We start from the raw sequence: 72,089 nt of genomic DNA on the forward strand, positions 1-72,089 counted from the left end.
ATTAGGTCTATCCTGGTTTCCCAAATAGATGTTAATCATTTTGTTAGTAGTAAAATGTGTTTTTTTTTTGTGGGGGAATGCATTTCTTTATCTTCTGTGTATAACTTCTTGGGGCTAGTGAATTTTAGAAGTTCACATGAAGCAGTACTTTGTTTTATTTGTACTAAATTAAACTTGCTTGCATTTCAAAGGCAGAGTGGTTCCTTGTCTTAATATTTCAGGATTTGATGAGCAAGTCTGGAACTAGGACCTATCATTGAGTTGTGTTCTGCCTCTATGATCCCAAGCAAGATGTTTAATTTCTCTGGGCCTTAGTTTCTTCTTTTTGGCACTAAAGTTCAGAGTCTGTAAGTCTAGATTACATTTACCTCTTTACCTTCAACTACATGCCTATTTACCCCCCAAAAAAGACTCCCATAAATTTTTTAGGCATGATTTCTCCCTGCAAAAATTTTATTACCTTTCCTATCCCCCCAGTAGATTATTTTAAGGTGTTTAATGATCCAATCTTTTTTATATTCTCTACTAGTTTGCCTTACAGAGAAGTGAGATTAGGGATTCACTGGTTTGTATTTCCCCAGGCTCCTTTTGGAATTCTTCTTATGAACACTTAGGCATAGTTACAAGCTGCTGGGCCTCTGACACAGTGTTGTTTATAACATGAGACTACTATTCAGGTCAACTGTTCTCCAATTTGCTCCCAAGTTCCTTTGAACCTCTATGATAAGAACTATTTAGTCGTAGCATGGTAGGTAGAGTGCTTGACTTGGAGTGAGGAAGACCTGAGCTCATATCCTGTCTCTGACACTTAGGAGTCATGTAATCCTAGGCAAGTCACTTCACTATTCAGGCTAAGTTTCTTTATGTGTGAAATGGTGGTAATAATAACACCTCCATAACAGGGTTGTAGTGAGGATCAAAGGAGTCAATGTATGTAAAGTATTTTGCATATAAAGTGTTGTGCATAATACTTTGCGTATAAAGTTAGCTATTTTTATTATCTACATTTATGATTGGCTTAGAGGCAGTGGGGTGCTGTAGACAGAAAGCTGGCCTTTCAGTCAGGAAGACCCTGGCTCTGTGACTCAGGCTAAGTCACTTACGATTTCAGTGCCCTAGGCAACTCTGAGACTATAAATTCCAGAGCTGGTGCCATCCTGTATTCAGAGAGGAAGTTTCCTTATCCAGGAGTTGTAGCAATGAAACAACATGTCCAGACCCTATTCCTTTTTCCTATATTTAGCTTAGAACTTCCTGAATATTATTAATGATTTAATCAGCTTCCACATTGTCTATTTCTGGGGACAACTTAAGGGTAGGAACTTCCCTAAAGCACTCTTCATTAAAGATTAAGGCCAAGCATCCAGTCAACTCTCTTCTCTTTATCCTCAAGTGCTGCCTTTATCATGCAATCAAAGGGTTCCAGCACCATTATTTGTGAACATCTTACATCCCCCAATAGAGTATAAGCTCTTTACAGGCTAGGACCATGTTTTATTTTTGTGCATACAACAGTAACTAGCATAATACCTTGTACATGTACATAGATACTGGCACTGAATGAAGATTTATTGAATGAAAGAATGATTCTCTGGATGACTTCCTGCTTTGGTTGAAGACCTTTCTTTCGTTGTTTTCAGACTTTTTAAAAGGAGCTTCTCAGAGAATTTGGTGGTCTGCCTAATTTCAGTTTTACGCCTAACCAGCCATAGTGTTATGTTTTCATAGTGCATCATATTATCTAGTCTCAAATTTCATGTAGAGCTCCCCTAAATTATGATTACAGAGGTCTAGTCTCTGGAGGCACTTCTCTTGGAGCCTCAGATGGTAATCAGCTTTGTTTGCCAGAATGGCAGCTCCACTTAATTAGACTACAGGTGTTTGAAAAGGTTATAACTGTTGCAAATCCAAAAATAGATGACATTCAAGAGGACCACCAATCTTTAGCTTGCTCTCTTTACTGTCGCCCTAGCCAAAACAGAAGAGTTTAGGAGATAAAGGCCCTGTAACAGCTAGCTAAAAGAAAAAGCAACCTATAATGCGGTTTCGGAAAGTCAAGTTTATTAGTTTGTTAGCAATAGTGCATCCTAGAGGCTACCAGAGGCTCTGGGAAGGTGGGAAGTGGGGAGTATTATAGTCACAGTCTTATAAATGCAACCTATAAGATTTAATACAGGATGCTTAGACACAAAGGGAAATTTGATAATCATTTCTACTTTCACTTATACTTTGATATCTCTGGAAATAGATTTTGATCAAATCAGAAATCTTTCAGAACAGTGCCCAAGATCTCAGCCTATGGTCTAGGGCTAGGAATCATAGGATCATAAGATTTAAGTTAGCAAAGAACTTAGTAATCATTCTGTCCAATCCCAATAATTTTAGAGATGATGAAACTAAGGTTCAGATATGTTAAATAACATGCCTTAAATCAGTGTTTTCAAAATACAAGCAGGGCCACTTAGCCATATATAAGGATCCCTGCAGGCTGATATTTTACAATATTTTTACTCATTTTTAAAATATTTCCCAATTACATTTTAATCTGGTTCAGGTCACACATGGGAGTGTAGTGGGCTGCATACAGCCTATGAGCCACCTTTTTGGCATTTCTATCTTAGATCATACAGCAGAGATGGAATTTGTGCTTTCCCACTGAAACAGGCTAGCCTAGTGGAGCCTTGAAAGTAGTATGGTATATAGACAAGATGCCATAATTGGAAGGAACATTAAAAATTATTTGGTCTAACATACTCATTTTATAGATGAATAAATATAAGTCCATAGAGATGGAGTAACTTGCTCCATATTGTACAGGTAGTAAGAGGTGACACTGAGACTGGAACCTGAGTCTTCTGATTTCTGCCCTTTTCATTATACCATGATGTTTATTATGGGGACATGTGGCTCCCATATGTTTAAAGGTTGAATAAAAGTTAAAGTCAGTTTATGGTTTCAATTCTAATTAAAGTATGATCCTCAGATTGGAAATGATAGCATAGAGATGATTACCAAAGAATTGAAAGCCTGGATAAGTGAGGAGGTGATAAGAGAAGATCTAGTTGCCCTCAGTGAGTTAAGGCTCCTCATTCAGAGGAACTACATTCTAAGATCTTGCATATGTAATTACTGAACTACTCTCAATGATATTTTGGAAATCAGGGTGAATAGAACAGGTGTTTCAAGATAGGCAAATACTGCCTATATTTTCAAAGGGTGAAAGAGATAGATAACTTGCATAATATACTCATGAGTTTGTAAAGAAATTCTGACAAATATTTAAAATGAATTGTTAGATGTTTTGAATTAAGAGGGATGGTTAGAGAACATTTTTCTGAAAATGTCTGGGTTTTAGTGGACTATATCTCAATGTTAACTGAAAATATAACTTTACATATGCACAGTGTAACTCAGTGTAACTCAAAGTGTGATGTGGCAACCAGAAAGGCTAATGTAATCATAAATTGTATTTAAGAGTCATGACTTGTAGGAATAAGGTGGTAGTCCTAATGTGCTCTGCCTTTATTGGTCCGTACCTGGAACATAATGCTTGATTTTAGGTACCATATTTTAGAAAGGACAATGATAAGATGGAAATAATCCAGAGTAAGGCTCCAAGAAGGGGTTTTGAGTCCATGTTACATGAGAATTGGTTGTAAGAACTAGGAATATTTAGCCTGGAGAAGAGAAGGCTCAGATTTAACTAGAAATAAGCATATTTTTAAGACCTGGGGATTTTAATGGAGTATAATTCACTCTTAGTAGATAGTATGGTACTTTGATATGGAATCCAAAAAAGCTAATTAATGCTATCTTAGGCTTATTTAGTTCAAAGACCACAGTGAAGTGGTCCCCTTGTCCTCTGCTTTAGTCAGCTCATATTTGGAGTTGTGTTCAATTCTGGGCATTTTAGGATTAGAATTGACAGACTGGAGAGAAGAAGGCAAGTAGGAGTGTGAGTGGACTATAGATTATGCCTCCTACGGATTTATTGATGAAACTAGAACTATCTAGCCTAGATAAAAGAGGATTTGGGGAATATGCTAGCACTTTTTAAATATTTGAAAAGGAAGAGGGATTAGACTATTATTCTTCACCCCAGCAGAACTAATATCATTGGATGGAAGTAATAGATAGGTAGATATTAGCTCAATATAAGGAACATTTTCTTAACAATAAGATTTAACGGTTAACAGTTTGGGAAGACACTGAATTCCTTATGTCTTTAGTAAAAGACTAGAGAGCTTGTATGGTTTGTTGAAGATGGGACTTATATTTCATGTAGGAATTATATTAGATGTGCTTTGAGGTCCTCTGTGTGACCCTGGGCAAATCATTTATTTCTCCATATGTAAAACAAGAGGTTCTTAACCTTTTTGTGTGTGTGTGAATGTCTTGGATCCTTTTGGTAGTTTGATGAAGCCTATGGGCCCCTTCTCAGAATAATCATTTGTCACCTACATTCATAATTGAAGGAAGTGTTACATTTCAATTAGAGGTTAATGAAAATAAAGATGTGTTTTTTCCCTTCCAAATTCATAGACACCTTGAAATCTATCTCTGGACCTCTTAGTAGTCTGAAGATCCCAGAATAAAAACTCCTGGACTAGATGATCACTAAGTTTTCTTTCAGCTCTAAATTCCATGATCCTATGATTCTATCCAATACCTCAGTTTTATGATTTCATGTATATGACAAGTTATAGCATTTAGGGTTGATGTCCAAGAACTTAGGCCAAAATGATGGGAATTGAAAGTAACGAACTCCAAGTAGGTGGGCCATGATCATTGTCCAGAGATCCAGATGGTACAGAAGAGAATTGGCAGAAGGACACAGGAGGAGTTGGCATCTTGACACTAGAACTGAACAATACCTAGAGCAGTGCTCTGTGATTGTATGTAATTAAGGTGCTCAGGGAATATTTGATGAATGAATGAATCCTTGAGTGAATGAACTGGACATGAAGAAACAGGTAGATAAAAAAATCTGATCAGGGATATCAGGAGCAATATCTTCATATTAAGTACAGATGAGCAAGGACTCACAAAAGCATACCTAAATTATGACTGTTAATGTGAAGGCATGGATGTCTACTCCTTAGTCTGTTTCTAAGAAATCTTTATGTTTGTGTATAAGTGGATAAGGGTTAGTAGGTGTGTAGATATCTATAGTGTGATGCAAGATTCTGTAGGTACACTATTTTTGGTGAATGATTACAGCATAGCCAGCCAGCTAGGTTTTTTTTTGAAGAGTTCTAATTAAATTTGTGAGGAAAGAGGGAAATCAATTTTGAAAGCAAGATGGAGCCAGATTGTGGAGGTGTTAATGTAATACACAAGAGTTTACATTTTACCCTAGAGGTGATAGGAAGCAAATGAAGTTTCTTGAGTGAGGAGTGACATGGTCAGATCAGTGCTTTAGACACTGATCAATATATCATCTGTGTGAAGGATAGATGGAGTTGGGAGAACGTGGAGGCAGGGAGTCATATTAGGTGATTTCAGTAGTCCATGTAAGAAAACTTGAGGGTCTGAGCTTGGGTGGTAGCTATGTGAGTGGGGAGAAGAATATGGATAAAAAGGCTTCAGAAATGGAATTGAAAACCAATCTAACAAGGGTATGAAATTCAAGAGAACTACAACAAATGTGCTAGACCAGAATCCATTCCCCAAAGGATAAGTAGTCAAAGTACATAAATGAATAGTTCTCAAGAGAACTGCAAATTCTTAATGGTATGAAAGATTGCTCTAAATCACTAATGGAGAAATGCAAATCAAATAATTCTGTTTGCATCTTGTATCCAGAAATTGGCAAAAATGACAAAAGATAAAGATAATCAATGTTAGAAGTATTATTTAAAAAAACACATGACTTATTGTTGATGGAGTTGTAAATTTGTTCAACCATTCTGAAAAGCATTTTGGAATTACACTAGTGTGACCACATTCTTTGACTCAGCAATCCACCACAAGACATATAAACCAAGTAGATCAATGATAAAAAAGAAAGGTCTTATTAATGACAAAATGTTTTTCAGCATTTTTTGTGGCAGAAAAGAATAGGAAACAAAGTAGATGCCCATCGTTTGGGGAACTGGTAAACAAAATGTATTATAGAAATATAACGGAATCTAACAGTGATGGAAGAAATGATGAAGATGAAGAATACAGAGAAGAATGGGAAGACATATGAAATGAGGCAATGTGAAACAAGCAAATTGAGGAAAATAATATACATGATGACTAAAACATATAAATGGAAAGAACAGTAACAACAATAATGATGATGACAAAAACAAAAATTAAGACTGTGAAATAGCAGTAAACAAACTTTGCCCCAAAGGAAAAAAAAATATGAGAGTCCACCTCCCTCCTTTCCATTCAGAGGCAGGGGATTATGTATGTGAAATATTGCATATAATATAGAACTTGACTGATGTGCAAGTTTTGCTATATTTGTTTTTATTATTTGTGGTTTTCTGGGAGGTAGAGGAAAGAATATTGGGAAATGGAGATGATAAAAGGAGAAAAGATTGTTAAATCATTCATTTATTCAAATAAAAAGTTAGTTTTTCTTACTGCCTCTTAAAGGCAGCAAGAAACATTTAATCATGTGATTTTTAGTCATGATATGTTACTTTGCTAATAATAAGCAAATAGACCTCCATGAAATTAACGTAGCTTATGCACCAATATTTGTAGCTGAGGATGAAGTGGCAAAGAAATTCTATGAGGAACTTAATAAGACATTCCAAATCAAATGGACAGATTTGTTGCTACCTAAAAATTTTAATGAAAAGGTAGGAAAAAATGAGTATGGGGAGAAATATATGGGAAAGCATAAGAATAAGAATAAGAAGGAATAACTGATGCCAAAAATTTGTAGATTACACAGAAATTTCATGCCTCTATACTTTTTTTTTGAGAAAAAGATAATTGTTTGGTGGGCATCACACCATAAAAATGAAATATGTTATAACATATTCCAACAGTTCAACAGAGTAGAAAATACTTCGTATGCATATTGGAGTTATCCCTGACTTGACCGTCTATTTACAATGTGCCCATTGACTGAGATCTGAGATCAGAATTAGTAGACACAAAAATAAAACACAATAAGAAAGAATTATAACAAGAAAAAAGCGATATGGAGTAAAATTGAAACAAATGCACCCTGGACTATTTAAACAAATCATTGAAAATCACAAATTACATGTAGTTTTGTTTTGACCTGAATAGCTCTCAGAAATATAGGGTCACTTCTCACCATGATGAGGCATCAAAGTAGCCTCGTGGAGTATGACAGAAATATGGATTGAAATTAAAACTCTTAAGGAATATATTATCCAGTCTAGCAAGAATATCTATCTATCTATATCTTTATATAATATTTTCCAGAAGTTTATGCAGATTAGTAGTTACAACAAGGAAACCAAAAGAACTCAGAATGTGCCTTAGTTAGTAAATGCATGCCTTACTTGCCAAATATAGAAAAATGGCTGCCAAAGCTAATGCTGGGTTCGTATGTAAACTCATCTGTAAAGTGTTACAAGGAAAGATGATAGACAAATATAAGCAATATTATTACTTCATAAAGTAGAGACAAGCAGTAAAGGATAAAGTCAGCTTGAAGAAAAGTTGGCAAGTATCCAACTATACAAAATCATCCCAAGGACATTCAAGGAGGAAAATGGAAGGACTACTAAAAAAAAAGAAAAATGGAAGAAATTTGCAAAACTCATTTTAATAAAACTCTCTCTGTATCAGAGGCATGGAACCATAACACTTTCCTAACATCACAGTCTTGGATATTCTTTTTTTTTTTCATTTTTAAAAACATTTTTATTTGAAGTTTTGAGTCCCAAATTCTATCCCTTCCTCCCTCTCTTTTCTCCTCCCTGAGAGGGCAAGCAATCAGATATAGGTTAAACATATGCAATTATGTAAAACTTTTCCATATTAGTCATTTTGTACAAGAAGACCCAAACAAAAGGAAAAAAAATGAAAGAAAGTAAAAAATAGCAGGCTTCATTCTGTATTCAAACAATATCAGTTCTTTCTCTAGAGGCAGATAGTATGCTTCATTATTATCCTTTGGGATTGTCTTGGATCATTGTATTGCTGAGAATAGCCAAGTCATTCATAGTTCTTCATTGAACAACATTGCTATTACTGTGTACAACATTCTCCTGGTTCTCTTCACTTCACTTAGCATCAGTACATGTGAGTCTTTCCCGGTTTTTCTAAAACCATCCTGCTTGTCATTTCCTATAGCTTAATAATATTTTATTACAATCATATGCCACAGCTTATTTAGTCATTTACCAATTGATGGACATCCCTTTAATGTCCAATTCTTAGCAGCCACAAAAAGAGCCGCTCCAAATATTTTTGTACAAATAGGTCTTTTCCCCTTCTTTTGGATGTCTTTGGAACATAGAACTGGCAGTGGTATTGCTTGATCAAAGGTACCCTTTGTACCCTATGTACGGTCTTATAGCCCTTTGGATATAGTTCTGGATTGCTCTCCAGAATGGTTGGATCATTTGACAACCCCACAACAGTGTATTAGTGTTCCACTTTTCCCATATCCCTTCCATAGATGTTCTTTCTTAAAGAAGAGGTAGAAATGACATTAAAGATGACAAATAGAGGAAAAATAGCCATATTGGACAGATTTTACATAGAAGAAATTAGTACTGGAGGAGATACAATTTTGAGGGACTGATACATAAAGTATCGGAAGGATGAGATAATACCAGAGGTGTGCAAAAAAAATCTCAAACCTTATTGATTCTGAAACAACACAACTAAAAGAACAACAACTCTAAATCTGTATACCTACTTTGCCACAAATTGAGGGCATCAGTGATGAGGGCATTCATGGGGAGTAATGAGGCTTTTGCAAGTGACATTCGATAATAGACCACATCTACATTTTAAAATTAATTTTTATTTTTAAATTAACCAAAAAATTATCTTTTCCCCAATCCCTTTATCATTGGGGGGGGGCGGGTGGAGGAGAAAGGACAAATAAATTCCTTGTTATAAAAATGCAAAGTTAAGCAAAACAAATTCTTTTATTGGCCATATCCCTTTACCCAACCCAAGTAAGTCTCTTTGTGAACCCTGAATCCATCATCTCTCTGTTCAGAGGTGGGTAGCATGTTTTATCACTGATCCTCTGGGATCTTGGTCATTGATCAAAGTTCTTAGGGCTTTCAAAATTGTTTGTTTTAACCAAATTGTTATTGCATAAATTGTTTTCTTGGTTTAGCTCACTTTATTTTGCAACACATAATTTTTAATGGCATAATATTATCCTATTATATTAATATGCATAATTTGTTCAGTCATTCCTCAATTGATGGATGTTTCCATAGTTTCCAGTTCTTTTCTGCAAAAGGAGCTGCTATGAATATTTTGCATATATAAGTGAGTCTTTTCCTTTTTCCTTTTATCTCTTTGGGGTATAGATCTAGTAGCAGTATTGATAAGTCCGAAGGTATACACAATTCAATGACATTTTGGGCAAATGCCAAAAAGCAAATTGTTTTCCAAAATGGCCAGACCAATTCATAGTGGCCCCATTAGTGCATTAGTGTGCTTATTTTCCTGCATCCCCTCCAACATTTGTCATTTTCCTTTTTTCTTCATCTTTGCAAATCTGATAGATGTGAGGCAGAACCTCAGAACTGCTTTAATTTTCATGTCTAATTATTTAGTGATTTGGAGCATTAAAAACATATACAGAGTGAAAGACAGTGTGGATTTCTTTGTATAACAGCTGACTGTTCATATTTTTTGAGCATTTATCAATTAGAGAATGACTTTTATTCATGTACATTTGAATCAGTTCCTTATATATCTTCAAAATGAAACCTTGATCTGCTAATAAGATCTTTTTCCCAATTACTTGATTCCCTTCTAATGTCAGCTGCACTGCTTTTGTTTGTGTACAAACTTCTTAATTTTATGTAAACATCATTTTCCATTTTATCTTCTGTGATCCTCTTTATCTCTTGTTTGGCCATGAACTATCCCTCTACCTAAAGATCTGAAAGGTAATTTTTTCTTGCTTCTCTAATTTGTCTATGGTGTTACCCATATGGAGCTTATCTTGGTACATGGTGTGAAGTACTGGTCTATACCTAGTGTCTGCCTCACTGCCTTCTGGTTTTTACAGAAGTTTTTGTTGAAGAGTGAATTCATATCCCAGTAGGTGAGGTCTTGGGGTTTATGAAACCCAGAGTTGCTTATGTATGTTTGCGTCTGTATGTTATGTACTTAATCTTTTTAACTGATCAACATATTAATTAACAGTACCAAATATTTGTGATGATTTCAGCTTTGCAGTATAGTTTGAGAACTGGTACTGCTTTGTCCTTTTCCTTCTCACTTTTTTTTTCAATTTCCCGTGATATTCTTGAATTGTTGTTCCTCCTTATGAATTTTGTTATTATTTTTTCCTAGTCTGTAAAGTAATCATATGGTAGTCTGACTTCTATGTAATTGAATAAATAATTTTATTTAAGTACCACTGTCATTTTAATTTTATTGGCTTGGCCTACTCATGAGCAGTTAATACTTTTCCAATTATTTTGGTATGCATTTTCATAAAGGCAACTTTGTAGGTAGATTGTCAAGTATTTTGTGCATTCTGTAGTTATCTTTTTTTTTTTTTAGGCAGTTGGGGTTAAGTGACTTGCCCAAGGTTACACAGCTAATAAATGTCAAGTGTTTGGTCTGAGACCGTATTTGAACTCAGGTCTTCCTGACTTCAGGGCCAGTGCTGTATCCACTGCACCACCTACCTTACCCTGTAGTTATCTTTTTAAAAGAATGTTCTAAATTTACTTTTCTCAATTAAATGTAAAAAATAATTTAACATTTGTTTTTATAATTTTTAAATTCCAAATTCACCCAGTCCCTCCCTTGGTTGCTATATTATATATTATAATATATAATATTATGTATTATTATATTTTCATATTAGCCATGCATAAAAAAAACACCACAGACCAAAAAAGCCCCTAAGAAAAATAAAGAAAATTTAAAAAATACACTTCAATCTGCATTCTGAATCCATCAGTTCATGAGGTGGATAGCATATTTCATCATTAAGTCCTTCAAAATTGTCTAGTATAATTGTATGGCCAAGTCATTCACAGTTTATCATTGTACAACATTACTGTTACTGTATATAATGTTCTCCTGGTTCTTCTCCTTCACTTTGCATCAGTTTATATAAGTGTTCCCAAGTTTTTTCTGAAATCATCCTGCTCATCATTTCTTATAGCACAATAGTATTTCATCATAACCATAAACCACAACTTGTTCAGCCATTCTTTGATGGGCATGCCTTCAATTTCCAATTCATTGCCAACCATAAAAGAGCTGATATATATGTATATGTTGTATCCACTTATGTATGTATGCATGCATATACACACATACACAGATATGTGTTTGTGTTTGTACATATAGGACGTTTTCCTTTGACTCAGCAATACTGCTAGAGTATATATACAGTTTTATAGCCCTTTGGACATAGCTCCAGATTTCTCTCCAAAATGGTTGGATCAGTTCACAACTCCACTAAGAGTGCATTAGTGTCCCAATTTTTCCACATTCCCTCCAGTATTTGTCATTTTCCTTTTCTGTCGCATTAACCAGTCTGATAGATGTAAGATAGTATCTCAGAGTTGTTTTAATTTGCATTTCCCTAATCAGTAGTGATTTACCATGAAATCACCTTTTTATACATCCCCTTATCCTATTCCCTCACCTTGCCCTCTAAAAATCCCTTCAGTTATTTTTCCAGTGACATTTTTCACCCTTTCTAAATTCTTTCCATTCTTTTGCCTTTGTTTTATTGCTTCTTAATGTTTCATGGAGTCATTAGCTTCCGCTTTCCCAATTTTAATTTTTAAGGACTTATTTTCTTTAGTGAAATTTTGGACCTTTTTTCCCACTTGGCCAATTCTGTTTTTTTAAGGTGCTATTTTCTTCAGTATTTTTGTGCCTCTTTTATAAAGCTGTTAATTGCCTTTTCATAATTTTCTTCCTTAGCTCTCATTTCTTTTCCCAATTTTTCCTTTACCACTCTTATTTGATTTTGAAAATCATTTTTTAGCATTTATAGGAATTTTTGTTGGGTTTGTGTCCAATTCATAGGTTTGTTCTTTGAGGCTTTACTTGTAGCTGTTTTGACTTCATTGTCTTCTCTATTTGTGTCTTGATCTTCCTTGTCATCATAGTAGCTTTTTGTAGTAAGGTTCTTTTTGTTGTTGTTGTTGTTTATTCATTTTTTCACCCTATTTCTTGATTTTGAATTTTATGTTAAAATTGGGCTCTGTTCACTTCAGGCTTTTTCTGCACTGCTATTTACCAAGGTGGTTCAGGGTCAGGGGGGAGGGTTGGAAATTTTCCAGTGCTTCCAAGGTGTTATAATCTGGGAAGAGTTGTGGTTACTGCTTTCCTGGTCTGTACTTTGGTCCTTACCCAGGAAAGGCCTGTGATCCATTGCCATTGCAATTTGTACTGCTCCTCAGGTCCTTGATCCCTTGGGACTGGAAGTGATTCTGTTCCTCAGGGTCCCTGATCCCTTGGGACCAAATGCAATACTGCCCATCAGAGCTTCTGCTCCCTCTTCAACAAAAAATTCTCTTCTTTGCCACTGAACTGACCCAGAAGTGTGTATAGGCAATGGAGCTACCAAACTGCATCTACTCCTATGTCCAGTGCTAGCATAGAGTTATCCTGTAATCTCTTTCTGACCATTTGCCTGGTCCTCTTACTCTCTCTTACTTGACAGCTCAATGAAGCTGCTGCTACTTCTGCTGCTACCACTGAGTCCCTCCATTGGTGTTTCATCCACATGGGCTCCAGGCCAGCCTATCATAGATCTCTCTTTGAATCTCCCAAGTTCTCTTGAGCTGAAAGAATGTCTCACTCCTTTCTTTTTTTGGCTTTGTCGCTCTAGAATTAGATGTGAGGCATTAGTTTAAAGTTGTTTGGAGAGGAATGTTGAGAGGGCTCAGCTGAGTTTTCTCTACTCTGCCAACCAGGCTCTGCCCCCGCTAATTATATCTATTTATCCTGAGCCATTTGAAGGTGTCAAGGGCTTTGGTGGCGAGAGTTTTCTTTTCTGGTTCTTCATTATATATGACTACCAAGGTAGAGAAGGTTCTAGCACTTACATAGAAAGTTGCCAGGTTAAATCTCCATAGGCTTTTCCCATTGGGTGATAATTCTTGGGCTTACATACATTTTACTGGCACTTGGTCAGCAGATGATTTTGGTATGGGAAATGGCAGGGTTGTTAGTCCACTTCCGCATAAGAATTACCTTCCTCACCACAGGGTGGCAATGGAAGAGTCAGCTTGAAGGTGCAGTTATTTCCAAGGCTCTTGGGCACAGAATTCTAGGCTGTCTTTATCTGAGTCTTAGGGGAGGTGTTGGAGGTAGTTTGGCATTCCTGGCATATGATGCCCTTTCGCCCTTTGTATTTCCCTCAGGGTGCATTGCTCCTCTAGCCAGGCTGACTTTCTTGATAAAGCATGCTTCTCATTGGAAGCTCTCTTCATTGATGAAATCTTGAGTCTTGCAAAATTCCAGCAGTAGATTGCAATGAGCTGTCCAACACTTTCTGCTCCTGAAGCTGTTTCCAGCTGCCACAGGTATGACTTGACACTTCAGAACCCCCTGTTGCTTCTCCCAACTGTTAAGGCAGCTTTGGGATCTCCTGTTTGCCCTCTTCCCACTGCTCAACAGGGAGTAGGCAATCGAGACTTATGACTTCATTACATGGGCCATCAGAGTGATCTATAATTGTGGGGAGGTAATAAGAATTTGCTTGGTGTAGAGTAGTTGTTTTTCATCTTTTTTTATTTTTGTAGTTGTAGTGTTAGATATATTTTTAGTTGTTGTTGATTTGAGGTGTTTAGGGAGTAGCTGAGTCTATACTATCTCCCACTGAAGCATCTTGAGATTGTCTTCAGTTGTTCCTAGCATATCTTGTATAGTATTTACTTTGTTTTTTGTATATCACATTTATATTCTACTTTTATTTATTCCTTTTAAGATCTTCTAGAAAAAAATATTTCTGTGCCATTCTGTAGGTTCTGAGTGTGAGATTAGGTCTACATGAACCACCTAGTATCCAAAATATTCAAGCTGTCAGAATTTTAAAGCTGGAAGATACCTGAGAGAATCCAATTCCCTCATTTTACAGATAGGTCAGTATAAGTTCTATGGCATTTAATCCAGGCTTTTTATACTTTTTTTCCTCTTTTCGAGATCATTTAAATGAAAGCACTTTCTATCTAACTGATCCTTCTACTATAGCAGGTGCTAACTCCTAAAAAATATAAATGATTAAACCACAAATCTGCCTTTCATCTCAGAGACACTTGTAAATTGAGAATATCTACTTATTTGTATGATGTTGAAAATGAAATAGAACCACCATGATTTCCCCAGAAATTACGTTATACTTCTCTGTGATATTATGTAATTCTACAAATGAACCATCAAGTGAGTCATAAATTAACTACCTTGTGAATTTAAAATATTTAGTTCAGTTTACCTCATAAAATTGTGAAGTAGCTAAACAGGTGTTTTGTTGCCTTCCCACTTTCTTTTTTTGTGTTCTTTTTCCTATTTGAGATTGCCCCTCATTTGTCTTCTTGCTTTTCCACTCGAGATATATAGCTACATATATTATAGTCTGTGCAAATCTTTGCTTTGTTGCTGTCTGTCTGGGAGTATGGACACATGCTTTCCTAGACACATATACCTAACATCCTTAAAGAAACTCAGAAGGTAGTAAAAAGAGGGACATTTTTGCCTGATTAAGATGGGGAGTTGTGGCATGGGAGATGGAAATGCTTAGATTGCTTTGGCTTGACTGGTCCAACCATGGAAAATGAGTGCATTCAGAGAAATGTGCTTGGTTTGAAAACAAAATGAGAGCCATTTATACAGAAGAAAGAAAAAGAGGAAGGGTGCTAGGAAACACTTTTGCACCTTGATTAACCATAAATGGAAGGTCTCTCTGTTCTAGTCACTATGCCATAGCACAGAACAGCAGCTGCACAGAGCTATTGGTATACTTCTTAGTACTCAATTTCTTCCTTTCAAGAAATCAAGAAACCTCTGAAATAATTACAGAGGGGGCAGCTAGGTGGCACAGTAGATAGAGCAACAGTCTTGGAGTCAGGAGAACTTGAGTTCAAATGTGGATTTAGACACAGTAGCTGTGTGGTCCTGGGCAAGTCACTTAACCCCGATTGGCTCAAAGAAAGAAAGGTAGAAAGGAAAGAAGGAAGGAAGGAAGACAGGAAGAAAGGAAGATTTATAGAGGCAGCATGCCAAAAAACACTAGAACTAGAATCAGAAAAGGCTGGGTTCTAATACTGAGACACTTAATAGCTGTTAACCCTGGGCATATCACAACCTCCCCGGGTTTCAGTTTCCTCAGATGAAAAATCTGGCTATTAATAGCATCTCCTTCACAGGGCATTGTGAAGATCAAGTGAGATTTTACACACACACAACACACACACACACACACACACACGGAGGCATAAGGATAAGTGCTTTGTAAATTTTAATGCACTGTGTGAAACTTGGTTTGTTTTTGCTAGGCTCGTTTGAGGAAGGAATGATATTCTTAGGTAGTCATCTAAAGGACACCTACCTGCTCATCAGTGGAGTCACCGAGAATACTGATGAATTTGTGATATGATCAATACCAAAAAAAGGAAGGGGAGACATTTATAGAAGAAACCAAATTTGCTAAAATCCAGACAAATTCAAAATAGACCAAAGGACATTGAAAAGAGAGTGACCTTTGTACCATTATCAAGCAAGCAAGCACAAGGATTTATCAAGCAGGTGCTAGATAAGATTCTAGGTACTGGGGATACAAAGACATTAGTGAATTAGTTTCTGTCCCCAAGGGGGTTCCATACTAACAGGGAGACAGATACTGTACAAGACACCAGGGATACACAGACAGAAGAAAGCAGTCCCTGCCCTCAAGGTGCTTATGTTCTAAACAGAAAGAGGACAACATGTGCATTGTGTGTTTTTCCACAACACTAACCATGAAAAGCAGCCCAGGAAGAATTTTGGATTTAGACACAGAAGACCTCTGGGATTGTGGGCAAGTCACTTAATCTCATTTTGTAAATGAGGATAACAATGTTTTCACACCCTGCCTAAGGGGCTGTTGGGAAGAAAAAGCTTGGGTAAACCATAAAACATTATATAAATGTGAACTTTCATTTTTCCTCCCATGGAACCTTTTAAAATTATAAATAAATAAACAGTTCTCAGACTAAAGCCGTAGGAGTAGAGACTTCTGCTGTCACACAAATACCTTGGCAACCAGAGACATTTAGTGTAGTAAATGTATGTCAGGAAAAGAAAATGTTCCCCAGTATAGATGACCAGAGCAGGTCAATGGTGCTTCAGAGCCACTCACCACCCTTGTTGTCCTCTCATAATCAGCTTGTTTGCACTCCTTGTGACTTTATAAAAACCATACTTCATTGTCCCCTGCCACCTCACAATTATTCAAATTGATTTTGAATGCAATAAAACAACCTCATTCAAACTGTGGTGACTGTAAGCGTTTCTCACTGAGAATGGTTTGTATACGGGATACGAAAATATTTTCTTACATGCTTTTAAGACAACAGGTAATATAATCCAATGAAATATTCTCCAAATAAGCAGGATTAGGTTTTACAAACATGGGAATCCTATGGCTATTGTGCTGTCTCATTCCCAATGTGACATCAAGTGCTTAGAAGTCTTTTCAGGTTTTATAGGGGATGTTATTGAATAAAGAAATTTGCAATGGTATCCTACTTGCATTTGTCTCAGTTGACCACATTTTTTTGCTTTTGGAGGATTTAGATTTAAGGTGATTAGGTAGTATGGAAGGCTGTGATGATGAGCATTTAATTAGGCAGAGTCTTTTAGAGGACATCTATTTACTTTCTCAGATATTCTGGGGTTCTTTATTATGAAGTTACTTGAAGGATCCATGATTATTTCACCAGTATAGTGAACTCCTGATGTAGGAGATCACAACTGTTTGATAAGTCCTAAGGAGTTACCTGAGAAATAGGACAGGAACTATTTGCCAAGGGTGGCATAGCTAGGAAGTATCAGTGGCAGACATATTTGAGTTCAGGTCTTCCTTATTTTCAAGCCCAAGACTCTATTCACTATGCTTTGCTGCTGCTTATGAAGGAGAGTTATGGAAATGAAGGGACTGCTGGGTTATCCACAATTTCTGTGCAGGAAGGTGGAAGGGGGAAGAGGATAGAATATCTTGACTTCATCTGACAAGTGAGGCTGTTAGAATTGGAGGATCCTAGCCTAGGAAGGAAAAGTAGAGTCAGAGAAGAGATGTGCTTGGCTAGGGGAAAGGGAAGAAGACTGCAAAATTCAGGCCCAAATCTGCTGTAAAATTTTTAAATGGAAAACTGCATGTAAGGTGGATTTTGTTATTCTGTTTTAGATAATAGTTCTCAGGATCCTAAATACTAGTTCCTAGGATCCATGGCCATAACAATCTACTAGTTCCCAGGATTTCACATTGTACACAATTTCTATTGTGACCATGCAGTGAAATATAATGATGAGATAATGTAAACATTTTTAGTTGTTTTGTAAACAGTTGTTTTGTAAACAGTGTTTTGCACTATGCGGATTCACCATGATATTGCTAAAGTTAATGTAAACTTGTGAGGCTACTGTTGGCAAATTGCCTTCTTTGTGTGCTTCTCTATAAATCAAGTGAGCCCTGGTCAGTGAGTAGGGATTTGGGGAATGTGCCAGCTGAAAGCTGTGAGTGCCTTGACCTGCTCCCATCAAGGCTTGGGGAGAATGGGACAGTGTAATGCTGTGGTTGCCTCAACCGGCCCCCATTGAGGCTTAGGGGGAATGCACAAGCTGGAATTCTGTGTGTGCCTTGATGGGCCCCATCGAGGTTTACAGGAATGTTGTAGGAGTTGGTGTTCCTACTATCAACAGCCCCACTGAGAGAAGAATAAAGTAATTATTTAACCCCTCATTATAGGTCCATTCTTGTCCTTCTCCCTGTCCAGATCAAAAGTGAACCTGTTAGAAGCTGGAGCCGCTGGAGCCCAAAAGCTCCAGTGGTGCCTCCTGCCTGACAGAAACATTTTGGAGCAAGTTAATGAAGGCTAGAAAATAAAGATGTAGGATGCATGCCTAATGTTTGCTTACCTTTCTGGAGTTAGGAATTTCTAGAAGATGGAACTGAGAAACAGAATGACAAACAGAGGAAGACACCCTGTTTGCAAAGCAGGCCCAGGGAGAATCCAGCAGTTCCAAAGGTAGCCAGTTGGTAGGGTTTCTTCTTCACTCAGAAAACTGAGGAGAGAAGGACGACCCCTGATTCAGCGGGCTACTTGAGAACTCTTTCTGGAATCCAGAATATTATTAAAATTAATATACATTCCCATAATCTCCTTTGCATTTGTTTTTATAGAAAATAACCAGTGTCCCTATTTAACATTTTACCATTCTTTTTCTTTTCTTTCTTTCACCATCATGTCTGATATTTCCTACCAAATGAAAGATAGTCAAACTATGGAGTTATAATCATAAACCATTAACTACTAGAATAATTTATTCTACCTTCAGCCAGGTTTCTTCAGTGACCCAAACCTGCTCCTCAGAAATACATTATGTAGAAAGCATATTTAAATTTACTACTAACTCCCCACAGGGAGCACATCTTTTGTCTGTTTTCTAGTAGTGGAAATGGATTGTGTTCTCTGAGTCCCCAGTGTTAAGCAAGCAGTGTACAGGTATAGGATAGAATTTTTATCTTTATAAGACTCATAGTAGTGAGATTAGGTCCAAAACCTCTGCCTCCTTATATGAGCATATAAGCATATAACCAGACGAACCAGTTCATGACCTAAGGACTATTGGACCTTATCATCTGCCCTGCTGCTACTGCATCCTAAGGATGTGTGGGCCTTGCTTCCTGCCTGTCTGTGGTACTCTAAAGACCATTGGGCATTTCTATCATCCTATACATGTTTCTTGACCTAATTAGAATGGGAGTGCTTTGACAGCAGGGACTAGAATTTAAACCTCTTCATAGCTTGGCTTCTTCCTACCTTTCCAGCCTTCTTACACTTTACTGTCCTCCACACACTCTAAGATCCAGCTGACTTATTTGCAAGTTCATTAATACCACACTCCAGCTTTCTGTCTCTGTGCTCACGGATGGTCCCCCATGACTAGAATGTTCTCCTTTCTCTCCTGTTCTTGGTTTTCCAGGCTTTCTTCAAATCCTACTTTCTGCAGGAGGACTTACTTTCCTGGTTCTCCCAGCTGCTGAAGTCTTCCCTTCGCACTGCCTTCTATCTATTCTGTAGGTATCTTGTGTTTACCAAGTTATTTACGTGATCTCTCCCTTATTAGTTTGGAAGTTCTTTGAGGTTGAGAACAGTTTAAAAACAGTTCTATCTCTTAAAAACTTTCTCTGTATCCCCAATGCTTATCATGGCAGCTAGATGGCACAGTAGAGAAAGTGCCTAGCTTGACATTAGGAAGACTCAGCATTTGAACTCGTTCAAATCTGGCCTCAGACACTAACTATATAACCCTGAGCAAGTCACTTAACTCTGTTTTCCTCAGATCTTCATCTGTAAAAATGAGTTGGAGAAGGAAATGACAAACCATCTCCAGTTTTTTTGCTGAGAAAATCCCAAATGGGATCACAAAGAATTAGAGAAGACTGAAAACGGCTGAACAACAAATGCTTATCATATTGCTGGCCAGATTATAAGCACTTAATACATGCTTGTTGATTGAATTTTCCATTTTCAAAACTTAATTATCTGGTACATGGCAAGCATTTAATAAATTCTTTTTCATTCTGTGAGGCACATTAACCCTTTGGTCATTGGAGAGAGCCAACTTCGTCCTTAGTAAACTTGTAAAATAGGCAGTTTGTTTTGGGTGACCATCAGTCCTTCATTTAGCACCTACTTCTTCACTTCTTCACTTCTTCATTTCTCTATCCAGGTGTCCTTACACTGCTTCTAGCTTTCCAAATGCTCCAGACCTTGGGAGTACTTTCATTTCCAGAGAAGTCCCTTTATTTCTGCCCCCAAATATCTGTATTGTGTTTCATTCCCTCACAGCCTTAATAGACAATAGGCAGTTAATCTGATGAACTAGCTCATTCTAGAGTATTAATAGGGCATCAGTGCTTGATTTTTAACTTCTCCCTGATAACATAGCTGTACTTTAACGAAGAATTTCTGGAGTTATAGTATTCAACCTAAAAGAGTGATTATTATAAAGGAATGGAGTAGAAGTAATCAGGTACTGCAGCAGGAGATCTGGGAGATATTTTAGGGCATTTTCTGAGTCTCTCAAATCATATCCTATAAGCAACTGTCCAGTATCAAGATCATGAACAAAGTTCTTCTAATTTTGATCCACTTCAGAGAAATTGACCATTGTCTCAACATTAAGTTTAGATAACTGTCTTTCTGAAATGAAAATGGTTGTTTCTTAAAATCAAATCTTTACAGTGGCTAAAAATAAACCTCAGTCTCTGTCTTGCTCATTTCCATACCTCTTCATAATTGAGTCAATTTTATTTCTGAGAATCGAGCATTTACAATTGGCTTTCAAATTGTCGCTGAGGTAGTTTAATGGATTTTTGACAAAGAAAATTAATGACTGTCCTTGTCATAGGATTTTAGCTGATGGTTCCCAGACACAACCCTGGGTTGAGGTTCAAGTGAACTGGGAGGAATTAACTTGTTCTACCTCCCTGTTTTCCTTCTAACAATTAATATTTGTTTTTGCCATTGTTGTTGCCACCAGGTGGCTGTAGGCAAGTGTGTTTGATATGAAATCTTGAGATAGAAATTCCAAAGAATAGTACTATCTTTCATGCTATTTTTTTAAAAAAAGCTACCTCTCCCCTTTAATAGCATTCTTTTAAAATCTGCTATTTAAAAAAGTTATTTAAAAATATTTCTTTTTAGAAAGATTGCTGGATTTTACTCCAGGAAACATATCTTTGAATCCTCACCAGCCACTTATCAGTTATGTGATCTTCAGCAAGTCATTTCCCCTATGTGGGACTCAGTTTCTTCATCTGAGGAATGGGGTTAGACTCTGAAATCTAAGGTCCTTTCAAATGCTAAAACTTTGTGATCCTCCTTCTAATAACGATTTGAGATACTGTGAGAATTTATATAATAATAAAATTTAAGTACATAGTAGTATATTACAATAAATGTAACATCTGTTCGTTGGGTAAGGAGGGCAGAAATCTGGTTATGGCATCAGGAATGCAGAACAAAGGTCATCATATTCCCTTGCCCCATTATAATGTTGCTAAGTGAAGCTTTATGAACATTTGCATGATTCTGGCACTAGCTGCCAGGCGCATGCTAGAATTTGGAAGAAATTTATTCACTACAACTAGAATATCAAATGTTTCTGGAAGGGTTCACTGTGAAGAAAATAGAGGTTGCCAAAAAAGACAGACAACCCGAGGAACTCTTTGCTGTGCTGGCTAGGTGAAGATGGGGGCCTGACTCATAGAAGAACTAAAAAGAAGATGGAGATATTGACCTAATGGCAAAAGAACTCATAAAAGAATTCCAAATATTCTCTGTGGGGAAGCAGCAGCCCAGCAATAGCAGTTTCATGAAGAAATAGCAAATGGAAATACCTCAGTGAAGAAATAAAAGTTGGCAACAGACACAGTACTCTAGGCAGAAAAAGCATCCCAGCAGCAAATGATACTAGCAGCACTATTGCAAGTCAACACGTGGCATCTTTGGAGGTAGAAAGGTATTCCGTCTCAGATTAAATCCTAGGAGTATGAATTCGATGGGATGGTACTGCATGCTCCTTCTCCTGCTGGTGGTACAGGTATTGATGGTAGATTATGTCCCTATTTCCATGGGGGAATTTTACTTTTTACTTACTTTGATATTATGTTTAAATTGTATGTCTTTTACTTTGAATTGCTATGTAACCTGGTTAGGTCTGGCGAAAGAGAAATACTGGATGGGGTAATCATGAGCTCTAGATTTGAATATTTGCTAACCCATAAAATACCTTCAGTGTAGGAAGATTTTTCAGGGGATCCTGCCAGAAGACCTTGGGCTACATATATACATATAAATAGTGCTTCTGAAGTACTTGATGCTTTTAAAAAATTCCCCATGAAATTTTATTTTCTCAACTAGAGTATGCAATTCTACAAACTAAGCCTATTTAGTTTCATTTCTCCCTTAGGCTTGACCACAATGCACTGCTCCTTTGATTCATTTATAAATTTCAAGGGAAAAAAGTGTGACTTATACTCTTCGGAACTATCCCTATTATATATTGATAACAAAACTGACCGGTAATCAGGGATGCGCTGGAGTTAGTGTGAATTGACTTAGGAAAGCCAGTTGTTAAATTTTCAGAGCGAGCGTTTACACCTTGTGAATTAGCAATGCCTATAAACCAGGGTTTTACTAGGTGATACTTGATAATATCAAGGTGATACTAGATGAGACTTATTATTTTGTTGGTTGTCTAGAATGAAGAAAGTGCTAAAATGTTAATAATGGAGATGAATGTACATGCCACTGCCTGTAGTATAGATGGTACAGTGAGATCTTTGCAACCGAATGTCTTATTTCAGTTTTGGTCCTAAGATAAATGACAGCACAAGTAACTTCTAGGAGGTAATTAGTCCCAACCAGAGCAGCACCTAGAATAATAGCACCAACTTCCCAGGCTTGTTGTGAGGATCAAATAGGATAATATTATTAAAGCCCTTAGCATAGTGCCTGGCACATAGCTATATGAAAGCTTGTTCTCTTCACTTTTCCCCTCCTCAATTCTGTCCCTCCCTTCTACCCCACCCCCACGCCCCAGACCATCAGACTGGTTTCAAGTGGCTTGTGAAATTAGGGTCTAATGCTGCTGTATTTTCAGGAGGAGATAAGTTGAAATGGATCCATTTTTCAAATGCCTTAGTCTGAGATATCTTCCCAAGGAAGTTGTGTTTGCACATAGCAGCTTACTAGCCAGAGCAAGAAGACATCACATCTTGGTTGGCAAAATGTCATCAACCTGCCTGACCCTCCCCTCCCCCACCTCCCCCACCTAAGTTGCACCTTGTGAATCTGCCTGGCATTTTTGTCAGCTGCTATCAATACATGCCATTATTCTGTCCTGCTGGGGTGGCAGGAAGGGGAGGGATAAAAGCAGACAAACCTGAATAATTTTCACCTACATAAGAGATACTTAATCAACATTTGTTGAATAACTAGAACAAGATTAAGTGTATCTAAAAAGGAAGGTAAGAAATAAGGGCTTTTAGATATGAGGTGTGAACAGATTGCTATACTTGGTCAATATGATAACAGCTTAGAAAATTAGCTTGTTAAGTCAGATAAATTGATATCACAGGGGACAACATTCCTCTGTGGGCATATTTCCATATCTGTAAAATAAGGGGGTTACATTAAATAATTTCTAAGGTTTAGATCCAATCCCAGACACTAGCTGTGTAACCCCTGGGCAAATTACTTAATTTCTCTTGACCTCAGTTTCCTCATCTGTAAAATAGGTATGATAATAGCATCTATCTTGTAGTATTGTTGTAAAGATTAAATATAAATAACACATGACACATGTAACATATGCAAAGATCTTTGCAAATAGTAAAGTGCTATGTATTGTAGTATTATTATTATTACAAAGAACAAAAGAGCCAAAATAAAAATAAAGTGAAGTAACCATATTATTTTCCTTTAGATTTGTATCCTGCATGGAATACTGTGCAAAGAACAGTGAGACTAGGAGTCTAATTTGGATTCTAGTTTTGGTTTTGCTGTATGACCTTGAATAAATCATTTAACTTCTCTGATTCTCTTTTCCTCATCTTCAAGTGGAGGGAGAAGGCCATCCTGTGAGCTTCTCTTGACAGAGTTAACACTTTGACAAGCCTAATGTCTTGTTAACAAGGAAGTCTCTTGTTCTTTCCTCTTAATGTTAATTCCTTATTAAGGTATGGACTCCCCTGGCCCTGGGTCCTCACTGGCCCATTGACATCACATTAAGGATTACTAATTAAGCCGTGTTTAGTCATTCACAAAGCAAACCAGAGCTGAGATAGTAAGACACATGTAGGCTTCACTCTCCTGGAAGGAAGGTTGCATTGCCTAATGACCTGCAATCTCTCCATGAGTTAGGGTCCCAGGAGAGGAGTAAACCATATAACACCAGATATGGTAGTAAATGAAAGCAGTGGCATCGCAAGGGGCTCCTGGACCAGGGAGCAGTTGGAGCTGAGGGGAAACAAGAGATAGAGGTATGATGTAGAGCAGAGTGTCAAACATGCAGCCCACAATACTCGCAAATGTGAGCCAAACAGATTAAAATCTAATTGGGAAATTAACAAAATAAATAAAAAATAAAATAAAGCATAGATAATATGAGTATGCAGCTTTCTAAGTCAATATGCAGTCTGCAGGGATCCTTGTGTATGGTATACTAGCTTCCATTTGTGCTTGAATTTGACACTACTGATGTAGAGGAACAAACCTGGACCCTCTCTTCCTGATGAGTTCTATGAATAATGCAGTGACCATCTACTAATCTTGAATGTTTTCCTTTTGGAAAGTACTTCAACCATAGGATAATATGATAAATCTGCAGAATAGTATAGGTAGCTAGGGGCAGTGAGGCTTACTGGAAGAGGGCTTGATTCTCTATAGCAGACTTTTGAACACTATGACCTGAGGGCCAAATCTTGCTCACTACCTATTTTTGTATGGCCTGTGAGTTGCAAATGGTTTTTACATTTTAAAGTACAATAAATACAATACAATAATACAATAATACAAATACAATACAATAAATACAATAAAATAAAATACTTTATTTGAAAATACAAAAACTATTCTTAGCTTGTTGCCCATGTAAAAATAGGTGGTTGTTTGGTCTCCCTATGGCCATGGTTTGCCAAGCCCTGCAGTAGAATCTAGGGATGATGTATCCTTTCTCACTGTGAGAGACAGAACCTCAACGTTAGGATAACACTTTCAAAATGGAGAGCAATATAGACTCCTGAGGAAGGTAGAGGCCCACTGGAGAGGTAATAACAGTAGTTTTGTTTTCTTATGGGTTCAGGTGCAAATTCTTTGACTTCGAATTTTCTGTGATATTAAATAATGTCAGTCTTATATTTGCCTGAGTGTTTACATGAGAACTGAAAGCCTTGTCTTAGAAGGAAAGCACTCAAATTCTGATGTTCTCATTGAGAACCTTGGTTGGGGACATGAGCCAAAGAGAGTACTTTGTAAAAAACCTCCAAGATGAAACCCTGTCTTGTAAACCCAGAGCCTTTATTTTGGGGCTATAGATTCCATGTAAAAAGTGGATCATCCTCATAAATCTATTATGAGTGGGAAAAAAGTGCTTTGTAAATGTAGATTCTAAAGGAAAACTTTATAATGACCTTTCCTTAATTTGTCTTGAGACTCTTCCCAAACATGACTTATTTTTCTTCACTGACAATCAGTTTGTCATTTTCTGGTTGGCCAGTCTCTTTCATGGCTTCCTAACATCAAGAGGCATTGTGATACGGTGGGAAAAGTGTAGGATTTAGAATCAAGAAGAGATGAGGCCAAATCCTACCTCCAACACTTACCAGTGTTGGGCAAGTCATTTGACTTCTCTGTGCCTCAGTTTCCTCATCTATAACATGAAAAACAATACCAGTAGAACATTACCTTCCAGGCTCAAATAAGACAAGGTATGTATTGGGCTTTTTGAACCAGGAAGTGTTATATAAGTGCTAGTTGTTATTAGTAATAGCAATATTTTGATTCAATCTCAGTCCCTCTGAATTTCTAAGTTGGGGCTCAGGATGTTTCTTCTCTAAGCAGTCACATTTGAGAATAGCATCATTAACTCCTCACATTCCTTTAACAATGAGGAACAGGATTATTGTTCATTATTTAATTGTTTAGTCATGTCCAACTCCTCATGATTCCATGGACCATAGGATTTTCTTAGCAAAGACACTGGAATGGTTTGTCATTTCCTTCTCCAGATCATTTTACAAATGAGGAAGCTGAGGCAAATAGGGTTAAACAACTTGCCCAGGATTATACAGTTAGTAAGTGTCTGAGGCTGGATTTGAACTCAGGTTTTTCTGAATCCAGGTCCTGTACTTTATCTACTGCACCACCTAGCTACAGGGCTATTAACTAATTACAATTCCAGCATATGTAAATGAAATCTGGCAACAATAAGGTGTTTAAGCTATTCCCTCACATTGGTAAAATATTGTCTGCCTGTATTTCATTTATAAAACACTTTGGGCTACTCTACTTCACTTTTTGTGATAAAATCAACAAAATACTTGCCTTTTTTATTCTTAAAGGAAGACTGGACTACTTTCCCAGCCCCAGAAATGCCATAAGGGATGAGCAGCTAAATTTTATGTGTTTCAGTAACAGACATTTCATCTCAGAAGAAAATTTGTTATTGAATAAAATTGAACTTCCGTGCTCTCTCTAAACTCTCAATTCTCCTTTCTCTTATTTCTGTCTTGATGTTTTGGAAGAACATTCTCCCAAACTTCCAAACCACTTGCCCCAGTTTTAACCTAAACCTTTTTTCCTCTCTTCAAAGACATTAACACATATGACTCCTTCCCTGTCTTCCTCAGTTTTTCATAGGATTTAGATCTAGATGAGAGTTTCCAGATCATAATTTTATAGATCAGGAAACTGAGGTCCAAAGATCCTTAGTGGGGTCACACACAGAAGTAAATAGTAGAGATAAGGTATGTACCTAGTCCTCTAACTAAAACCAGTGCTTTCCTCACTATACTATGCTATCTTTAAGACAAAGAGATGTCTCCTGTTATTTATTGGCAATATAGGAGGATGTCTGGGCTATTGAAAACCTTTTAGCTCATCATTACATTTGCTCATTAAATTATTAGTAACTGGGTTGGTTTGAAATGGTGATCTGTGGCTCTCAATACTTTTTCGGCAGTAAGAAGGCTTCTAGTAATAGAATAATGGCTTGAATTAATATGGTACTTTATATTTTATAAAGTTATTTTCTTACCACTGACTTGTAAAGTAGGCAATACAAGTATTACTTCACTGTTAGAGCTCTCCTACAGTAGATGGAACTGTCTTATGAAGTAGGGAGTCCCTAGTAACTACAAGAGGCCACATTTTAGAGAGGAGGATGCAAGGCTCAGAAAAACTAAGTAAGGCTTGTACAAGATTATATATGTAGTATCTATCAGAACCAGGATGCACACTGTAACTTGGTTCAAAGTCTGTTGTTTTTTATATAATCCCACTATGCTTATTTATTTTTAAATTTTATTTGTTATTTATTTTTTCTGATCTTAAGAAATAAAACAAGCATTTCCATAACATAGAAAAAAAAGATGATTGTACATGAAACTGCAAATCTATTACTCACAATTTGCTGTTTCTTTTAAATATGTAATAAAGTTATCATGTAACTTTGTTTTTTCCTTTTTTCTTCCCTCTCCTATTCCTTCCCCATCCTAGAGACACAAATATACATACATACATACATACATGTGTGTGTATATGTGTGTATGTGTGTAAACCATTCCATATGTATTTCTGTGATAGACTCCTGGTCTCCCTTTGAACTTCTTTTTAAAAAATATTTTGTCTTTTGACTCACACATAAATTGTATTTAAGTGAGTCAGAGTTGAACAAAGTTATCTTCCTCACTCTCTTCTAGAGTCATCAAAGTCCAGTGGCAGGACAAGAGTCAAGATGACTGGTGAAGGCCCAGGATGCAGTGGATGACCTTGGTGTCTTCAATGTCTGACTAAGCTCTAAGTGCCTCTTTCTGCATGCCTTTGTGGCCTGTTAGAACAAATTGTCCGCATCTATTTATTCCACTAGGGAAATCTTCAAATGCAGAGGTAGACACCTCTCTATCTCACCAATGGGTTTGAGGCCTGTTAGTTACCCTTAACCTTGTTTAGCCCATTTGCTGAGACAGTTTACTGGGGTGTGGCCACTGCACATGCTATGGCTTCTTGGAGCCACAGATGAAATTCAGGTGATAGGTGGACACCAAAGGATGAGCAGCCCTGAAAAGGCTTGACAAGCCCTCCATGAACACCCCATACAACCTCAGGAACTACTCATCTTATTTAAATCATGGGGTCATATAGTTGGAAGGAACCATTAAAAGTCACCTCGTTCAGCTTCATTCTCACTTCTGTAATATCCCCAGCGAGTTGCCATCCAATCTTTGCTTGAACTCTTCTACCAATGAATGTTGCCTCACATAATCTGTGCTTTTAGGGTTAGACAGCTCTAATTAAAAGCCAAGATTTGCTGCTATTATTAGGAGTAAGTAATTTGACTTCTCTTTCAGTGCACCAAGACCTTCCTGTCAGGTCTGGCTCTACACATAGGTGGGTATGTATTGGATATAATTTACAGGAATATGAAAGTTGCTGATTGCAAATATTTTTAACAGCTGCTACAGTGTCTGTAATTCCTGCCTTGTCATTCCTTATATTAAGGCATTAAAAGCCATTTTTACATTAAACCTGATCTTTACCCATTAAAACAGCATAAATTCATTAATGCATTTAGTTCATCAATGAGTAGGCACACCTGCATTTGAAGAAATACTCTTGCCAGCCATCATGCTGTCTTCAAACACAGACCAGTCCATGACAACCCAGACCACCTCTCTGTGTACTTTCCCTATCCTCCTCTACCCACCCCACCTTGCTTTTCAGTTACTCTTTATGTATTTTCTTTCTTAGCACGTGCTTGGAATTTAGTAAGCACTAACTAGCTTAGAAGACAGGAGGGATAGAAATGGGCCAGATTATGAAGAGTTTTGCTCAGGGATGCAGAACAATGGGTGGATGGTGCAGGGAGGCACAAGATCTCTCTGTCTCTGTTTCTTTATCTCTCAGAAAGAACTTTCTAATAATCAGAGTTGTCTAAAAATGAAATGGGCTTCTTTGGTTGATTTCCCCTTCATAGGGAGTATTCACACATAGACTGCTTGCCTACTTATCAGGGATGCTGTAGTGAGACTTATTTTTCAGATGGGGTTAGATGAGTTGATCTCTGAAGTTCCTTCCATCTCTGATATTTTAAGATTCCTCAATTCTAATTGCAACAGGGTGCTGTTGGAAGAGAGAAAACATTTTCAAAAAGATCAGCTTTCTTTGAATATTCTTTTCCTAAAATGTGCCCAGTGAATTGAATGTTCAACTATGTCAACAAAAGGTCTGCATCATCAAGAAATGGAAAAGAGCAATGGACAGGGAGTCAGATGGCCTGGCTCTGCTGCTCACTAATTGTGGGCTTTGAGGGGGAAGTCATTTAATCTTGGAGGCTCAGTTTCTTCATCTGTAAAATGGAGATAAATACTGTCTGCCGGGCTTATCTCATGAGGTCATCATGAAGATAATTTGAGATAATATTCTATATGCAGAGCACTTTGTGACCACAAAGTAGTATATAAATATAATTTATTATTAGATGCCCAAATGTACATTTTTACTTGTTTGAATATTTCAATGGAAAATAAGGAAAATCATTGGCTTAAAGCAAATGGAAAAAATTTCATTCCAATCAGATAAATATGCATCAGCTTCAGTACATATTCTTAGATTGGGCTCCCCACCCCAACCTCCTAAATTTAACCAACTGGAATTCTTTTTAAAGTAATATCTTATTCAGCCTTTTGAAATGATTTGGCTTTTAGTGGGAAATCTGCACTTTATCATAAAAACAGAACCCAACATTCTCAGCTTAGTTATTCTCTGAAGAAAGCAGTTTTAATTTTTTTTTGTACTGTATGATTAGCATATGTTAAAGATCTATTCCAGAAAATTACCTTCATTCTAAGAAAGTTGGAGGCAAACAGATGTATGGAAGGCCAGAGGAATATGAAACATATGACCTTCATTTCCCCTGTAAGGAATGCTGTGTGATGATAATGTCGATATGATGAAACTTTCAATCTGTAATATCATTAAACTATGAGATATTAAAGAAAATGTCATCATGCCGTGTAGGGTATTAGAAAGAATATTGGCTTTGGAGTCAGAGGGGCAGGGTTCAAATCCCATCTCCAATGATTATTGCTTTTGTGTCCTTCTGTAAATCATTTAATTTCCCTGGGTCTCAGTTTCTTAATCTGTAAAATGATGGTTTGAACTAGAAAGCATTGAGGGTCCTTTCTAGTTCTACAAGTAAGATCTCATGATCTAAAAGAATGTAATTATACCTTTATTTTGTATAACAGATGCCCTCCTCAGACCTTATACAAAGAGATGATAAGATCATAGAATTAGAGCTGAAAGGGAACCCAAGGGCATCTAGTCTAATCCCCTTATTTGACAGATGAGGAAACTGAGGACCAGGAAGTATAAGCAACTTGTTCATGGCCACACAGGTAGTAAGCATCAGAGGATGGAATTTTAAACTAGCTATCCTGATCACAGGCCAGCTAACTGGTGCATCGGATAGAGTGCCATGCCTGGAGTCAGGAGGATTCATCTTTGTGAGTTCAAAACTGGTCTCGGACACTTACTAGCTGTGTGACCCTGAGCAAGTCATGAACCCTGTTTGCCTCAGTTTCCTCATCTGTAAAATGAGCTGGAGAAGGAAATGGCAAACCACTCAGTATCTTTGCCAAGAAAATCCCAAATGGGGTCATGAAGAGTCACATACAACTGAAAAATGACTCAACAACAACTTCTGATTGCCAAGTTAGTGGTCTCTTCTCTATAACGTGCTACTATGTATATCTCATTATGCAATGATAGTACTAAAGTCTGGACAGGAACTTCAGAGACTGTCTACTCCAACCCCTTCATTTTGTGAATAAGAAAACTGATGTCTAGAGGAGGCCTAGCACTCAGAATAAACCTAGACCTTCTGATTCTACATTCAGTGAGCGGTCTTTGGAACTATACAAAGATAGTTTGTTATCAAATGACAAAGAAGAAGAAGAAGAAGAAGAAGAAGAAGAAGAAGAAGAAGAAGAAGAAGAAGAAGAAGAAGAAGAAGAAGAAGAAGGAAGAAGAAGAAGAGAGAAGAGAGGAGGAGGAGGAGGAAGAAGAAGAGGAAGAGGAAGAAGAGGAGGAGAAGGAATAAGAGTAAGAATTCAAGTCACATTTTAAATACTATAAGGCAGCTTTGTTATTTTGAGAAACGTCAGGGTGCATCTTTTTTGTAAGCTGAAGAATCCTTTAATAATACAAAAGTCATCATCATATATCTTTTTACAAGAAATTAATATTGATTTTTATAAATATCATGTTTGCCTAAATCAAAGCATAACAATGAAAGGCCATGCTACATAATGATGACCCCTTTCTAATATGAAAAAAAAAAGTTTCATAGGCCCCCACATGTTAGTGGTTGTACCATTAGTACACATTGACTGAGAAAATCCATGATGGAAAAAAGTTAGTAGGGATCCCATAATGCCTTTCAATGAATTTGTATTTTACTAATGGTAATTCAATTCAACAAGTATTTATTTCCTACAATATGCTAAGCACTTTGCTTGGTGCTAGGAATACAAAGGTAAAAATGAAATAATTCCTGTCATCAAGAAGATTATATTCAAGTTCTTGGAGAAGACAATATGTAGTGAACTGAGAAACAAATACAAAATATACAAGATAATTGAGTGGGAGGTTTGAAGCTGTAATACCTATAGGAATCAGGAACAACTTTTGTATACATTTGAAAAAGAGCAACACAGTATTTGCGTAAGACGTTCAGGCTACAGGAGATATGCTTATTTCTTTATTCTGAGTCATTTAATGAGATGGCAGATGCTGTTTTATGACTTAAAGGTTCACAGATCTTTGTAATAACTTCAGGGGCTTTTCAGGATCCATGGTCCACAGATTGGGACAAATGGTATAGTGGAAAGAACACTGATCTTGGATGTCAAAGATGTCAGTAGAGGTCCAAGGATTGCCATTTATTTGTTGTATGATGTTAGCCAAGTCCCTTAACCTTTCTGGGACTCAGTTTACCCTTAAGTAAAATGGGGATAATAGCTGCCATACCTACTTCGTAGGGTAATTTGATATTTCTTCTTAGGAGCAGATAATATGTATAATGTACCATATGTTATTATTTAATGCATGCATGAGTATGTTAATGTACTTGAATGAAACAGGCATAGTCAGGTACCATAGTCAGGCACAGTTTGAGTAAATTGATTTTAATTCAACAAGCCTTTATTAACTGTTTTACCAGTCTGGCTACCAGGACCAAAGACTAGTCCCTAGAAGATTTAACATTTTCATTTCTGAAAATCCTGTCCAGGCTCGCTCTGTTCATTTTACTCCCTTACCATCTTCTTGTCAGCTACCTTTCTGCTCTCTGCTGTTTTTTCCTTTCAATCCTGAAAACATAATCAAATAAATGTTGCCATTGTCAGTAGAAATGATGTGTCAGTTTTTTCCCCCATGGCTCCATTCACCATCCCCATAACTTTCCAAACCAAAATACTATATCCCAAGTCACCACTTCCATATATATATATACATATACATACATACATGTATATACACATGTATGTGTGTGCTGTGTGTGTGTGTGTGTGTGTGTGTGTATAGTTGCCATCTTTTAGAATATAAGTTCCGTAAGGACAGAGACTGTTCTTCATTTTGTATTTGCGCTCAACCCAATTCATGGTTTTTTTTCACTCATTAATTCCACACTATGTACAAGACACTGTTTTGACTGACACCCCAGAAATAGTTCCAAGCATTAGGGTTTGCCAGGTAGGAGCAGTCTACTCACTGTTCTCTCAGTCTTTCAGGTTGGGCTATCAGAATCAAATATAATTTTTTTTTTAGCATCTATTATAGTGTGGCTAAAGAATTGTAGAAAAGTAGAGATCTCAAAATAAGGAACAAAGAGCTCAATCACAGCCCTGGTAACCTAAATAGAAATTCATCTCCAAAAGGCTTAAGTTGATGACAGATTGCCTTCCATGGAGTAAGAAGCACAAGTGCCCTCCTCAGTTATTGTGACTGAAAACACTTATTTTCATCTTGTAGCAGCTTTCACAAATTGCAAGCTGTGCATTTTTGTACAACTCTGAACTGGTTGGAAAATGTTACTCTATTTTCAGTACTAACTGAACAGTTGAATGTCCTTCAACGTTTAAAAAACCATGGCCACTGTGACCTACATCATGTTGATTGTTGCATATATCGTATATGGTGTTTTCTTTCATGTTTCATAATGATAACTGGAAACTAGGGGGGTTATTTCTTTATTTTGAGGAACCAGTTACCCTTTGGGTTTAACCATGAAAGAGAAAATAGTGTCATTTGTGAAATTGTGAAAAATGAGTGTTGGGAACAAATGGTGTTATTGCTTAATTGTTAATCAAAGCCATAGTGATGGAGAACCTCAGCTTTTCTTGCAGTTAGATTCAGTGAACTTTAGAGCTAGAAGGCATAGCATCATTATATTTCAAGCAAGGAAGGATCTTATCATGCCTGTAGTCCAACCTTGTCCATTTATAGACAATGAAACTTTGAAAAGCTGAGTGACCTGCTTAAAGGTCACAAATTGAAGAGTTGGAATTTGAACCTAGTTCTTTGACTCCAACTTTGACTCCAACTTCCTATCATATCAACTTGCCTTTCAATTTAGGAAAGGATCTAGAAACAAAAAGAAACAGAGCTCATCTTGTCACAAGATCATAGGAACACAGATTTTTTTCTTTTTTAAAAATAATATTTTTTCTAACTACATGTAAAAACAATTTTTAACATTAGTTTTTTTTGAAAAAAAATTGAGTTTCAGATTTTCTCCCTCCCTCCCCTCACCTCCCTCCTCCCTAAGATGATAAGCAACTTTATATAGGTTAAGTATGTGCAATCATATAAAATATATTTCCATGTTAATCATGTTGTGAAAGAAGAAACAGGCCAAAGGGGGAAAAACCCACAAAAAATGAAGTGTAAATAGTAGGCTTTGATCTGCATTGAGACTCCATCAGGAACACAGATTTTAGAACCAGTTGGAGGAGACCTTACAAACTATCTAGTCCACTCCTCTAATTTTACAGAAGAGGAAACTGAGGCTCAAAAGACCTCAAAGGCCCAAGGTCAAACACTTTTGGTATCAGAGCCTGGATTTAAACCCAAGTCATCTGATTCTAAATCCAACGTTCTTTCCACTTCACCACACTACCTGCCTCCTCCTTCTAATGCTGATTTGGGAGCTAATCTGGGACTCTTTTTCTTCTTCCTCTTCAGGTCCAAAACTGATTGCATACCTGAAGGTCTAGGTTACCCAGAGACCAAACTAGAGGGCACATTTAGAAAGTTTTGACTATGTTATGAGAGACAGCATGCTATCATAGAAAGAAGAGTAGCTTGAGATTTATTAAAAAAAAACACCCAAACAAAAGACATTTGGTTTAAATCCAAGCTCTACCACCTAGTTGGCCTTGTAATCATGAGGAAATCACATAACATCACTGTGTATGTGTGTATGTGTGTAAACCATTCTATACATATTTCTATGATAGACTCCTTGTGTCCCTTTGAACTTTTTAAAAAAAAATATTTCCTCATCTGTAAAAGGGGAAAATGATATTCATATTACCTATATCATAGATAGATGCTGGGAGATGGCAGTTTATAAATTTTTAAGCACTATAGAAATATGAGTTATTAACCTTGCCTATCCCTCCTGCATAGGAGATAATGCAGTCCCTTATCAGGTTTTCATCTGTAAAATGATACGAGTGATACTACCTATCAGTTTGTCTGTGTGTGTAAGGAAAATGATTTGTAAACTTAAATTACTATTAAAAAGTGACCTATTGACGCTTTTAAATATAAGCAGTTTCTGTTTCATTGGAATGAGATGCTTCTTGTGTTCACGTTAATAATAACAGTGATAACATAACTAATTGGAAGAGGGCTTTGTGATCATCCTTTGCTTCGATAATAATGATAACTCATGTTTACATAGCACTTTAATATTTGCAAAATGTTTTTTTTCGTATGACCTTGACAGGTAGGTAATGCAAGTATTATTCTTCCCATTTTAAAGAAGAGGGTATGACTTGCCCACGTTTACATAGCAAGTGTCAGGCTTAGAACTCAGATGCTCTGGTTCAATGTCTAGTGCTTTCTCTTTTCACTATGTAACTAGCCCTAAAATTAATATAGCAATAGGATTTTTGAAGACAACAATAATTACATTTTAGATTTGTGAAGCATTTTATGCTTATCAAACCATTTTCATATACTTTATTTCATCGGACTGCTAACATTGTAAATTATCATTTACAAATGAACAATTTTTTTTTGATTGAGTTGAAAGCTACACAATCTTTTGCATATATCTCTAGAGGGGAAACAGGGAAGAAGGGAATGGTATTTAACTATGTGGGGTGGTAAATTTAATTTTCACACTTATTTACAAGGCTAAATTATGAATGTAATTATGCTGTAAAGTCACCCAAAATGTCAAAATTCTAATTTAAGAAATAGAGAAAAACAATCACAATTCCAAGAACTGGGAATGGCCAAAGTATTTAGTTTGATTCACACTTTCACAGCTCTGATTATTTAGATCATTTAGTTCCTGCACTCTTACTTCTGCTCTCATTATCCACATAATTTAGGAAAAAAATAAGTGTTTTGACTTGAATTATGAAGACTGGCCATCCGCAATGCTTGATCTAACAGGGAACTGTTAATCATCTTGCCACAACATGATTTTCAGTAAACACCTGGCATGCCTGGTTGTGTGGCAGCTGAGATAAAAGGTTGAACTTAGGCTCTGGAAGACATGGGTTTAAATCAGGGTTCTGACACTTTAGTAGCTGTGTCCCACACAGCTGTCTAAGGTTTTAAATTATAGAAAGGGCCTCATCTTTACCTTCTGGCTTCCTTTGAGTCCCAGCTAAAATCCTACCTTCTACAGGAAGTCTTTCCTAATCCTTCTTGGAACTAGTGTCTTCCCTCTATTAATTATTTCCCATTTATTCTGTATGTGGCTTATTTGTACATATTTGCTTCCTTATCATCTCTCTCGTAGGCTGCAAGCTCCTTGAGGACGGGGACTATTTTTTATATGTCCTCAGGACTAACCATAACATTTGACACGTAGTGGGCACTTAATAAGGGCAGCTATGTGGCGCCATAGTGCATAAAGCACTGGGCCTGGAGTCCAGAAAACTCATCTTCCTGAGTTCAAACCTGACTTCAGATACTTACTGTGTGACACTGGGCAAATCACTTAACCTTATTTGCCTCCGTTTTCTCATCTGTAAAATGAGCTGGAGAAGGAAATGGCAAACCACTCCAAGAAAATCCCAAATACGGTCATGAAGAGTAGGACATGACTGAACAATAACAGGCACTTAATAAATACTTAATGACTGAGTGATGGTTAAACTTGCCAAATTTGTTTCTTGGACATATGCTTGATTTGTATAAGATATTCCCATGTTTCATGAGAAAGAATGGGGCAGTTTGGTGGCCTCTACAGAGCAAGACTGTGGTCCTTTGGGGAAGGATGACTCATCTTCCAAGCAGATTTAGATATACCCCTGGGTCCATGGCAAAGCATACATCACCCTAGTTGTGTTAGAGTCCATGACTACTTTGGTCACTGAAAGGCCAGAAACAAGCTCTAGAAAAGAGGAGTCCCACAATTTCACAACTAGGTAAGTGAGATAGGAATGGGGGTCACTACATGGAAAAAACAGTCCATTCTTGATGATTCTCTACTATTGGTGATTCTCTATATGTAAGCAGAGACCAGAGAATAAACAGACAAAGGGGAAATCCCAAGATTTGTACCTCATGCCAAAGCCACAGATTGTTCTGGGCAGAATTTAAAAGCATTGGGCAGACTTAGAAAGGAAAAACATGATATAGTGGAAAGTGTGATGGCTTGGGAGTCAGTTGGCCTGGATTTAAGGCAGACTCTAGCATTTGCTACAATTTGGGTAGGTCATTTTACCTCTCTAGTTCTTAGTTCTTTTCATCTGTAAAATGACAAGGAGGCCTCTGAGGTCCCATCCAGCCTTACACCTATGATCCTATGATTTTTATAGAAAATGGATACTGGTAGTATCTTGTCAAGAACAGTGGAACAAGCTATGAGAATGGTCCAAGGAACCCTGTGGTTGATCCTCACGAAAGAACAATCTGTAAATTCTCATCCTGATAGTAACATGGCATAGGAAAATAAATTACCATTGGGATAATATGTAACTTATTGCAAAATACATGGTTTCCTGTTCTTTTGGTTGAAACTTTCCTATTGTACATCGTGTTCAGCTGGGTTACAAATATGGAGTTGCTACTGGCCTTCCAGAAAACCTGGAGAAGAGTTTTTCTCAGGTTTTTTGTTAGGAGCTCTGGCTCCCATGAGATACCACCAAACATAACCTGGGCCTTATTAGCCAAAAGTACCCCTGACACAAGGTTTGGGCTATATTAGTCACCATATAGTTTGAAGAGTGACCAAAAAACCGCAATAAAAAAACCCACTTTAATCAGTGTCATTGATGAATCAAAAACTTTACAAATTCACTAGTAATTAGAAGCATAGAACTTCAGAGGTGGAAGGGACCTTAAAGATCATATAGCCTGACCCTCTTATTTTTAGCATGAGAAAAGAGAAGGCCATAAAGGGGACATCCCTTGGTCAAAGCTACACAGCTAGGAAGCAATAGAGCTGGGACTCCCTTGTATTTCCTCTCCTGCATCTCTTGAGTCTATTTTCAGTGCATCACATGTCCTCTAGATAAATTGGCATTTTTCTTGATGAATAAAATGAAGACAGAGCCAGCTTTCACCAAACAAGTATAGGCAGTTTAATATATGCTCCATAAAACCCAACTTTCTTGAATTCTCATTTCTTACAACTATCTATTATACTCACTTTGAGGTTGAGAGGTCTTGCTGTCTCTCTAAAATACTTTCCAATTTTTAAATCTTTGTAAGTTTCTATTTACTGCCTTGTAAAGCTGTTACCTTCATAGAAGCCTCAATTCATCATTGCATTATTTATTTGAACAAGAGTACTTTCCATTTTCTGGCTTCCCAGGATTCCGAGCTCCCTTGTCTGATTTAGGAACCAGATCTGTGAACAAAATGGTTCCATAAAGTGATGACACAGAAAGAATTCACCATCCAAGGCCTGTGATATAGGGAGATAAGGACAAAGGACGACTGGAACTAGTAGAAGTAAATATGGAGGGCTGAGTGGGGTGCCTGGTGGAGAATCTGCCCCTGTTCATTATGGACATTTCCAAAATAACAACAATTAGCACAATTCCTACTATGTGTCAGACATTGTGCAAAGCATTTTACAAATATTATCTCATCTGACCCTCCTGACAACCCTGGGAGGTAGGGGATATTATTATTTCTATTTTACAGATGAGGAAACTGAAGCAAATAGAGTTTAATCACTTGCCCAAGGTCACACAGCTAGCAAATAGTCTGAGCTGTATTTGAATTCAGATCTTCCTTACTCCAGGCCTTGTCCTCTGTTCATTGTGCCACCTCACACAGAAATTTAGTCCAATCGCAGGTGACAAAAAACCTATGAGACAACAAATTATAGACATAGAATGTTAGATTTGGAAGGGACACATCTAATGACCTCCTTTACAGATAACGAAACAAGCCTGGAGAGAATGTTAATGTTGTGCCCACATCTAGTAGAGGTGGGAAGAAGGCAAGGAGGAAAAGGTGGTGGTGGGGGGAGAATCTAGATATTCTGATTGTTTTCTTTCAAATAAACTTCCCATTAAAAAAAAACACTTTTTTTTTGAACTAGAGGTAGGATTTCATTGAGGTAGAGAACTCACAGGGAAAAATGCTTCCTTCCAATGCAGATCAACAGCTTCTCAGCAGCTTAGTCTCAGAGTATCCTACTCTCTAAGAGAGTAAGCTAAATAAATTGCCTCTGGTCAGACTAGCAAGCAAGTTTTATTGAGCAACTCCAGTGCCAGTAAAGCTTTTTACTTAGAACGCTGGCAGGAGGAAGATATTTTTTTAAAAAACTAAATCTTCTGTGCCAAACTTAGTAATTATAAATATTTCAATATGCATAGAAGAACAGAAAGGGGGATTGCACATGAAACTGAACTTCTCTAGTTTGCTTTTAGAAAAAGAATAGTTTATAGTAAATATAACAGAATGGGGACAAAAGTGCCCTGCTTTTCTGTGTACCCTTCTGAACTTCAACCTACTTTTTCTTGCAAATTTTCTAAATGTTCATTAAGGTTCTTTTATTCCTTTTATTCTTTATTTCTTTAATTTTTGATTTATGGAATAAAAACAAGCATTTCCATAACACAACATAATAAAAAAAGATGATTGCATATGAAACTGCACATCTATTATATATTGCTGTTCCTTTTAAATATATAACAAAGTTATCATGTAAACTTCTGTTTTTCTTCCTTCCACCCCCCCCCCCCCCCAGAGATGGCTATCATTAGACACAAATATGTCTATATAGGTAAACTCATTCAATACATACTTCTATTTATCAGTTCTTCCTCTGGGATGCAGATAGCATCTTCCTTCATACGTCCTTTTAGTTAATTTGGGTATTTATAATAGTCAAAATGACTATTTCTTTTATTGTTTTGCCATCACTATACCTACCCACTGAGTGAGAGACTTTACATTGGAATACCTTGGCTTGGGGTTGGACACACTTGGGGTGGGTGTGGGGGAGAAGGAAATAAGAATTTATACAGTGCCTATTCTGTGCCATACACTATGCTAAGTTCCTTATAGATATTATCTCATTTGATCTTTACAACTACCCTGTGAGGTAGGCCCATTTTATAGTTGAGGAAACTGAGGCAAACAGAGATTAAGTGACTTGCCCAAGCTCATTAGACTAGTAAGTTTCTGAGCCTGGATTTAAACTCAAGTCTTCTTCACTCCAGGCCCAGCACTCTGTACACTGCACTACCGAGCTGCCATACTCTTTAGAGAGTATGAGGACATACCCTGAGCCTGGGCAGCATAATTAGACCGGGTTCCTTTCCCAAGGAAAAACAGAAATAAATTGAGGGGAGGGAAAGAGACTAGCTAGAAGTATGGCAATACTGTATGTTATTCTCTGGCTCACTTCCCTAATGCAACTCGAGAGGGTTTTGAACAAGATCCTTTGAAAGAACTGTGTACCACCATACCTCCCTCTAGAGAGCTCAACAAAGATACTGCGCTATTAGCTGTTGCTAAGAAGAGTTGCTAGGAGAGGAACACTGAGTTGTCCAGACATTAAGAGAGAAAGGAATTTTTTTTTGAGGAGGCATGGGAGGAGTTACTGCTAATGAGGAAGCCACTGAAAGGTGGCTATCCTGGAACACTTCAGATGAAAGTTGTTATTAATAAGAATCTCACTGTTAAGGGCCCAGCTATGGGGAAAAGGAGTGGGGATGGATAGTCATGCTAGGAGTTCCAGAATCTTAGAACCTAAGAACTGGAAGGGTCTACAGAGGTCATAGAGTCTAAAATATACTTGGACAATAATCTGTCCTACTCTATCCATAGCATGTGCTCGTTCAGCTTCTACATGAGGTAGAACCTACTGCCTCTTGAAACAACCCATTCCACTTCAGGAAAGTTCTCATTATTAGAAAGATTATCTTTACATGTAGTCTAAATATGCCTCTCTTCAAACCCTATGCGTCGTTCCTAGTTCTGCCATTTCCTTTGCAGCTCATTTTACAGATGAGGAAACAAAGGCAGACAGGGTTAAATGACTTGCCGACAGTTAGTAAGTGTCTGAGGCCAGATTTGAACTCAGGAAGATGAGTGTTCCTGATTTTAGGACCTGGAATAAGGAATGTTGTTGTTAAAATGTTTTTCAGTCATGTCTAACTAACTCTTTACGACCTCATTTGGGGTTTTCTTGGCAAAGATACTGGTGTGATTTGCCATTTTCTTCTCCATCTCATTTTACAGATGAGGAATTGAAGTAAACAGGGTTAAGTGACTTGCCCAGGGTTACATAGCTAGTAAATGTCTAAGGTCATATTTGTATTCAGGTCTTTTTGACTCCAGGCCCCTCATTGCCCAAAGAGCTGTGGCTGAACAGGCACAGTATAGTGAAACTACTACCTTGCTCTTTATGGACATTACATCTTTATTAACAAATATTAATATAGTGTCGTATGGCATAGGCTCTGAGCTACTCTCTCATGTACCAGCAGATTGAGTCACCAGAAGTCAGATGGTCACTTCTTCCCTTGAGGTGAACACAGGAATAATTCTGAAGGTTCTTTGTTTTGGAGGGTGGAGGGCTTTTTTAGGCTCACTCATGTGCCTTTATTGGTTTGCTCCATCATTAATTAGCAATTGGTATCAATTATTTAGACAGACTTAATTAGCTTTTAGAAATGGATATTTACTAAGGTGGTATAGTAAGAACAATTCATACAAAACATCACATCCACCCCGCAAAGTAGAAGAAGACTTTTCCATATATACATACAGAGCTCAGGGGAAAGCAGGTTCAAGCTTAGAGCATAGGTAGCAAAGGGGTAGTTCATACCTCCTGGTAAGTTAATGTTTATTGACTGACTAGTTGCTGGAAAGTAAGTTTCTTTTTTTTTTTTTACTTTTAATTTTTTAAAAAAAATTTATTAATTTATTTTGATTTATCAACAATCACTTCCATATGCTTTTGAGTTGAAAATTTTTCTCCCCCTTTCTCCCCCCCACCCTCCCCAAGATGGCACACAATCTGATATAGGCTTTACATTTACATACCCATTAAACATATTTTCACATTAGTGAAGTTGTAAGTAAAAATTAAAACCAATAGGAGGAACCATCAGAAAGATGAAACAAAACTCAACAGAAGGTAAAAATAAGTGATAGCAGTTCAAGTTCCATAGTTCTTTCTTTGGATGTGGACAGCATTTTCCAACCTGAGGCCTCTGGAGATGTCTTAGATCCTTGTAATGCTGAGAAGGGTTCAGTTTAACAATATCATTCATCGAATACCATGGCTGTTATTGTGTACAAAGTCCTCTTGGTTCTGCTCACTTCACTCAGCATCAGAACATATAAGTCTTGGAAAGTAAGTTTCAACCAACAACACTTTTCAATATTTTTAATGATGACATGTTTGAAGGCATTGATGTCATACTTGTAAAGTTTTTAGATGATAAAAACTTGAAGAGGTAACAAACATGTAAGGTAGAGTATATATGTATAGAGTACATATCCAAAAATATCTTTACTGTTCTGATCAATGGGCTGAAACAAACAAGATGAAATTTCATAAAGAAGAGGAAGCCATGGAATGGAGATAGAAATGTAAGCTCAAAATTGAAAAGCTTCAGGGCTTGAGTCTGGGCTTAACTCCGACTTCTGTTGTATTAGCTATACAACTCCTCTCTATAGTCTAGTCGATTCTCTAGGACTTTAAGTTGCAGAGAAAGTGATGATCTGTATTGATACATAGAGTCTCCTCATCCAGCAAGTTCTCTACATCAATGAAATCACAAGTACAGTTCCTTTGCTGTACCCATAATAGAGATAACTGTAAAGTTCTATATTTTCATTTTTAACAACAACTTTACAGACACAGGATACAAGCGGCATGTCTAGACAATGGTTCTTATGAACAAGAACTGAAGGTGTTAATGCACTATAAGTTTGGTACAACTTGTCAGTGTGACATGGAAACCAAAAAAGCTGATGTTAACCTAATATAATTAGGAAGAGGGGGTTATCTGAATCCATTGTCTACCCTAAAAAGATTCTGTACATCCTAATGCCTTAATCATTTCTGAATTCCTCATTGAATTGCACAATCAATCCAATGCAATATAGTTATACAATCTATCAAGTGTGTGAGCTAGGTGTGAACAAGGCCCAGACCTCTATTGAATCAAAAGTATAAACTAGGTTCAAACACTTTTATCATCTAAATATGACATCAATGCCTTCAAACATGTCATCATTAAAAATATTGAAAAGAATAGGGTTAGTTTTCTGAGTTAATCTATTCCAAGTTCAGAGCAATCAACTGAAAACTGCTTTTGGATAAAGTTATTCAATAAATCACAAACCTATAAAAGTGAACTACTCTATAGCCTATCAGTTGCTTTGCTGAAATCAAAGCATACTATGTCTACAGTCTCTCCTTGTTTTGATAAAAAGTATGCTTGGATTTTAATGCTTACGACTTCTTCTTTCCCCCTGTTATGGGTGTGTTCTAGCACAGAATCCCAGTTGAAAAGGGATGTTTTATAGATCAGAGGCTCATAGGCCCCTTCTATGCCAGGCACTGTGACAAATGCTAGGGATGTAAAGAAAGCTAAAAATGGGTCCTATTGTTCCTGTCCTCAAGGAATATACATGTTCGTGGGGAAGAAAAACACAAAATATCACTAGACATATACAAGATCTATACAGAGTAGATGAAAGGTGATCTCATCAGAGAAGGCACCAGTGTCTGGGGGCACTGGAACAGGCTTCTTAAGGAAGTATTTACACTGAGTCTTAAAGAAAACTAGGAAAACTGAGGTGAGAGTGAGGAGGGAGGTCCTGCCAGGCATGGGAGAAAGTCAATGCCAAGGTGCCAATGTGCGAAATGGAGAGCTGTGTTGGAGGAAGAACAAGTAAGCCAGCACCTGGATCATAGAGTACATAGAGGAGAGTAAAGTATGAGAAGACTGGGAATACGGAAAGGGGACAGAATATTAAGAGTTTAGATGCCACAGGACTTAATTTTTTCATCCTAAAGATAATAGGAAGCCATTGGAATTTCCTTTTAAAGTCTGCTGAGTGGCTTTCCCCAGCTCAGTGGCCAATACTCTTTAATACAATCTTCTCCTTGAACTAAACCTAAAGTTTAGGAGATTTTTTTCCCCTCCAGTGCTCCAGGGTAGGGGCATAAAGAGCCAGAGAATAAGAAAGAGCCCAATTCATCTCTTTAAAGGCCAGGATCCTCTAGGCCTGGACTTAGTCTATGCATGAGCCCAGAGGTAGGGGATCCTTAAAGAGATGACATCTCCAGTCCTTTGAGCCAGCAGTGATCTGTCATCACAAATGTCTTCTTAAAATCTGTCATTACAAATGTCTTTTTAAAATCTCAGTTTTTCCAGTGGGTTCTCTGCAATTTTACTTTGATCTAGTCAGGAAGTTCCTTCTTTTCTTCCTCACTGCAATAATTTCTGCTTATGTCTTCAGAATTTCATTTCTGAGAACATCTTATTCTCTTGGGTCAGCCTCACCTTCAAAACATGAAGCAATTTGCTCCTACCTAACCTATCAACCATTGGCCTCTTTCATTTCTTGATCCCAAACCCTATTTTTCTGACATATTTTATGTGTCTTTTGCCCTAAAATGATGGAGTATCTAGGTATATGTTCCCTTGATTTTGAGGATCTTGCCAAATTCTTAGTAAGACATCTATTTCTTTATCCTCTGCAACTGATGTTGGCACAAAAGTTGTAATTATCTTTATGGTGGTATTTTTGCTTATGCTCATCAAGATGGCCACATGTCTCATGAAATGATGGTTTTTTTGGTCATGCAAAAGCATGATAAAACCAAATCTTTAAATTACTTGATTCACCTCTCCAAGGAGATCTTGTGAATCATCCTTCCAATTAACTGTAACTTCTTTAAGTATTCTGGTTTCACAGAGAGGAATATTGACAATAGCAATGTGGTTCAGTTCCTTACAGTAGTATATTACCTTTTGGGGTATTGGAAAAAGGTGTTATTTAGGATGCCAACAATTAAATTACAGCTTAATAAACCATCTAAAAGATTTGAGTCTTAACGTTTTCTTTTCTGTTGTATCTAGTCTGTATATACATGCATACACACATAAGTATATATAAATATCTGTATCATCTATCATATCTATCAATCTCTATCTATCTATCTATCTATCTATCTATCTATCTATCTATCTATCTATCTAATCTCTTGCTCCCCACTTAGATTACAAGCTTCTCAAAAGTAGAGACTTTCACTTTTGTCTTCCTAACACCTAGTAGAGTGCCTGGATCCTTAATAAATTCTTGTTGATTAATACATGACCCAATGCTTCTAGTGATTGATATAGGAGGGTTAACCTGCTCCATTTCTGACTTGGGGCAGTTTGTTTCTTCTTCTTCTTCTTCTTCTTCTTCTTCTTCTTCTTCTTCTTCTTCTTCTTCTTCTTCTTCTTCTTCTTCTTCTTTTTTGCTTTTTGGTGAGGCAATCATATTATCTGTGTAAGGCCGGATTTGAAGTCAGGTCCTCCTGATTCTGAGGCTGGAGCTCTATCCACTGTGCCACCTAGCTACCCGAGTTTGCTCCTTCTTATCCAGCCTGTTTTACCTCCTTTCTATTTTTTTCAATTCTTAAAAACTTCAATTAATTAATTAATTAATTTTAATTTTTAGGCGTTTGGGGTTAAGTGACTTGCCCAGGGTCACACAGCTACTGTCAAGTGTTTGGTCTGAGGCTGGATTTGAACTCAGGTCCTCCTGACTCCAGGGCTGGTGCTCTATCCACTGTGCCATCTAGCTGCCCTCCTCCTTTCATTTGAGTGTAGAAACCCATTTGGGTTAGCATACAGCTGCTCAGAATGCTAGAGCCAAAAGATCCATTGGCCTCAGCCTCCCAGGTAAGCAGAGTTAAGGGATGTGCCACCATGCCCAGGAAGAAGATGTTTTTCAGTGCTAATACAGAAGCAATATGGCCCATCAGATATAGATATCCTGAATGGTAAGCCAGCATAAATTTCTGATGCAAAGTATGACTTGGAAAAAGAAGGGCAAAATTGATATGAGAGACAAAATGGGATTAATTCTTCATTCTGAAAATGCCTTCTTTAATTCGTTATTGTGTTGGTTCCATAAGTGTGGGTTCTTGAATGCTGTGACAGAAGAATGCTATCTCAGCAAAATTCTACCAGTTTGGAATGACTTTGAGTAGAGGTCTAGTCATAATCTGGAGGTCTACCTAGCTAAATGTAGAGAGGCTTATCACCATGAAGTTGACCACCTGATGATGTTTCTCTCCCTCCCTTCTTCCCTCTCTCCCTTCTTTCCTTCTTTCCCTTTCTCCCTCCCTCCTTCCCCTCCTTACTTCCTCCATTCTTCCCTCCAATTTTCTCTTTCTTTCTTTCTTTCTTTCTTTCTTTCTTTCTTTCTTTCTTCTTTCTTTCTTTCTTTCTTTTTTCTTTCTTTCTTTCTTTCTTTTTTCTTTCTTTCTCTCTCTTTTTTCTTTCTTTCTCTCTCTCTTTCTCTCTTTCTCTCTCTTTTCCTTCTTTCCTTTTTTTCCTTCCTTCCTTTCTTCTGTCTTTCTTTCTTCTTATTTATTGTCATCATTGTTTGTGCATAGACACTCATGAAGATATGTCTAGTGCAGTGGATAGAGCGGTGGACCTAAAATCAGGAAGACCTGAGTTCAAAACCAGCCTCAAATACTTACTAGCTACTAACATAAATAACAACAAGCAATTCACTTAACTATTATCTGCCTCAGTTTCCTTATCTAAGTGAGGATAATAATAGCACCTCCCTCCAAGGATTGCTAGAATAAATTAGATATTTGTAAAGCACTTTGTAAAACTTAAAGCCCTACATAAATGTTACCTATTGTTATTAGAGTGGAGTGAGGATGATGCTATGGTTAAAACACCTAAGAAGAAACCACCTATGGGAGGAGATGCTTTCTCTCTGAGCTTGGTTCTCCTCCTCATGCCACACACCACTCTGGACCAGAGGGTGACTATTTGAAGTATCCAGAGAATTTTGGACCTCCCACATTCCCATCAGCACCCTTGCGTTATCTCTCTGAGCCAGCAGCAGCAGCAGCTGGCAGTAGTGTCTACATCAAGAGCCAAGAACAGAATGGATGAAGAGCCACCATGCTCAATGGGGCACTTCTTGAGCCCCCCCCCCCAAATTGGAGAGAAGAATTTCCAGCAGCCATGTGTGGCCTCAAGGCCACAGGTTCCCCACCCCTGCAGCTGGGAGCTGTGTATCACACCTTTGCCTCATGTGTTCTCTAAGCTTGAACCCATTTTCCCATGGATGTTGTATATACTTGTGCCATAGTGTGTCACAGACTTCTAGAGGGATATTATATACCAACTGTTCTGACTGTGTAACCTTAGTAAACACCCCTTTCTAAAATCTTCTTAAGGATGGACAGCAAAATTGATTGTTAGCTGATAGGCTTAGAGGAAAGCACATCCGTGGAGGACTACGCTAATGACATTAGAGAAATATACCCTAACTCCTGGGGGCTGGGGTACTACTAGCATCCTGAGGGAAAAATGGAGGATTACTTTTGGATATGAGACTCATCTGTGAGAGTGAGAATCAGGATTAGGATGGCTCAGAGCTAAAGAGAGTTATACAAAGGGGTGCAATATATGAAGAGGTTATCATTCATACCGGTGGAAGGTGTCCCTATGGAGATAAGATTATGAAACCTTGAAGCAATGGAATAAATTGTCATCTTTCTGAGGTCTACCTCCCATCTCCTTGTTTCTCTTCTCTATAGAATACAGAATGTATAGTCTCAGCTACTTATCTTCTCTGTTCCATTCCATGCACACTAAGGTATAACTTTTGAAAATCCAAATATATCCAGAAGTTAAATTCAGGTATAGCACAAAGAAACAATTCCATTTGGTCTCTCTCCACGCACCATTTAAGGCAGTAATATCTTAGGATATTGTAGAGAGCATTAGAAGAATTGAGCCAATGAAGAAAGAAAAGGTGGAATTTTTTGTAAATTTAGATTCACGTTTCTCATTTATATCACATTATTGCTAGTTCTCAGTATCCCTTATCCAAACTTGTTTTGAACTTGAGTTGATGAAGGTTGATCAGATTTCTTTTTCTTTTTTACTTTGGGTTTTGAGATAATCCTGGATCTATTACTGGCCACTGCTGGTCTGTGTGAGTCTTACTCTCAGAGTCTGTGGTTTTTCTCTTTTGCTTTTGAACATTTTCTCATTTTACAGTATTTTCACTTTTGTATGTCTAAGTTCTTTATCTTTCTTATTGTTCCCTGCCCTGAGAAAGGAATATTATGTACACACACACACACACACACACACACACACACACACACAATATATATAATAAACGTTCATTTCAATACTTTTTATTCATTTTAAATTTGATTTGGAATACGTATTTTATAAAGAACAAATTACCCCCGTCTTTTAAACCAATAACCTATAAACTTGTTTTAAAAAATATTTTGATAACTGAATTTTAACATACAGTGATTAGTTTGTTTTGTAATTCTATGTAGTTTGTGCATTTAAAAACATTATTCTGAGAAGCGATCCAGTTTTCATCAGATTGCCAAAGAGGTTGAAGACACACAGAAAAGGTAAAGAACCCTTGGCTTGAACACACGCACGCATACACACACACACACACACACACACACACACACACGACTGTGTATTCACACTCAGACAATTTATAGCTGAAAACACGGTGCCTAAATTTTTAAACATATAAGACATCCAAATGAATATTCTTCGAAGTAGTGACATCAGAGATGGGAAACCAATCTGATACTCTTGAACTGTTCATATACTTTGGCTGGCATGGTTGAACTGGTCTGGTGTGAAGGAGACACAGTAGGCATCCTAAACATTGATTAATAGGACTTAGGAGGGATTGGTAGACTCATAGTGGCTGCTGAGAGCACCTTTCCAAGGGAGCTTTGTTGACTCCTCCTCCTCCTCCTTCCTCCTGCCATTTCACCCAAACATCTGGTGTCCTTCCCAGGTGTGTGCTTGATTACCTTATTCTTTATTGCAAGTGTCTCAAAATAAGCCTTAAAATTGCCCGTGTGACTTAAAATATGGCACAATAAAGGCCTATCATTTTAACCATTACTGGCTTTATATCTTTTTGCCCCCTCAGTCCAGGAAATGTCCCTTAATAGTAATTATCATTATCCTTCCAACTCTTCTAGCTAGGTGGCACAGTGGACAGAGCACAGAGTCAGGAAGAGTTGAGTTCAAATCCAGTCTCAGACACTTACTAGCTCTGACCCTGGGCAAGTCATTTTACCTGTTTGTCTTCGTTTCCTCAACGGTAACATGGGAATATTAACAGCACTGACCTTGAAGGATTATTATGAGGATCTAATGAGATATGCCATGAGATAATAAGGCAGCCAGGTGGCACAATGAATAGAGCGCTCAGGCTGGGGTCAGGAAGACCTGAGTTCAAATGTGACCTCAGACACTTACTAGCTGTGTGACCCTGCACAAGTCACTTAATCTTTTTTATCTCAGTTTCCTCATCTGTAAAATACATTAGAGAAGGAAATGGTAAATTACTTCAGTATCTCTGCCTAGAAAACCTCAAATAGGGTCATGAGGAGTTGTACACGACTAAAATGATTGAACACCACCACAAAATGAGATTAATATTTGTAAAGCATTAACACAGTGCTTAGAACATAGTAGGTGCCTTTCCCTTACCATTTCTTCCTGGAAGTGGAGGAGTAGGGTCAGGAAAGGAGGGAGGGATTAGACATCCTTAAAAATTCTCTTTGTCCACAAGACCCCTGAAAGACCTCTGTGTTCTATATATTCACTTAGTGTAGTGTTTTTGACACACTTTAGGTTGCAAGTAAAATGAGACTTTGATTTCAGAAAATATTTTTGTTGTCATTTTCAGTTGCATCCAACTCTCTGATACATCACTTGGGGTTTTCTTGACAAAGATACTGGAGTGGTTTGCCGTTTTCTTCTCCAGTTCATTTTACAGATAAGGAAACTGAGGCAAACAGGGTAAAGTGATTTGCCCAGGGTCGCACGGCTAATAAGTATTGGAGGCCAGGTTTGAATTCAGGTCTTCCTGACTCCAAGCCTGGCTCTCTAACTACTGCACCAGCTAGTTGTCCCTTCAGAAAGCATATCACACCAGAACACTACCATAACAGGTTCACTGTCCACCATCCCTCAACTCCATCCCTTCCTCAACATACAAAATGTAAACCCTCATTACTCTGTTCTTATCCTGTTTGTGTTTGTGTTCTTTTCCTTCCTAGGATTATTAATTCAACAGCAAACAGAACATTAACGTATTAATATAAGCTGTTCTTGTCCATCGGAACTTTTTCTTTGGAAACATCTCCTTAGCCTTTTCTGTTCTCACCTAAGCCTAAAGTGCGCCATCTCTCCTAGATTGCCAGCTCTCTGAGGAAAGGGATCACGTCTCACTCATCTGTGTCTCCCCTGCAACACCCACAGCAGTGCTTTTTGTACATAGTAGGTTTTCAGTAAGAGTCTGTGGAATGAATGCATGAGTGATGAAGAACTATGACCAGGTGAATCACACGCAATGATCAGCAGGCTCCAGCCGCCGCTGAACTCCCTCATTCTGATAGATTGCTTTTTGCCTCAGAGGCACTCAGAAGAGTGCAATCATGAACACAGATGGAAAGAAATTGAAAACAGGTAATGTGAAGCCTGTAGTGCAAATGATCCTTTTGATGTATGGAAGAATCAAACCCAGGCAACTTACAAATAAACTAAGGCTTTAAATAAACTGGCTATTGAATTAGATTTTGGAACGAAGAATCAATTCACTTTCCCTGATCAGAACATTAATACTCTTCTTAATCCTCTTTACTATATTTCCATGTGGCTGAAGCACTAGGAGGAGCACAGACATAATTTCAGGCCCTGTTAAAGGAAAGCATTGACATGCAGGATGCTTTCCCTCCTTCCATCAGCCTGGTGCGATGCCTGGCTTGTCTTTTCTGTTTGCTTCTGGACAAGGGTAGGTAGGGTAGGGTGAAGAATGAACTGAGGGTTAGGAGGCTTGGATTCTAGTAGTAACTGTGCCACTATTGGGCTATAAGATTAGTCACTAATGGGGCAGCTAGGTGGTACAGTGAATAGAGCAACGGCCCTGAAGTCAGGAGGACCTGAGTTCAAATCCTGCTGCAGACCAAACACTTAACACTTACTAGCTGTGTGACCCTAGGCAAGTCACTTAATCCCAATTGCCAAAAAAAAAAAAAAGAGAGAGATTAGCCACTAATTGGCCAAATTGATGTGAGCCTCAGTTTCCTTGTTTGTAAAATGAAGGGGTTAGACCAAGTGATCTCTAAGGCTCCCTCTCGAAGCAACTAGGTGGCTCAGTAGAGTGCCAGGCCTAGAATCCTAGAATCAGGAAGACTCATCTTCACGAGTTTAAATCTGGCTTCATACATGTACTACCTGTGTGACTCTGGGTAAGTCACTTAACTCTGTTTGCCCCAGGTTTCTCATCTGTAAAATGATCTGGAGAAGAAAATGGCAAATGACTCCAGTACCTTTGCCAAGAAAACCCCAAACGGGGTCACAAGGAGTCAGGCATGACCGAAAAATAACAGAATAAAATGTTCCCTCTAGTTCTAACATGAGGATTATAATTTCAGAGATATAAGGGATCTCAGAGGTCACTTACTCCAGGCCTCTCTTTTATTGATCAGGAAAACCGATGCAGGGAGGAGTTAAATTACTTGGGGAATCATTGCATTAGTGTCTGAAGTAGAAATTGAATCCATATCATCTGACTCCAGAGCCCGAGTTCTTTCCCTGGTATTGCACTGCCTCTCCTCTTACGTCTAAACATAATTGCACCCTATTCCACCAACCCTTCAAGCCTGTCTGCTCTGTCCGCTTACCAGAGTGCAGTTTCTGCCACTCTTCAGTCCCTTTATAAAAATGGGAAGGATGGCATTCTGCTGTGAATAATAACAACGGCTGCTACTATTGCTTCCAGATTGAAAATGGTTCTGCTCCAAGGCACTTGCTGCTTTCCTCATTGTGTTTTGTTTATTAGTGGGTTCCCTTCTGTTCTTTTTTTTTTTTGTGTGTGTGCTTGATGAAGCCTTCAGGGTTGCTCCTTATTACTCAGTTTAGAGCTTATGCTGGTATTTGTGAGATCCTTGATGATATGAGCCTTTCCTTGGAATGATCGCAGGGGAAAATAAGCACCTTGCAGACTTCTCCTGGTCTCCTGGAGATACTAATGAAAAATTGTAGTCATGGTTTCAAAGATGATGAACAATGCCAAAATTTTCTGCTGGGTCATTGTCACTGTGAAGGATCACAGAAGCTAAGATTTGGAGCTGGAAGGACCTTAGAGGTCAGCTAATTTAACTCTCTCATTTGACAACTGAGGGAATTGAGATCTAGGAAGGTTAAGTGATATCCTCACAGTCACAAGAGTCTGGACTTGAACCCCAAGGCCTCTGACTCCAAATCCACAATTCTTTCCACTATAGTGCCCTTTTTTCCTTCAACATATTTCCTTTGAAATATGAGGAAACTGAGTCCCAGAGAGGTGAAATGTATTTGTATTGTCCCAAGGTCAAACCTCTGTTTCACATCCTTCCAATCTGTTCTCATGTATTATTATGAATTATAGCTATCTCTTTGCACATTGGCTCCCCTTAAACAGGAAGCATGTCATAGCTATACTTTATCTCTCCTCATGAACCCAGCACACAGGAAGTGATTTATAAATGTTTACTGAACTCAGTTGAACTGGATTAGATCTTGAAGGTCAAAAATCCTAACTTCCAGTGAGTCTAGTCTCCTTTCCACAGTGTTGTTCTGCCTCCAGCCCATAGGACAGCTGTGGAGCCGAATGAAAGGGAACAGTTTTCTGTTATGTTTCTAGGTTCAAGTCAGGCAGAAGCAGTAAGCTCGGACTGTGGCCACTTCCTCAGGGCAGGTTGATGGCAAAGCAGTGGATTGTATTATGGCATGATCGATTCAATTAGGTCATTTTCAAGACCAATGAACCATTTAGTGAGTAAACTCATTGCATGGTAATTAACTTTTGTAGTCAGAAACAACTCAATGTGATCGAATCAATAGCATAGTTGACGTGGCCTGTCTTGATGCTTAATCACTGGACTCACACAAAATTTGAGTTTGGAGGGAGTTCAAGGGCTACTTAGTCCAAGTCATACCCCAGAATAATCCTCCTTATAAGACATCTGACAAGTGGTCTTTGAGCCTTTCTTTAAAGGTGGGGAGGACCCTCCACCTCCCCAGGCAGTCTAATTCTACTTTTTGTTAGTTCTAAGTTTTTCTTTACTTCAAACCTAAATTTTTTTCTTTGTGACTTCATTACTCATCATTCCTAGTTCTGTTCTTTGTGACCAAACAGAACACCCAGTTCCTCTTCCACATGTTGGTCCTTTAGATGTAGTTCCTGGTATATAGTAGGCACTTAATAAATGCTTATCGATTGATTGAACATATCTATCATACTCCTGAGTCTTTTTTTTTTTTCAGATTAAAGATCCCTAGTTCCTTCAGATGACTCTCATAGAATGTGGCTCAAGGCCTGTCACCAAACTAGATGCCATTCTTTGGATGTGTTTATGTTTTTTAATGTCCTTCTTAAACTGTGGTGTATGTAACTGATTAAAAAAAATTCTACAGATGAGCTTTGATGAGAGCAGAGTACAGCGGGATAATCACCTCCTTATTCCTGGAAGCTATGTCTTTCTTAAGGGTGGGGAATATTTCATTTTTGCCTCAATGTCCCTAGTGCTTAGCACAGTGTCCATCACAAAGCAGTTGATTAATGCATAGTGATTGATTTTTAAATGCAGCTTGCTTTATTTCTACCCCCCCCAACATTTTTCATGTTGGCTCTTTTGGCTGTTGGTCATGGGTAAACTCAAGTTCGAGAACTCCTGAATATAGCACTGGATCTTTTAAAGAGAAAGTTTTTCTGATGCAACATATCCCTTGGAGAAAGAAGAAACCAGTCCACATGGTTCCTGTGCTATGTGCAACTTGGAGAACAAAGCTAGAGACCTATCAGAGACACCCTGGATGGTTTTCTTTACACTTTCCAATAGCCTTCTCCCTTCTCACCCTGGAACCTGCCTTCACCACCATGTCTTAGTAGTCTGCTTACCCTAGGCTAAGGGTGGGGGGAACCTGTGGCCTTGAGGCCAATGTGATATTACAGGTCCTTGGGTGTGGCCTTTTGACTGAGTCCAAGTTTTGCAGAACAAATCCTTTTATTAAGGGGATTTGTTCTATGGAAGTTTGGACTCAGTCAGAGGGTGGCACTTGAGGACCTAGAGGGTCACATGTGGCCTCAAGGTCACTGGTTCCACACCCCATGCCTAGAAGATCCTACAGTGTTTGTGGTGCCTTTCTATGATTGGTCAGTTCCTCCCAGAACTTCCATTTTAAGGAAGTGCCTAGGCTGCCCATGTTCCATGCTTCATTCCTCTCTGGGGCTTGCTCTTGATTCTCTGGACTTATTTCTTTTTAGCTCCCTCTTATATGCTGTCTTCCTCATTAGAATGTAAATTCTTCTTGCTTCTATATGTATTCCCAGCCATTGTTCCTAGCACATTTATTGTTGTTGATTTGTTTAAGTTGTGTCTGACTCTTGGTGACCCCATTTTGGGGTTTCTTGGCAAAGATAGTGGAGTAGTTTGACATTTCCTTCTCCAGCTCATTTTACAGATGAAGAAACTGAGGCAAAGAAAGTTAAGTGACTTGCTCAGGATCACACAGCTAGTAAATGTCTGAGGCCGGATTTGATCTAATGAAGATGAGTCTTCCTGATTCATAGCCCAGTGCTCTATACACTGTGCCTCCTAGCTGCCTACACTTAATGAACACTTGCTGACTTGACTCGACTTGAATAATTCATATGAAGCTTGGCATCTACTAAAACCTCCAGATCTTCTTCAAATTGATTTCTAACCATGCATCCCTGATTTTGTATTTACAGAATAATTTTTTAAACCAAGTGTAAGACTTTATTGTTTTTGTTGATTGAATTTCATCACGTTAGATTGATTGTGATGCTCTAGTTTGGCAAGATCTTTTTAGATCTTAAATCTGTCATCCAGTACATAAGTTCTCCATCTCAGCCTTGTGTTATCTGCAAATTTGATGAGCATGTCAAATATACCTTTTTTTCCCCCCAAAAGAGTAGATGGGTCTTCCTCCCTATAAATCTTTAAGAGTATGAGAGATGACCACCCGCCTGTGATGCTTATTATGTGCACTTTTGCCCTAAAACCTGGAGAAGGTCTAGGATAAAGGAGAAATAAGATCAGTGCTTAGCACAGTGCTTGGTACATATGAGGTACTTAATAAATGTTGATTGATTAATTAATTGATTTTTGTCCCCAAATTTTTCAGCTTGGGAAATTTGTTTGTATGAGAGCTACTTAAACTGTCTGCAAACACAGAACAAGTATTTCCCTTTGAAAGGAAATGGAGTTGAGGGCTGAATCCTTTGGATCATCCAGAGAGAATTGCTATCCGAATTAAAGACTGTGGAGACTGGATGGTGTGGTAGAAGGAGGAGGGGGCCAGGAGTCAGGACATTTGGGCCCTAGACCAAGCTTTTCTACTCACTGGGCAAGTAACTTCAGGCAATTTGTTGAACCTCAGTCTTCTCGTCTATAAAATGGGTAGTGGTGGTAAAATAGCACTTATCTCTCTGAGTTCTCATGAGGATCAAATGAAATAATAATTATAAAGTGCTTAGCACAGCATGGCATAGAGTAACCACTATGTAAATCTCATCTACCATTAGCTGTTGTTATTAATAATAGTTCCTCTGTCTATGTTGTAGGGCAGAGGTGTCAAACTTTCAGCCCATCTGGCCTGAAACTCTCCTGAGTGACCTGAACCAGATTAAAATATAATTGGGAAATATTTAACAAAATAAATAAAAATAGAATAAAATACAGATAACATTGCATTTTAAGACTAAGTCAATGTGCAGTCCATAGGGAGCCTTGTGTAGGTATTAGCAGCACTGGTTTCTATATGAGTTTGACACTACTGTTGTAGGGTTATTGGGAGGCCGAGAAGAGATAATTCATATGGAAGCTCTTTCTAGATCATAAAGTGCTATAAAAATGAAGGGTGGTATGATGATGGTGAGAGTTACCATTTTTCAAACTCCTCAGGCTTCTATTTTCTGTGTTTACAATGCCTGCAGTATTGAAATTAAGTTGGGTATCATTGAGATAGACATATAGTTAGTTTATACATTTAGCCACTGCAAGTTATGCCTGGAAATGAATGGCATCAAATGATCTGAGAACATTTCTTTTGAGTAAAAAGATATTCTAGTACATTTGTATGATGTCCTAATCTTACTTCTGTTCACACTTCCTTAGCTGCTGAGAAACCACCAAGCTAGTAATAATTGGCAGAAAGGAGGCTCAGACCATGTGATAATGATACTGGGACACCACTTTCATGCTGGAAATTTTTAGAAAAAAATTCGTATTTTTATGTCTGAAATTAGTTTTAAAAATCTGAATTTTGTTTTACATTTGAGCCACTAGTACTAATACAGTGAAAGTTTGCACATAGTATGTACCTGATGAGTGTGTGGATATAGCATGACCTCTTCTATCCTTTCATTTCAATCCAAGGTCCACTCCTTTCCCAGTTCTAGCTAATAATAGGTGATTGAATGATGCTGCTCCTGAATGTAACCTCAAAGCTACCCTTGGTGAGTAGCATTTTTTGGTGCCAATTTTTTTCTTTGTCCAAAGCTAAAAGTATTATGGCTCACCTGGGAAAGATCTGGGAGGTTTTTAAGCTTAATAATGAGTCAAAAATGAGTTGTTGTGGTTATTAAGACATCTAAGGCCGTTTTAGTCCACATGAAGAGAGGTGTCCTACCTAGGACTGTGTGTGTATGAGTGTGTGTGTACATGCGTGTGTGTGTCTTACAACTTAGAGTCTTATGGAACTGCCTAGAGCATTGAGAGTTGTGCCCAGGGTTACTAATCCAAAATGAGTCTGAAGCAGCACTTGAACCCAGATCTGAGGGCAACTGTCTATGGTTTCATACTCTGCTGCCTCTTGTGGTAGGCAGTATTTCCTCATGTGAGAGATCTCTATATGTCAATGAAGTCACACACTCACTCCCTTTACCTCTCCCACTGTGTCCCATAGTGGGAATCAGACGACATGGGTTCTGGTCCTAACTGTGCTTTTCTACTTTACTGTGTGATCTTGGGTCAGTCTCTTTTATCTCTCAGGGCCTTTGTTTGCTCATGTGTAAAATGAAAGAATTGAATGAAATGATTTCTAATGCTCCTTCCAGCTCTGAGATGCTGGGGCTCTAAGTATTGATTTGTGCATTAAACACTGCTATGCTCTCAAGAGAATTATATAAAGACTATCTCTGCCTTTTAGAAGCCTAAGGTTGAGATAGAACAGTTGATAGAAATAAATGAATATCAGATTGATCTATACATTATCTCAAAATCTAATTTTTATAAAATCTGAGCATGACTTATATTTGTTGTAATTTTTCAGCATATGCCTATATATATGTATATGTACATGCACACATTTGTGTGTGTGTGTGTGTGAGTGTGTGTGTGTACAAAGGGTAGTTAGATAGCACAGCGGGTAGAGTGCCAGGCCTGAAGTCAGGAAGACTCATCTTCCTGAATTCAAATCTAGCTTCACACATATACTTAGCTATGTGACCCTGGGCAGGTCATTTACCCCTGTTTGTTTCAGTTTCCTCATCTGTAAAATGAGCTAGAAAAGGAAATGGCAAACCATCCCAGTATCTTTGCCAAGGAAACCCCAAATGGGGTCATGAAGAGCTGGACATGACTGAAATGACTAAACAACAACAAATATGGGTATACACATGTATATATATATATATATATATATATATATATATATATATATATATATATATATAAAACACTGCTCCCCCTGCCCTCCACTGCCTGGAGGCCAGGCATGTCATGTTTTACTCCTCTCCTGGGGTTCTTCAGTACCCTTGAAGGGATCTGGGGTGTCTAGACTCTTTACAAATGACTCTAGCACACCGATGGTGTTTCCTCAAGTGTAATCCATTATACCACTAGCTTTTATAAAGGAATATTTACTTCAAAAGGTATAACCACAAATACCCAAACTTACTTCCTCATTACCTTAGATTCCTTTGCCTCACACTACTTTAGTCTCTGGGAAGGGAAAAAGGATTAGGTTCACAGCTTAGCTCAGTTCCTACAGAGCAGAGGTGTCTATAACCCTGATGGGTGCTTTCCTATTTCTTTCCCATTTCAGTTTTCCTGTTTCTATTTGAGTGTGACATCACTGCTGTAGAGCACAGACCCAAGTACCAAGCCCAGACCCCACCTCTGGCCTGAGTACCGGTCAGCTCCTCTGAGCTTCCCTGCTGAGCTGCCTGGAATTCTGGCCCCAAATCAATGGGGATCACGGCTTTCACCAAACTGAGGACAAAGGAAACAGAACAGAAACAAATGCGAACACTGCTCCCTTTTTTAGAGCCCAGGGTGAAAGAGAGAGCTCTTCCCTTATCAGTTCAGTTTGTGGAGCCCACCGTGTGGGTGAAATGTGATCTCTATATACCCTCTATAACAGAAAGGAATCTGCTGGAAAGAAAGAGAATGTGAAATTTGGCCAGTTTGAAAGACTCAGCCTTTCTGGCTACCAGTCAATTGAAGGAAGGTACCCTCACCCAAGTAGTACAGGATGTAGCAAGCCTCCATGGCAGGCACGCATGTCCCAGGAAGCTACACACACACACACACACACACACACACACACACACACACACACGCACACAAGCATGCACATATCTATCTATCTATCTATATATATATGTATACACTTGTACACACACACACACACACACACACGTATATATATATATTTGATCTTTGAGATCTCAAAGTGATCTCATTTATGAGAGCCCATATTCATGGGGGCCTCCATCCTACATTCACACCAATATGGTAAATGAAATAGATGGCCCAATAAAAACTGTAAGCTCAGCAGAGAAGAGAGGTATGCCTAAGGTATTTGTCTGCTCCTAATTAAAGCTGCTGAAGCCAAGTACTGGATCTGAGATTCTAACCCCACAGATTCATGTTATGCCAGGGTTGGAGTAATAATCATAATAGCTGACATTTCTATAATGCTGCAGACACAGTATTGTGTTTGTCTTCACATCAACTGTAGGAAGTAAGTGCAATAGGTATTTATTATTGATTCATTTTGCACACGAGGGACTGAAAGTTCAGAGAAATGATGTCATTATGGTCACAAAATGAGTGCACGTTAGAGGCAGAATCTGAAACCAGGTCTGTCCTGACTCCATGTTCAGCACTATTTCTATTATTCTACTGTTTCTAAATGGAACATATTTTTAGGATGATCTAATTCAGGACTTATTTACATGCAGTTAATGAATTTGTTTTTAAAAAATATTATTAAATATTATTAAAATATATTTCAGTGTAATAAGTTTTCTTGATAATCCCATGTATTTTATTTTATGCATTTAAAAACATTCATTCTGAGAAGAGGGGAAAGGAATAAGCATTTTTCTAGCTCCTATTATGTGCCAGGCTGTGAGGTAGGTGCTGCTATTAATCCCATTTTACAGTTGAAGAAATTGAGGTTAAATGATTTGTCCAGGGTCACACAACTAGTATATAAGGCCAGATCTGAACTCGAGTCTTTCTGATTCTAGGCCCAGTACTCTATCCATTATGAAACTTACTTGCTTCTATGACATCCACCTGGTTCAGAGGGGTCAATAGACTTCAACAGACTCTAGCAAGAGGTTTCCATGAATGAAAAAAAGTTAAAGACTCCCAATTTGATCCAACTTTCTCAATTTCAAATGAGGAAACTGAGGAAGAAGGAGAGAAAATTAACTTACCTAAGGCTATATGACTAGTTAATGAGAGAGCCAGGACTAGGAACCAGATGTTCTAATCCCCATTACAACATACTTTCTGTGACACCTAGGCCTTAATCATAAGGCATATGAATCCATTACTGAGTTTAATGGTTTGCTGGGGTCCAAAGGCTTTTCTGAAGAGTAGTGGTTAGGAAATGCAGCTTTCTTGGGAAATGAGCAGCTTATGTAAAGGTAGAGAGGAAAGGGGTAGTGCCTAGCAGGGCATCCTATGAGGGTAGGCTTCCTCAGAGATCTTAGAGTTAATAAACATTACTGGCAGGCTTTCTATAAAGCAATCCCGCTAACATAAAACAGCACTCGATAAACAGATTCACATTAAACAAAGAGGGATGGTAATGGGGTTTTTCAGCTAGTATATGAAAGATGGCAAGGGCCCTTTTGAGTTTTAAGAGCCTATTTTTATTCTTGGCTCAGGATTCGTCCCTTCACATGGTGCCCATCACACTTCCCGCCCTGGGTTTCCCTTGTTAAAATTTGCAGGCAATTCTCCATAATTGAACAATTCTATCATTCTCAACATCTTCCTGAAACAGTTTCCCAGGCAAAATGTTTCTCCAGCAGATAATCTGTGAGGTTGGGTGAGAAATTCTGGGGAAAATCCTCTGAAAGGAGGAGCTAATCAATTGATGCCCATTTAACTGCCTTCTTGATATTTCGTGCTGAGGAGAGTACATCTTAATCACAAAAATGCAGTCTCCTGACTCTCCTTTTAACTCACTTTTATCATTAACAAATGTTACTCTCTGCCTGGTTCCATCCTTAATAAATTATCAAACTCTATCTGGGAATTCAATTAAAGGTTGCTTATTCCACCACCCAGTGTGCAAAACAGCATCTGAAATAAACATTAACCTTTATAGATGCAGCCACATGACTTTATAAGATGAGACTGAAACCCTGAATGCTATGAGACTTCACAAATCATTTGGGGAGGGATCATTTAATAGGAAGTCGAAAGCATCCGTAGTATACCCTTTTACATCTTAATGTAACTTATGCGGCAGTCTCAGTTCTCCAGAATAAACTGAAAACAAAAAGGAAACAATAAAAGATTTCTGAGTAGGCACAGCAGGGGTTGGGCAGTCTACAACTAAAGTTCATGTGCTTTATTCACTGGGAAATACCTCAGGCTTCCACTCAGAACTTATTCACTCTTCTTTTACACACAGTGTTAACCAGCTTAGGTATCTGGTTTCCCAGTCCATAAAAGATCAGAAGGGGACAGTATAATGGTAGAAATGGAAAGCCCAACAAGGAAAGAGACAGAAAAGTTGTAAAGATCAGATAACATAATTGACAAAAACATCAACAAGCAAAGGCTACTTAGTAGAAAATGGAAACATCCCTCATATACCTGTAGCCATTGAGGGCACCCCAGTATTATAGCACAAGACATATCTGTAATGATGATCTTAAATAGAAAACCCTAAATTATGTTTCACAAGCTCAGTTTCTTCTGTGAAAACCCTACTCTGGTGACTTATCATAGTGTAGCGGTGACCCTGCCTTCTCAAAGGTTATTCCAGGAGAGACCATTTTCTGGTAGCTCCTACCAAGCCGGGAAGATTTTGGATACAGGTGTCAGGATAGACTGTGTCTAACATGCCAAGGTCAGCCTTCTAAATTCAGAGGCACTTATCACTACAACAGGGCCACTAACGGGCCAATGTCCTCAGCCGCTTGTGAAAAATGATCCAGTGAGGCAGAGGGGAGGCTGCAATCTGCGTTAGTGGATGGAATACCCAGACTGAGGAAACCACTGATCTTTGAATTCTCTTTTGTATGAAAAAGAGAGAAAGTTTTAAAGAGATTTTAGAGAGGTATGCAGTGCAAATGGGTAAAATTGAAAAAAAGGTGGGCACTGAAAGCTTTAATTATTAAACTTCAATTATCTGAAATATTCATTAGTGTAGACCACTTCATTGCCTGTTCACTGTTGCTGCTCAGTCATTTCAGTCACATCCAAATTTTCATAACTCCATTTGCAGTTTTCTTGGCAGAGATACACTAGTAGTTTGCCATTTCCTGCTCCAGCTCATTTTACATATGAGGAAATGGAAGTCAATCGGGTTAAGTGACTTGCCCAGGGCCACATATCTACTAAGTGTCTGAGGCCAGATTTGAACTCAGGAAAATGAGTCTTCCTGACTCCAGGCCCAGCACTCTATATCCTTTGCACCACCTAAACCCTTCTAAAAACCACCTCCTTCATGAAATTTTCCTTGGTGACTCTTGCCAACACTAAACCTTTCCACTAAATATTTACTTATTTCCTGTGCCATAAATCTGGAAGTCTCAGTTTTATTTAGCATTGCATTATACACTTGCCTTGTTCTCTAATTGATCCATTTGTTTAAGCCCTGACTCCCCAGTTAAATTATATGCGTTTTGAAAGCAGAGATCATATGTCTCTCTTTTTCTGCATCAAAGCACAGGTCAAAGCATGTAGTAGGTGTTCAGGGAATATTATAAGAATCAAATTAAATAATAATGACCTTGAGAGACTGTAAGATCCCCAAATGCTTCTGAATCCCCAAATGCCTTCTGAATCATCAGTAAGAGTGCTCACTTTAGTGTCATTGCTAAGTGTATGTATGTATATATATTTAAATGAAGCGTTGAACAGCTAGGTGTCTCAGAGTGCCAGGCCTGGTCAGGAAGGCTCATCTTCTGAGTCCAAATCTGGCCTCAGACACTTACTGTGTGATCTTGGGCAAGTCACTTAACACTGGTTGCCACAGCCCCCTCACCTGTAAAAAGAGCTGGAGAAGGAAATGGCAAACCACTCCAGTATCTCTACCAAGAAAATCCCAAGTGGGGTCACAAAGAGTCAGACTCGACTGAAGTGACTAAACCAGGGGTGGGGAATCTGTGGCTTCGAGGCCACATGTGGTCCTCTAGGTCCTCAAGTGGGTCCTTTTGACTGAATAAAAGGATTTGTTCTGTAAAACTTGGAGTCAGTCAAAAAGCCACACCCGAGGACCTAGAAGGCCCCATGCAGCCTTGAGGCCACAGGTTCCCCACTCCTAGGCTAAACAACAACAAATATGGCAATTCTACAAACCAGAATCATTGATTAAGCAGAATGAACCATGCCTTAATGACATTTACTGAGTTTATCAGAGAAGGAATGGCTATAATCATGGCTTGTTTTTCTATATTGTTTATCTTTCTAAAGGACTTTCATGAACATAGGTCACATTGAGGTCTCACAGTCATCCAGGGATATCATCAATACAAGTACTGTCATCCTGCTAGATTAGAGACTACGTGAGGGCAAGGGGCCGCATTTATCTCATTTATCTCTGAGTCCTCCCCAGTATGCACTGCACATAGTCACTGATGAATACTTTCTGAATGAATGAGCCACAAATGTACAGAAAAAGAAACTGAGTTTTAGTAGAGCAGTGTCTTGAGTCACATGGTTCATTCTCAACAGAGCTAGAATTCTCTTCCCAAATCCAACGATCCTTCAACTGCACAATGCTGCTTCTCTCTAATGTATTGTGCTTCTGTCACACAAAATTCTTACCTTGCAGTTTAATTGTAGATAGATAGAGGGAGAAAATGGGAAAACTACACAAAATCATTGTAAATATGATTTATTTCTAGGCCCTAGAAGCTTACCTCTGGCTTCAAAGATCCACAGCAGCTAATGTGATTTCCTCATCTAACCTTGAAAACGACTTGCTGGTCTGAGGGGCTGGGGATCTGTACCCTCTTCCTTCTTTACCAAGATGCGTTCAGCTCAGTAACCAAGCTTGTGGTACAGACCAAGTTCGGTTCTGTCTAACCGGAGAGGTTGGACCCTCTTTACCCCCACAGTCTTTGACTATTTGCACCCTCACCCTGAGATTTATACTCAGAGCTTGTTTTGCCCTTGTCTAGGCTGTCCCCAAAATGGAGAGCAGCAAAGTACTCCATGTACAACATGAAGCGGGAACAGGACAAGTATTTATTTCCTACCTACAAAAGAAATGCCAAACACAAAACACCCTTAAATGCACACTGACAAGATTTAAGTCATCACTAAGTTGTTAACTATTGTTACAATCTACAGGAAGCTGAGTCATAACTAATGGAACATGAATCAGTTTCAAGTCTGCTGAATAAACTTTGCTACATTTGCTTCTGTTATGCTGTGTCCAACAACTCCAGATTAATGCCTTCTACCAGTCTAGGCCAGAGTTTGGGCTTATTTTTCTTCTGGTGGTCATTTTCACTGATGAAGAAACTTCCTTTGCCACTAGTCTTGAACTCACAAAATCGCCTTTAAGCCTATATATCTCAAGGTATATGTTCTGCAGGAGGGTGCTGAAGTCAGCTCGCACTGGCTCATGAGAGCCAATTGTTAAATGTTTGGTGACACCCAGGAAATCAGCAAACCCTACAAATCAGGGATTGAGTTATTGTTTTGTGGATTATTCCTATACTTCAGGAAATAATGCAGATTAAAATTAAAAGTGTGTTGTGTGTACAATTTTTTAGAGAGCTGGTTGTTAAACATTTACCAGCTAACGACTAATGTTCTATCAGTTACTCAGGAAAGGGAAAAATAGAGCAGAAAAGGCAGACAGAGATCTAGGCCCAACCTGGCCTATTTAATTTCCCCTACTCTAGCTGTTACATGGGAGTAATCACCGTGATGGTGGGATAGGGGAAACAATTCCACCTATCTTTCTATTTCCCTCATGGTAAGCCTAGCAAAAGACAGATTGACTTGCCAGCATGGTAGAATTGAAGAAAGAGAATAAGACTCATCTTGAGATGAGTGAGAGAGTAGACTTACAGAAAAGATCTGTCCAGTAGTTCAAGGAGATTTCAACGATGCTTTGTACTGAGGATAGCTTCTAGGCAAAGGGGCATTTGGACACCCAGGCCTTTTACTCTGTTTATTGGTGAAATCATGCATGATGTCATTAAGCATGAGGTTAGAAATACAGAGGAAGTGATAGCGGGCAGTTAGATGGCACAGTGGATAGAGTGCTAGGTGTAGAGTCAGGAAGACCTGACCTCAGACACTTCCTAGCTATATGACCCTGAGCATATCACTTAACCCTGTTTGCCTCAGTTTCCTCATCTATAAAATGAGCTGGAGAAGGAAATAGCAAATCACTGCAGTATTTTTGGTCAAGAAAACCCCAAATGAAGTCACAAAGAGTCGGACATGACTGAAACAACTGAACAACCATAGCGTAATCAAAAGCACATCCGACTGGGAGTCCAGGCTTCAAATCCTGTCTCTGCCACTAGCTCACTCTATGGTACCAGGCAAATCATTCATTCTATCCCTCAGAGCCTCAGTTTTTAGAGCATAAATTGAGGCGTTTGAACTAATGGATATGTTAGATCCCGTGCAGCATCAGTCTTCTGTGATTCTAGGGAGAGCTTGAGCCTGTGTGCCAGGTCCTTGTTACTCAACTACTTTCTCACATCCCGTCAAGTGTAGGCTCTTTTTCCAGCCTCATGAACAGTCCAGTCTAGAAAACAACCTAGAAAAGATTCTTATTCATTGGCTTTTAGGTCTCTGCCAATTTTTCTTGTATGCTGATGAGTGTTTTCTTTTTTTTTTTTAGTTTCTGTAATAATAGTGATTTATTGACATTGTTAAAAAAATTAGATTAGTCTATATATATATACACACACACACACTCACACACACACACACACACACACACACACACACACACACACACACGCACATATTTTTTTTTCCCCCAAAAAATGTCCTTGTAGCTACTCCAAACCTTCAGGCTACATTTACATATGCCACTTTCATTAGGAACAATGAGTATTTTCTACAAGCCTTCCTGTATCTCTTAATTGCTATTGAATCTGAGAAGGTTAATGCTGGAAGAGATCTTAGGTGCCTTGTAGTCCAAAGTCCACATTTTATAGATAAGGAAACTGGAGAGATTTAAGTGACTTTCCTAAGAGCACACAGCTAGATTATACACTATCTGCTGATCAGAAATGGGTATTTCCTTAGTTTTTCCTTTTACATATTAAAGCAGGTTAGACCCTTTTACTGGATATTTGCCCAAATACACACTGAACATGAAAAGTTATTAAAAGCCAAATGAAATTAGAGTGAAATGGTATGGAAAATACTTCTGAAACTTGGCATTTTGGTTCTTTGATTTCATTGGTACAGTATCTCACTCCTCCTAGCAGCTGGTGGGGCAGTAAAGGGTGCCTTGGGCCTGGAGTCCAAAAGATCTGAGTTCAAATCTAGCTTTCAGTATTTACTAGCTGAATGTTGCTGGGCAAGCCACTTAACCTTTTTTTTGCTTTACTTTTCTCAACTATAAAATGGGGATTGTAATAGTACCTATGTTGCAAGGTTATTGTGAGGATCAAATAAGATAGTATTTGTTTAAAAAAAAGCATTTAGCACAGTGCCTGGCATATAGTAGGTGCTGTATAAATGCTTATTTCCTTCACTTTCATATCCTTTTCATGTCTTTCCATAAAACCCCCAATACTCAGAGGGACCACCCCCCAATACTCAAAATTTTACTTTCACCAATGAGCTACTTGGGTTATTCATCTTTCATCCCTCATTTCTGTTATGTGACCAACTCATCTCCTTTTCTGATCAACATGTCATCAATAATATCCTTATATTTAGTTCTAATTTCTTCATGTATTATGACTTATATATTAGTGTGCCTTAGTTTCTATAGTAGTACATCTACTTGTCCACCACTGGACAAATAAGCAGAGTGCTGGATTTGGAGACAAGAAGACCTGAATTCATATCCCACCTCTGATACATGCTAGCTGTGTGACCCTAGGCAAGTCACTTAACTGCTTTGAGTATCAGTTTTCTCATCTGTAAAACTGTGACATTTGACTAGATGGCCCTCACTATCCCTTCTAGATCAAAATCTATAATCTTGTGATCCTATGTTTCCATGTTAAAAGTACCCACAGTTAGATTAATGTTGGTTGGCAGTCTAATAATTGTGTAATTATTAGTACCTTTAGAATGTGTCCTGTGACAGACTAAGTGTAGTCTATTATCTGAGGACAAATGAGGTAAATATAGTTATAATGACAATGATAAATCAACTCATTCATATAGTGCTTTAAGGTTTGTAAGGCACTTACTTCTCAGTAACCCCATGAGGTTGGTAGGAGATGTATTATTATACCTATTTTATAGGTGAGGAAACTGAGAATCAGAAGCGGGGAACAGAGGCCTGATGCTGGGGAATGTCAATTGCATGATATCTGCTAAAGCTATTTCTCTGTCAAAAGCAGATTAGCTAATAATTTCTTTACTTAAGTTAATGATAATATCCTTAAGAAAATAAAGAAAACAACAAAGGGAACTTCTGTTTTTAGACCCAATTCTCAAAAATGGGGAGGTACTGGTTCACTGGGAGTAAATACAATGAGAAATTTCTTGGGAGGTGAATGACCACTACATCTTAGAATTTGCGATAGAGAGGAAATATGGGTATGATATGACATAAACTCTAGAATTTGGGAGAATCAGTTTCAAAAGGATCACAGTAAGAATAAGTGAGATATCACAGACAAAAACCTACAGGTGAAGTCAACCCAGGAAAGATGGAAATTGTCTTGGATGAAATCCTAAAAATATTAAGAGAAATAATTATGACAAGGAGGAAAGGGCAGGAATTATATAAATAGGCAAAAGGCCTAAAGACGACAAAGGGTTATTTGTTTGTTTATTGTTATATAGGGATTAAGAAGGAGGATCAAAGAAGTCAAGGCAAGGCAACAGCTATTTATTGAGTATTTACTATATTTGGACACAAATATAAGCAAGGGATAGGTTTGCTGCACAGGGAGAAGGGGTGATGATAACTAGTGACAGAGGGGAAGTAGAGCTGATCATCTCTCATTTTGCTGTCTTTTTTTTCTTCTGGGGTCTAGACTGTAAAAGACTATATAAAAATGGCTAATAGAGATTTGATACCCAAGATAAGTAAGAATATTGTAAGAGAACACCTAGATTCCCTTGGTAAGTGAAAGCCATCAGCCTCAGAAGAACTACATTCTAGGTTATTGAAAAAAACAAACTATATGATTGATGAACTATTGTTAGTGATCACTGATAGATGGTGGAGAATGGTAGAGATGTTACAGGACTGCTGAAGGGCAAATATTGTCTTGATTTTCATAGAAAAGAATGAAAGCAAAGTCTGCAAACTATGGGCCAATGAGCTTGACTTAATTCCTGGCAAAATTATAGAAGAGATTGGCATGATTGATGTGTTGAAGAATGTCTTTTGTCCAGACACTGATATAAAGTTAGATGGACAATTTATAGAGCTGGTCCATCACTAAATATGTCATGGAAAGACAGTGTAAATGGAAAATGATTAGAGATCAAAATTGAATAGGAAGATGAGAAAGGGCTGTGTTGCCTTTAAAGAATTGCACAGGGTTTTTATTAGACCCAGGCTTTCCCTGAAACCCAAGCTCATCTTTTCTTTTGAATATCAATAGTCTGTTAGTGATATCATGGAATTCCCATCTCCAACTAAAGTTACAGGTAACACAAAGAACAATGTAGAAGCACATGGTGGGTCTGAGTACAATGAAATATAATAGAGAAGGAGAAATGGGAGGGGGAACATTTATTAAAAACCTACTTCATATTAGGCAGTATGCTAAGCACTTTACAAATATTATCTCATTTGTTCCTTACAACCATCTTGTGATGTGGATGCTGTTATTATCCTCATTTTACTGTTGAGAAAACTGAGGAATGTAGACATCAGGTGACTTGCCCAAGGACACACAACTAATCAGTGTCTGATGCCAGATTTGAACTTGTCTTTCTGACTGTAGGCCTATTGCTTTATCCGCAGGGCCACCTAGCTGCTTCATTAGGAAGGAAGAACTATTTTATGAGAGATGTTAATGATATCATCAGAGAGATTCATGGCTGTAGGAGGAAGTGTTAATCAAGTTAAAAGCAGGGGATAATTGATGGATTGTTAGCATGCTCCACTGATAACTACACCATGTCAAGAAATCTAGAAAAAAAAGAACACCAAGCATATTTGGTATATTGTCTACATAGGATTCATCAGAGTATGTAGATAAGAGGAGCATAAGATAAGAAGGCACTGATAGGTTATAATATGTATCACCAGAGGAGGTACCCATTGATGAGATTACAGATATACTAAAGTATCAAAGCATTTTTCAAGAGATGGTGTATGAATATATAGAAAAGAAAGCAGTGATTACAAAGGGATTCATGGCTTCATCTCGTGTAATGTTGCACTAACTTCATCTTATCTTATGATACTATAAGACTGGTAGACAAGGGAAATGTTAGAGGTATAGTTCATTTAAAGTTTAGCAAAGCATTTGACAATTTCTCCTAGATTTTTTTTTTGTGGAATGGAGAAATATGAATCTAAATAAAAGCACATTTCCATTGATTCAGAACTTGCTAAATGGCTGGACCCCAAAATTAATCATTGGTGGTTTATTGTTGTTTTTTTTTTTCAGCCAAAGACAAGGTTTATTAGAACATCCACCATATTGAGCAGACTCTTAAGGAATCTAAGCATTTGTATCGCTAATGCAAGGGGGCTACATTTTAAGAATCTGAGCAGTGGCTAGATTTTAAGAATCTGAGTATCTTAATGAAGACAAGATGGACCTTATATACAGAAAGACTGTGGGAGAGATCTAGGAGTAGCCAAGTAGTCTATGGGGACTGTGAGGTAATAGAATGCCAGGGACCTGGACCATGTGACCAAGGGAGAGTGGACTCTAGGTGGGATTAAGGGTGGGAAGTGGCAGGGGGCCATAGGGAGGTAAGACAATGGAGGGCTAGGCTAGGTTAAAGGTAACAGAGAATTGGGAGATTAGGTGTAGCCACAATAAAAGGCTAGTTGACGGAGTTGTAGCCTCAGGTGAATGGCAGAGATTTGGCCATGTGGGAGAGTCTAGGATTTTTCCTTTCTGGGCTCCAGATCCCATCCCTATCGTTCCCTCCTCAAATAAATAGGACCCAAATTCTTTTGGGGTAAGGGGCAAAGGTCTTAGCTTCTGAAACTGCTGCCTGCTGGCAAGGGGTATAGAGCTGTCCCTGCCTCAAGGGGGTCCCAAAGAGGAGATTGACTGGAACTGAGCACAGGCTGCATCCAGGGAATGATGGGGAGACATTGGCTGGTACCCGCTGTTTGCTACCAACTGTAGGTGAATGGCCTGTAGTCTAGAAGACACGAATCTGATAGAAAAGACTGCAGAGCCCAGATATAAAGCAGGGACTAGATTTAGGGCCCAAATATGAGAGGATTAAAGATCCTTGGCTCTGTTTGGATTCAGTTAATTCAGTTTTCCAACCATGCAGTATCAAATCCACCTCTTAGCCAGACTCAGGTGGGCAACATTCCTTTTCTAAGGAAAATAATAGGGAAACTGAGCCAGGAGGATCCCATCTTAGACTGAAGCTAAAATTGTCCTCTCAGTTTTTTCCCGATGCTGACTTCCCACCAGTATCACATTCTCTCTGAGTAGCTTGTGGCATTTCTCTCAGAAGGTGGATTATTGATTATGAATGGATTATTATAATCCATCAGACAACTCAAAATAAAATTCTCTGAGCTTTTACCTCAAACAGCAAGTTTAACTAATCGCAGCATAGGAAAAACTTTTCCAGGATTTACATCTCAAACTTAAATTTGTCCTGGTGTAAAAATACAATCATTAGGGATTATTTCTATATACCTATACATTTTCAGCAAGACAAAACCCAAACAAGTTTTTTGGCAAGTTTACATTAAAACAATAACCAAAAGTAGCCAAATTATTTTAGCAGTAACCAAATTATGAAAAGTTGCTCGACATAACTGATACAAAAAGTTGACCTATTTGAAACTTGAAATAAATCCATTACCAATCAGGTGACTTCAGTTTTGTTAACTGCATTTCCAAATTACTTTACACAGAGAATCAACATCTCATCATTAATAGTTAAAACTAGGACTTTAAAAGAGTGTGCTTACCCAAGTTCAGAGGCTAGCTTCTTTATCTTGAGCAGAATGTGCTGAACTTGGGTGATACTTCCAGGCACAGGTTGCCCCAGGGCCTAAGGCCAGCCAGTGGGGCCCATGCTGTAGAGGGCAAATTGAGAGGAAGGGGGGAGGGTTAAACTCTCCTCTGCTATGAGAGGGATTAACAGTTACCCTCTTGACTCAAGGGAAAGGAGTAGGAGAAGGAAGTGACCAGGGTTTTAAGGAGGTGTTTCAAAACTCCTTAATGATTGATCACAAAACTTCCAGAATGTGCTAAGATGTTTTAACTGTTCTAACTTTCCCCTGTAACTTCCATGAAGGAGGAGTCAGGGTTGTAGAGGGAAAGGAGTAAGTAAGCCTCGGGGAACCAAAAACACCTGCAGTTTTCCCAATTCTTTAGTGCCAAGAGAATTGACAGAATTGGGCATACGCTTCTGGATAAGGCACCTGTCCTTGTCCTCTATGCTGCAGAAGGTGTACCCAGGTTCATGGCCTCGAACCAAACCAGTGGACTGAGAGCCTGAGAGTGTCCGGCCAGAATGCAAGACAGCCTCATGGTAACTGTCTGCCCAAAAAGCATCTCCAAGTCTTCCTAGGTGCTTGAAGAGTGACCCCAACTGCAAGGCAAGAAAGAAGTGGGGGGGGGGGACTTATATACCTTCCAGTCTTGGCTGGAGAAGAACTTAGAGATAGGCAGTTTTCCCCATATGGGCCACCAAAATGTTGAGGCTTAAGGTACTGGGACCCCAACATCACAACGTGCAGGTCTTACCCAAAAGAATTTAACCCAAGAGTTCTTTCAGCCAAAGACAAGGTTTATTAGAATATCTACCATGTTGGCCAGACTCTTAAGGAATCTGAAATTACTGAGTTATTAGCTAGATTATAAGAATCTGAGCCCATTGGTTCGATGCCAACTGAAAAGGATATCGTTGTTAGAACATTCTCTAGCCTTGACCCTTTATTGTTTAACATTTATACAACAATTTGGCTAAAGGTATAGATGGCATAAGAATAGCTAGGTGGCGCAGTGGATAGAATACCTGCCATGGTGGAGTCAGGAGGATCTGAATTCAAGTCCAGCCTCAGACTAGCTGTGTGACCCTGGGCAGTCTTTACCCTGTCTCAGTTTCCTCATCTGTAAAATGAGATGGAGAAGGAAATGGCA

This window comes from Phascolarctos cinereus, unplaced genomic scaffold, assembly GCF_003287225.1.
Source record: "Phascolarctos cinereus isolate Bilbo 61053 unplaced genomic scaffold, phaCin_HiC Scaffold_3;HRSCAF=262, whole genome shotgun sequence".
Classification (NCBI taxonomy): domain Eukaryota; kingdom Metazoa; phylum Chordata; class Mammalia; order Diprotodontia; family Phascolarctidae; genus Phascolarctos; species Phascolarctos cinereus.